The 72089-nt window shown below is 48.7% G+C and overlaps 1 protein-coding gene across 1 annotated transcript in view; it reads right to left on the bottom strand.

Annotated features, from left to right (window-relative positions):
- The window catches only part of LOC122456547 (ribonuclease pancreatic beta-type-like), a 598-nt gene extending 271 nt beyond the window's left edge, over positions 1 to 327 (bottom strand). Inside the window, 1 exon segment of the mRNA XM_043496156.1 lies at positions 1 to 327. This exon segment is cut by the window's left edge and continues 216 nt beyond it. Coding sequence (XP_043352091.1) covers positions 1 to 327 — 327 coding nt within the window.
- Positions 328 to 72089: the final 71762 nt, after the last annotated feature.

The following is a 72089-nucleotide window of genomic DNA, read 5'->3' as shown; positions in this document are numbered from 1 at the left end:
GTTTTGGGCTGGGGTCCGTGGATAGTCCACCTGGCGCTTATTGAATATTCTGTTCTGCGTGACACATGGCTGCCCACTGGCCACTAGCTCACGCTGCCTCAATTGCAATTGCAGCCCCAAGTGACACTGTTCTCTCCTCTCTCCCAGCTGGTGGAATCTCCTGCAACTTACCCAAGCCCTTGTTCTTTTGCTGTTGTCACAGCGATGGATCCCAGCCTCTGTGGAGCTGAACCTCACCCTGATCCTCCTGCCCTTCTTGGCATGGTTTATATAAAGTCCAGCCAGGTATGGAGGTGAAGGATTGGGAAGGGAAATCCAGGAAGCCATTGGGTAAGCACGATGTCCCTGTATCTGGCATTTAAAAGCAGTGGCCCAGTAGGCAGGGCATTGGTGGAGAATAAGCAGCAGATGTCCTGCCAGAGACATGAGCTCCACAGAAACATCTAGAGTGTGAATGTAGTGTTGGTAGATGTAGCTAGGGTGATTTAATCTAGCTAGTGGGGGTAATAATAGCAGGTAACATAGACTTCATCCCAGGGAAACTGCCCCTGTGGCAGTCCACCAGAGACCCTGGGTACCTACTCTTCTTGCCAGCCTGTACTGAAGACCAGGCCAGCATGTCCTCACTGCTGTTGTTTCACATGCTAGCAGGATCGCACACCCATGCTGCAATCACACCTTCGTTTGCTGTGTAGACGCACTCTGAGATCTGACCCCCTGACACCTTCCCAATCCAGTACTAGCCTAGAAACTCACAGCTCTGCTGGTGCCCCCCAGTCCTGACCCACAGCCCCTGCTATCCCAGCCCTGGGCTCTGTTGCAGTTAATTAGGTGGAATATATAGAGTCAAAGAATCAATGGTGTTAACCTGGCCCTGTCACTGTCCAAGATTCAACAGTGTTAAACAAGGTTCAGGGTTTGGTATCCAGAAAAGAAGGAAAAGCACCTCAAACATTGGAAATGTAAAGTATAAAGGCTTTTATTTTAATGGCATCCCTTGTTTTCTTTCTGGTTAGTTGAGAGAGTTTTTAGAAGGAAGCCCTCCCTGTGTGACAGTCTCATAAATGGTATTAAAGATGGTAATAACTGTCCTTTGGGGAAAAAGGGAAGAAGTTAGTTGTGGTGGGCTGGAGCTGTCATTGTTATAGTTCAATCCTGTCTCCTAGAAGACAAAACATGACAGACACACACACTAGAGGGGAAAGAGAAGAATGGCAAAGAGAGAAAATGCAGCTTCTGTCTCTGGTGTGACTCTCCCTCACATTGTCACAGCTGGAGAAACACAGACACAGAACACAATATTGCTGTTCCTGTTCTGAGACTCAGCAACTTGTACTAGCCTGGGGGTGTTCAGGGCATTGCTTTTAGCTGCCTCTTTGATCATAGGGCCACAGCCGTGTTGTGAAATATCCAGTCTTAGCTGGCTAGAACAGACTTTTATTAGACAGAAGGAAAAAGGAGAAGGATAGGAAAGGGGAAAAATAAGTTGGGAAGGAAAAAGGCACATGGTGGGGTGGGGAGACAAACTCTCCCATCCCTGGGGGTAGCTGCAATTTAGCCATAGCTGGTGGAAGTGGCCATGTCATTTGGGTCCCCCTGTCTTTTGGGATTAGGATGAAGGAGGCCTAGGGGTAGCATGCTGCATATTGAGTTCCCAGGGGATGCCTGGGTGCAGCCATGATAATGGTCACTCCTTCCCCTGAGTTCAGTCAGAAAATTTTGTGTTTGCTTCCTTTCCTCTGTAAATTTTTCTCCCGTACTCCCCATCCTTTTTTGAGGACCCCCAAAGGAAGTGATGGCTGGAATACTCCTCCCTTCATTATAGAAGTCACCAGTTAGGCCTAATTTCCCACACATGAATTTTGATAAATTGATTTCTGGTCCCACACTTCTCTTGTTTACCAGGGAAGATCTTTACACAGGCTTTAAGTGCAGTCAGGGGGCCTGACTGTTTGGACTAATTCAGTCTCTGTCTCACTTTTGTATCTTTCCTTATCAACATTTATGGCTATGTGTGATTGGAGATTTCATCAACTTTTATACTTTCCAGTTGATCTTAAAATTCAGGTAAACTTGTAGGCCCAGTTATTACAACAGCTCCCACGCACCCCACAGCTCTGCCAGTGCCCCGTCAACCTGCAGCCAAATGTAAGGAATCTGAAGTTCATGAAAATTACTGAGGACCTGGGTGTCCTAATTGCTTGGGTGATTTGAAAGTGGCAGTCCGAGCACACGCACCTGTTGGGCTGCAGTGCCGTCAGTACAGGAAGAGCGAATAGTAGCCAGCTTGAGGTAGATCAAACTCTCCGAGGACAAATTTAAAATGTCCACAACCTGACTTTCACTCATCACTCCAGATTGTGGCAATTAGTGCACTGATCCCTGAGCAGCAGAACTGCAGTGGTCAATGGAACAGCATGACAAGAGGTGACGTGTGATAACATTGCACATTGTGGCAACTAACTGCTACATTACTCTTTCCCGGCAGGATAAGAGTGATTCTCAGAATGAAGAAGACCTCCCACTGGATGCCGTTGGGTGTCTACCTGTCAGGGTTCCCTCCCCACTGTGAACTCTGGGGTACAGATGTGGGGACCTGCATGAAAGACCCCCTAGGCTTATTTCTACCAGCTTAGGTTAAAAACTTCCCCGAGGCACAAATCCTTTCCTTATCCTTGGACAGTGTTGCTGCCACCACCAAGTGATTTACACAAAGATTCAGGAAAAAGACTACTTGGAGTCCCTATTTCCCCAAAATATTCCGCCAAGCCCCTTCACCCCCTTTCCTGGGGAGGCTTGGAAATAATATACCAACCAATTGCCTTTAATAAAAGTACAGACCAGACCCTTTATGTTTAGGACAGTAAAATCAATCAGGTTCTTAAAAGAAGAATTTTATTATAAAAAAAAAGTAAAAGAAGCACCTCTGTAAAATCAGGATGGAAGGTAATTTTACAAGGTAATAAAAAGATTTAAAACACAGGGGATTCCCCTCTAGGCTCAACTTCAAAGTTACACAAACAGGAATAAACCTCCTTCTTAGCACAGGGAAAATTCACAAGCTAAAACAAAAGATAATCTAATACATTTCCTTGCTATTACTTACAATTTCTGTAATCTTAAATGTATCATTTCAGTAGGAGCTGGGTTACCTGCTTGGTGTCTCTCTCTCTCAATCCAGAGGGAACAAACAAAGAGTCCAAACAACCCTCACCTCAGATTTGAAAGTATCTTCTTTCCTTATTGGTCCTTTTGGTCAGGTGCCAACCAGGTTATTTGAGTTCTTAACCCCTTACAGGTAAAGGAGGGATTTTATGCTACCCTTAGTTATATGTTTATGACACTGCCCTATCTCTGAGGAGGAGAAATGTGTTCTTGGAATTTCAGCAATGAAAGAAGGAAAGAGAGATGGGGAAGGACAAACTGAGAAAGAAATAGATTGATAAATGAGTGATGTACATTATTTTCTTTTCTCTTAGCACCTAATAAGGGTCTGGAGTTTTGGAGGGAACAGACTGCAGTGGGTTGCAATTTGGCTTCCTCTCCCATTGGCTCTAGGCAATGAAAGGAAGGCGGTATGTGGAAAGAGACAGTCAGAGGAATGTACAAAGGTATTCACAGGACACAAACACACACAAGAAACAACCCTGGAGACAGACAGGGCTCTGACTGACAAAAGCAAAAGGCACAACCACACAAAAGACAAATTTTCCCAACAAATGATACAAACACCCATGAGGAGGAAGAGGAGACATGCAAGAGAATCACATGCACAAAGCAGAAACATAACGCAATACAAGATTGACTTAAGCAAGGGATTGAAACACCCACAACCCAGACCCCCACAGAAATCCAAACATGAGGTTGGGACAGATGTGACTGACAAAAACAAGAGTTTGTATTTTTCCATTTTTGGCAATGAATACCACTGAAAAGGTGTTGATACAACATGGGCTAGTTGCCAACAATAGTGAGGATTAACCCATACTGGTGTGAACAGTGGTTCTACTGGTACAGCTGAATCCCAGACTAGGGATTGCATTGGAAATTGGTATAAAAACTGCTCTCTCTCTCTTTCTCTCCATCCATCCTCGTATACACTCATTTCTCTCTCTCCATCCATCCATCTGTTCCCCCCCACACACACACACACCCATCTCTCTCTATCTACTTATATTTGTGCCCATCCTGTTCCAGGAGTCTCTGAACACCAGAAAAAAATTCCAGTGCACTCCTTAACTGTTCTGTGGCTTCTGTTCTTACTATCCCAATGTAACACAACCAGACAGTGATCGCTTTGCAGGTATCAGGCTTCATGAAGTTAAGGAGCACAGGGAATTGCAGATGGGGCAAAATATTGAAAAATGAAGAGAATAACAACCAGTAACACTTGACCATGATGAATATCAGGATTCCTCATTATTAGATTGAATGCACAATACCAGAAGGGTAAAATTGATGGATATTTCTTAATTAAATGACTGGTTTTTTTAGATGGCCACTATATTGCAGCAGGGAATACAAGATAAGTATAGGTTTCAGAGTAGCAGCCGCGTTAGTCTGTATTCGCAAAAAGAAAAGGAGTACTTGTGGCACCTTAGAGACTAACAAATTTATTAGAGCATAAGCTTTCGTGAGCTACAGCTCACTTCATCGGATGCATTTGGTGGAAAAAACAGAGGAGAGATTTATATACACACACACAGAGAACATGAAACAATGGGTTTATCATACACACTGTGATAAGATAAGTATGGAGCAGTAATATTGTATAGAATCATAGAATCATAGAATATCAGGGTTGGAAGGGACCCCAGAAGGTCATCTAGTCCAACCCCCTGCTCAAAGCAGGACCAAGTCCCAGTTAAATCATCCCAGCCAGGGCTTTGTCAAGCCTGACCTTAAAAACCTCTAAGGAAGGAGATTCTACCACCTCCCTAGGTAACGCATTCCAGTGTTTCACCACCCTCTTAGTGAAAAAGTTTTTCCTAATATCCAATCTAAACCTCCCCCATTGCAACTTGAATGGGCACTAGGGGCAGAAGAGGGAGCGGGAGGGACACCGTGGGCAGTAGAGGATGGGGGATGGACACTGGGGGCAGTAGAGGGTGAGGGTGGGTAATGGATGGTTATACTGTACAGACTAGGGTAAAGGGTGGAAACACCTAAACAATGTGACCAGTGTTTGGAGGTGGCTGAGGTGCCAGGTGTCGTGGCTGGTGTGGGAGGGAAAGAGCGGGGGTTAGAGGAAGAAGCAGTGTCCCCTGCCTGCCCTTCACGCCCAGCCTGGGCCCTACATCTACTCTTTGTAGTATACAGTGAACCGCATGCAACAGACAACGACAATTTGCTCGTGAAATAATCTTCCAGTGTACAAGAGAGATTTGTTATGTGTGCAGATGGTGGCTAAGTAGAAACGGGTGCTCCTCAATAGGTTAGGAGGACGGGTATCCCGTTCCCCATGCAGATGTGGTTGAGATGTTCAGAGGGTGCATGGACAAAGATGTTGACGGGTTTCCCATATATTTCATTTTCTTCATCCTCATGTTGCAGTAGCTATCGTGCCTGTAGTATGAGAGCCGTCGAAAATCCACATGGTGTCTCCTGAATACGTAGTTCCTATCGTGACATGACTGCCTGCTGGCCAAAGCCAGGCAGACTGTCAGCTGGATGAGGGGCAGCAGGAGCGCTGGGCAGGGTCCACTTCGGGCCATGGCCGTATCTGGCACTAGATCAACCTGCAGTGTGGAGAGGGTGGAATAGATGGAGACAGTGGAGAGTGAGGATCTGCCTCCTCCATGGCACCTCCTGGGCTCAACCTCGTCCCATCCCACCCCTGTCTGCACCCAACCCCCACCCCTCCTGATATCCCTGCTGGCCCCACTCTTCCCAGAGCCCCTCCCATTCTCCCAGCCCCATTGTGCTGAGGCCTTCTCAGAACCTGGCTCATCAGGGGCTCCATTGTGCCAGGTACTGCCCTGATCTCCACCGAGATTGGAGCCTGCTCCTCTAACCCACTGTTCCCCATTCCCCTCCCAGAGCCAGGGATAGAACCCAGGTGTTTGGTGTCTCAGACTATGACTGGGGGGACCCCCGTCCCTTGTGCCAGGTGCTGCACAGATGCCAGCTGAAATCATCTCCTGCCTCCTCTAACCCTCTGTTCTCCACCCAGAGGTGGAGAGTGAACCCAGGAGTCCTGACTCCCAGCTCCCCTGCTGTAACCACTAGAACAGTGATACTCAGACCTCAGTAGCTGAAGAGCGAAATTAGTGATCAACATTACCCAAATGAGACACAGCAGTGTGAATTCACTGTTTCATTTACTATAGTACTAATCATATTTAAACAATGTGATGGGCAAATATTTAATTTAGATAGAGAGATAGTATAACAGGCAAGTATTTAATCTGTTTATATATATATATATATATATATATAAAAAATCAGAGCACAGCAAATAAGTTAATAAAAATAACAGTGCAAGCTGATAACTTAATTGGTTAATAGCATAGTAAAAACATCTTGATTGATTAATAACAGATTGGTTAGTAATTAAATTACACGGTGCTTTAATATCATCTGCCAGAAAGAGCCACAGGAGACGCATTAAAGAGTCACTTGCGGCTCACGAGCTGCAAGTCTATCACTGCACTAGCTCATACTGCCTCCCAGGAGCAAACCCTGCAGTTGCAGCCCCATGTGACACTGGTTTCTCCTTTGTTGAGCCCAGTGGAATCTCCTGCAACTTACTCAAGTCCTTGTTTTTTCCCTGTTCTAAGAGCGATGGATTCCAGCTTCTGCTGAGCTGAACCTCACCCAATCCTTCTTCCCGTCTTGGAGCAGGTTATATAGAGCCCATCCAGATATGGACGAAGAGGAGTGGGAGGGAAAAATCCAGTAAGCTACTGGGTAAGCATGATTTCCTGATATTTGGCAATTAATAGCAGTGGACCAGCAGGCAGGGCATGGTTGCGGAACAAACAGCACCTGTCCTGCCAGAGATCTGAGCTCCACAGAAACATCTATGCAGCAAGCGAAAGTGCAGTTGTAGCATGGGTAGGTGTAGTCATGTCATCTTTAACCTAGCTAGTGTGCGTAACAATATCAGATGGCACAGACTTCACCTTGGAGTAGCTGCCCAAGTGCCCGCCTTTCAGGGACCCTCATACCTACTCTGGTTGTGACCTTGAGCTGTAGTCCATGCCAACATGTCCCCACTGCAGTTGTTTCCCATGCTAGGAAGACTAATACTAGCATAGGAATGCCCACCCGTGCTACAATCACACCTTTTTTTGTTGTGTAGATGGACCCTGAGTCCTGACCTACTAGCACCTTCCCAATCCAGTCCTAACCCAGAAATTCACAGCTCTGCCGGTGCCTCCCAGTCTGGACCCACACACCCCTGCTATCCCAGCGCTGGGCTCTGTTGTAGTAATCTAGGTGGAATATATAGACCCAAAAGTATCAATGATGTTAACCTGACCCTGTCACTGGCCAGGATGAAACAGTGTTAAAGGGAGTTAGGTATCCAAAGCCCTCAGCTTGCTCAGTCCCATGGCAAACACACAGTTAACAATCCTTTTAAACCTTTTATTAAAGATACAGAAAAGAAGGGGAAACAGTTCAAGCATTTGAACTGTAAAGTACTAAGGCTTTTATTTTAACTGCTTCCCTTGTTCCTTCCCTGTTAGTTAGGGGGAGTTTTCACAATTTCCTGTGTGACCATTTCCTAAATGGTATTAAAGATGGTAATAAGTCTCCTCTGGGGACAAAGAAAAGAGGTTAGTGGTTGGAGCTGTCATTGTTGCTGTTACACTCCAAACCTGTTTCCTAGAAGACAAAACACCACACACACACACACACACACACACACAAAAGAGGGGAAAGAGAAGAACAGCAGAGAGAAAATGCAGCTTCAGTCTGTGGTGTGACTCTCTCTCACAAACTCAGTGCTGGAGAAACCTAGGCCTAGCACATCATCTTACTAGCTGCTTTGAGACTTGGTAGCTTGTACAAGCCTGGTGTGTTCAGGGCATTGTGTTTAACTGTCTCTTTGGTCACATGGCCTCAGTAGTATTGCAAAAAATCCAGTCTTGGCCAGCTATTGGCTAAGACTTTTATTAAACAGAAGAAAAAAGAAGAGGAATAGGAAAGAGGAAAAAGATGGTAAGGAAAAAGGGCCATGGCGGAGTGCAGGGGGGACAAAGTCTCCCATCCCTGGTGTTGGTTGGGATTTAGCTAGAGCTGGTGGAAGTGGCCTTGTCAGCTGGGTCCCTCTCTCTGGTCTGGATGTCTCTTGAGATTTGGATAAAGGAGAACCAGGCATGTTATACGGGAACCTGTGCTCCCAGGAGATGGCAATAGCCCTGATGATAATGCTCACTCCTTTGCCTGCATTCAGTCAGTGATTGTTGCATTTGCTTCCTCTCCTCTGACAATTTTTCTCCCAAACTCACCCTTTTGAAAGGAGTAATGGGTGGAACAGCTGCCCCGCCCCTCACTATTTTGTTCTCCAATTAGGCCTAATTTCCCACACACCAATACTGGTCCATTGATTTCTGGTCCCACACTTTTCTTGTTCACCAGGCCTGGAACAGGATCAGGAGGTCTTTCAGGGCTAATTCAGTCTTTGACTCATTTTTGCACCTTTCCTAATCAACCTTTCTTCTTAAACATGATAGGAAGGTGTGACGTTATTGACTTGAACTGGGACCGTATAAAACATTGTGGCAACCAAGGTCCTGTAATGGCACCAAATCTTGTATAAAGGGGGTCAAATAAGGTGTCTAAGACGAGGTTATGGTTTGCTGGTTAGGACTGTGCTATCTGTTTGCATGTATCATTTTTGTATATAAAGATATAAGTATTGGCTCAATACTGTTTGAATTCCAAACTTATGCTATGCTTCTGGGGGACACCCCAGACAAGTTGGTGTCAGCTCTGCCTAGCCTGCTGGATGGCCCATTAAGGACCATCAGCTATACAAGTGACCCATTGAGAGAAGGCAGACATGCCTTGGGACTCAGCAAGGTATGCAGGGACTTGCCTATGGACAGAACTCTGAGGTTTTTCCAGGCCATGTGATGGACAGCTTGTCCTTGGAACAAAGAAAGAAAGAAAGAAAGAAAGAAAGAAAGACCGACCACATGGCAAGAGAACATAAAAAGCTGCTGCAGCTCCTTCATCTTGTCTTCAGTCCTGCTTCTTATCTCTGGGGGAACTTTGCTACACTGAAGCTTTGATCAAAGGACTGAAATGACCCATCCCAGCGGTGGATGTGCTCCAGAGACTTGATTTGAACCTGCAGTTTATTCTATCACTGCTGCAAGCCTGAACCAAGAACTTTGCCATTACTGTATGTAATTGATTCCATTTAACCAATTCTAGCTCTCATCTATATCTATTTCCTTTTATGAATAAACCTTTAGATTTTAGATTCTAAAGGATTGGCAACAGCGTGATTTGTGGGTAAGATCTGATTTGTATATTGACCTGGGTCTGGGGTTTGGTCCTTTGGGATCGAGAGAACCTTTTTTCTTTTACTGGGGTATTGGTTTTCATAACCATTTGTCCCCATAACGAGTGACACTGGTGGGGATACTGGGAAACTGGAGTGTCTAAGGGAATTGCTTGTGTGACTTGTGGTTAGCCAGTGGGGTAAAACCAAAGTCTTCTCTGTTTGTCTGGTTTGATTTGCCTTGGTGTGCATAGAAACCCCAGCCTTAGGGTGTAACTGGCCTGCTTTAAGCAATTTGTCCTGAATTGGCCCTCTCAGTTGGGTCCCACCAGAACCAGCCTCATTACAGTGGCATAGTTGTACTAGGATCCACAGAACCAGGTCAATTAAACTTTGGGTCAGAACCCCATGCTGTCCAAGTTTGAATTTTGGTATTGAGAGTTCGGTTGGTTAAAAAGCAGTTGCCATGGGTGAGTAAAGAGCATATGAGGGCCTTGACAAAAAAGCCCTGAAAATTGGGTGTTCAGAAAAGGGGATAAGCTTTAGAAAGAAAGCTACAAATTAAGAACCGAGATATCTGTTAATGGCCAGTTATCATGAGGTAGGAGCATAGCCCTTACCTGATGCTAAAGAAGCTGCAGAAGCAATGATACTGCAAGCCCTGAGAGATGGCCTGCAGTTGGAACATGAACAAAAACTGCAGATATTCAAATGAGAGAGAAGCAAGCCTTGACGCAACTTGAAAAAGAAACTTCTGAAAGACAGAAGGAATGGCTGGCTGCTAAGGAGAGGGTCTGCCAGATGCAACAAAAAAACTGACAGACTTCAGCTCCAAGTCATAAAAACAATGGAAGAAAGAAATTGTATCCTCTTGAAAGTCTAGTATATAACAATGTTGGTATGTTGTACAACTCTGAGAAGTTGTCCGAGTGTAACCAAATGTACCCCAACACTGCCACCTTTTATGTAAATGCTGTTACTGTGAGTTCAGTAGAGGGTGGCCCCATAAATTGTGCCAATGCTATATATGGGAGTGGTAATGAAAAATTCACAGAAAGTGTAAAAGTCAATGGTAAAAGCTGTTTAGGGCAAATTATGGCTTCTAACATCACTCTTGTTAAAGCAGATCTGGTCAAAGAGGAAGATTACTTATTAAATCACAGTGTGAATGTTGTAGTCCTCTATGAGACTCCTCTACTACAGGACAGGCCCAACAAAGAAAATAACAGAACGCCACAAGCCATCCCCTTCAGTCCCCAACTAAAACCTCTCCAACGCATCATCAAGGATCTACAACCTATCCTGAAGGACGACCCATCACTCTCACAGATCTTGGGAGACAGGCCAGTCCTTGCTTACAGACTGCCCCCCCCCACCTGAAGCAAATAGTCACCAGAACCACACAACAAAAACACTAACCCAGGAACCTATCCTTGCAACAAAGCCCGTTGCCAACTCTGTCCACATATCTATTCAGGGGACACCATCATAGGGCCTAATCACATCAGCCACACTATCAGAGGCTCGTTCACCTGCATACCTACCAATGTGATATATGCCATCATGTGCCAGCAATGCCCCTCTGCCATGTACATTGGCCAAACTAGACAGTCTCTATGTAAAAGAATAAATGGACACAAATCAGACGTCAAGAATTATAACATTCAAAAACCAGTCGGAGAACACTTCAGTATCTTTGGTCACTCGATTACAGACCTAAAAGTGGCAATTCTTCAACAAAAAAAAAACCCTTCAAAAACAGACTCCAACAAGAAACTGCAGAATTGGAATTAATTTGCAAACTGGATACAATTAACTTAGGCTTGAATGAAGACTGGGAGTGGATGGGTCATTACACAAAGTAAAACTATTTTCCCATGTTTATTCCCCTCCCCCCACCCCCGTTCCTCAGACGTTCTTGTCAACTGCTCGAAATGGCCCACCTTGATTATCACTACAAAAGGTCCCCCCCGCCCGCTCTCGTGCTGGTAATAGCTTACCTTACCTGATCACTCTCGTAACAGTGTGTATGGTAACACCCATTGTTTCATGTTCTCTGTGTATATAAATCTCCCCACTGTATTTCCCACTGAATGCATCAGATGAAGTAAATCATAAATGATCTGGAGGATGGTGTGGATTGCACTCTCAGCAAATTTGCGGATGATACTAAACTGGGAGGAGTGGTAGATACGCTGGAGGGGAGGGATAGGATACAGAAGGACCTAGACAAATTGGAGGATTGGGCCAAAAGAAATCTAATGAGGTTCAATAAGGATAAATGCAGGGTCCTGCACTTAGGATGGAAGAATCCAATGCACCGCTACAGACTAGGGACCGAATGGCTCGGCAGCAGTTCTGCGGAAAAGGACCTAGGGGTGACAGTGGACGAGAAGCTGGATATGAGTCAGCAGTGTGCCCTTGTTGCCAAGAAGGCCAATGGCATTTTGGGTTGTATAAGTAGGGGCATAGCGAGCAGATCGAGGGACGTGATCGTTCCCCTCTATTCGACACTGGTGAGGCCTCATCTGGAGTACTGTGTCCAGTTTTGGGCCCCACACTACAGGAAGGATGTGGATAAATTGGAAAGAGTACAACGAAGGGCAACGAAAATGATTAGGGGTCTAGAGCACATGACTTATGAGGAGAGGCTGAGGGAGCTGGGATTGTTTAGTCTGCAGAAGAGAAGAATGAGGGGGGATTTGATAGCTGCTTTCAACTACCTGAAAGGGGGTTTCAAAGAGGATGGCTCTAGACTGTTCTCAATGGTAGCAGATGACAGAACGAGGAGTAATGGTCTCAAGTTGCAATGGGGGAGGTTTAGATTGGATATTAGGAAAAACTTTTTCACTAAGAGGGTGGTGAAACACTGGAATGCGTTACCTAGGGAGGTGGTAGAATCTCCTTCCTTAGAGGTTTTTAAGGTCAGGCTTGACAAAGCCCTAGCTGGGATGATTTAACTGGGACTTGGTCCTGCTTTGAGCAGGGGGTTGGACTAGATGACCTTCTGGGGTCCCTTCCAACCCTGATATTCTATGATTCTATGATTCTATGAAGTGAGCTGTAGCTCATGAAAGCTTATGCTCAGATAAATTTGTTAGTCTCTAAGGTGCCACAAGTACTCCTTTTCTTTTTGCGGATACAAACTAACACAGCTGCTACTCTGAAACCTATGAGTTTACTGTAAGCGTGCATTTAGCCAGAATCCACCTTGAATGGAATGGTACTAAGCCTGAAGTTATAGCTGGTGTAAGGAGGTTATTGGCTAAGGATCTTTTGATTAGGGAAAATGTCAAAGCTTTATTCAGTCCAGGTAGCCAGTCACAGGAAAGCGATGTTCTTAAACCTGTGTCTGTTATGGGCAATGATTTGCCTGGGGAGGATTTCTCCAAGTGTTTGTCTCAGCAAAAAAGCAGTTTGTCTGTGAATGAAGTTTCTGAATGTCTGGCTAAGGTCTCAGAAGTAAATCTGGAATTAGATCAAGCACAGAAAGAACTCATTGGTCAGGAAAATGTTTCTCAGGAGCAGATTAAAGTGGATGGTCAGGTTAAAGCCCTAACTGAGAAAGGAAAGGGTAGATTTTTGATGAGTAATGGATTATTGGCAAGTGCAGCTTGTAAAAGTGAACCTGGAAAAGGTAACTGTGATTTGCTGGAAATAGCTCAGTGTAGTGAAGAGAGCAGCAGTTTCTGTGGGGAGTGTCAATGTGCCTGGTAAGGAAAGTCTGGATGAGCCTAGGCAGCCTTGTGAGCTGATAGCATTATCTAGTCAGCAGTTTGGGAAGGCAAGGATAGTGAAAGATCAATGTCCCTATACCTTACTGTTACCTGTGCGGAGAATTGTGACAGTGAAGGAAATGTGCCTGTGTCTGTCAAGCGTATTGACTTGTCTATGGAGGGAGCTACCCTGGTCTCCAAGCAGTTGTCTGTGAACAGCCCTGTGTGCTGGGACAAGGAAAATGAGATCCCAAGTCATGTGTCTGGTAAAGGAGAATGTGTATCTGGTGGTTCTTTGTCTGTGGAGCAGACAGAAGGTGCCTTTCAGCCTGTGATGGTTGAGAATAGTGCAGTTGTCTCAGAGTTAGTTCTGGATTCAACTAAAGCCCAGGAAGGGAATGGTCCTAAGTTTGTGTCTGCTAGGGAGACTGGCACTGCAACTCTGTTGCATCCAGTTAGTGTCTATGCAAAATCCCAGAGACCAGACAGTTCTGGTGCTTGTATTTTTCCTGTTGCTAATGTGTGGCTGGGAAAGGGTGTAGCAACTCTGTCTAATCAGGGTGAGATCCTAGCCAGGTCACAAGGAGAGCAGAAAGGTGATTTAATTGTGTTACCTACTGATGGTGTAGAAACTGGTAGCAAGAAAGAAAAGATTCCTGAGCTTGTGTGTGGCAAGGGGAAGGAGAATGCCTCTAACCTTTTATCTAGGAAGTCTAGAAGTTTGCCTGAAAGGGGATTGTGTAGGAATCCACCTGATGGGCCAGAGGTAATTCTGGATGTAAGTGAGACCCAGAAAGAGTCTGTTGTTGCTCAGGGAAGTGTTCCTTTAGAGCAAGCCCTAGGTGAAGGGGGTAAAGGCAGAATTTCTGTGAGGGGTGAATTGCTGCTTAGAAAAGCTCCTGGGAAAGGAATCCTCATGGTAGTCTGTGCAAGCAGTTTACTGCAAATGAAGGGTGTGAAAGTGATTTAATCAAGAAAGTTTCAGTTCCTAACAGCCAGAAATATTCTGTTGTGAATAGATCCACTGACTTTCCTGTTGAAAGATCCAGTGTGGTTAGCTTTGAGAAGCAAATGCATCCGATGAAGTGAGCTGTAGCTCACGAAAGCTTATGCTCTAATAAATTTGTTAGTCTCTAAGGTGCCACAAGTACTCCTTTTCTTTTAGCTTTGAGAAGGTCTCAGATGGAATGAAAGCTGTTAAGAAAGTTGAACAGCCCTTTAACCAAGTGGCTGTGTTTGGCCAACTTGTTGGGGAGACAAGGTTGTTGAGAGAGGAATGTCTCCATGCTGATTCTGTAAGTGAACAGTCTGTGTCTCGGGTTCTGAGGAAAGACTGAGTAGCTGAGTCTGCAGAGCAGAACAGCTGTGCAGTTAATCTCTGGAGACTGCAGGGGATGGCAGGTAAACTCTCATCTCTACACACTTTGTATATGACTTGTAGTCTCTCAGTGAACTTAACATCTAATTCCATGTGGAATCATAGGTTGGTAAGGGAAGGACAACAGAATGTTGAGTCTAGTTTGTCAGTGAAAATGGATGATTTCTCTTTAAGACAGAGTCCAGCCTTGGAATTGGTAGCAGTGAAGGATCTGAACACTGGTGAACAGGCTCCTGTCTTTTTGAATGCAAATTACCTGACTGACTGGGAGAAGAAAGACTTGTTAATAGCCCTGAGCAGAGAGAGCACATCCAATCAGCCAGTGAATTCTGTTAAGCAAGGAAAATCAGGATTTGATCCTTCAGGACAAGGAAGAAAGAAAAGGAGGACTTGTGGCACCTTAGAGACTAAAATTTATTTGAGCATAAGCTTTCGTGAGCTACAGCTCTCTCCATCGGATGCATTCAGTGGAAAACAGTATTGAAACTTTTCACAGGGGAAAAGACATTCCAACCCCTCAGACAGAGACCAACACCTACAAGAACTCTATCATGCATTCTTACAACTAAAATACCCACCTGCTGAAGTGAAGAAACAGATTGACAGAGCCAGAAGAGTACCCAGAAGTCACCTACTACAGGACAGGGCCAACAAAGAAAATAGCAGAACACCACTAGCCATCACCTTCAGCCCCCAACTAAAACCTCTCCAACGCATCATCAAGGATCTACAACCTATCCTGAAGGACGACCCATCACTCTCACAGATCTTGGGAGACAGGCCAGTCCTTGCTTACAGACAGCCCCCCAATCTGAAGCAAATACTCACCAGCAACCACACAACAGAACCACTGACCCAGGAACCTATTCTTGCAACAAAGCCAATTCTGTACACATCTATTCAGGGGACACCATCATAGGGCCTAATCACATCAGTCACACTATCAGAGGCTCGTTCACCTGCACACCTACCAATGTGATATATGCCATCATGTGCCAGCAATGCCCCTCTGCCGTGTACATTGGTCAAACTGGACAGTCTCTACGTAAAAGAATAAATGGACACAAATCACACATCAAGAATTATAACATTCAAAAACCAGTCGGAGAACACTTCAGTATCTTTGGTCACTCGATTACAGACCTAAAAGTGGCAATTCTTCAACAAAAAAAACCTTCAAAAACAGACTCCAACAAGAAACTGCAGAATTGGAATTAATTTGCAAACTGGATACAATTAACTTAGGCGTGAATGAAGACTGGGAGTGGATGGGTCATTACACAAAGTAAAACTATTTTCCCATGTTTATTCCCCTCCCCCCACCCCCGTTCCTCAGACGTTCTTGTCAACTGCTCGAAATGGCCCATCTTATCACCACAAAAGGTTTTCCTCATTTCCCCCCCCCCCCGTTCTTCCTGCTGGTAATAGCTCATCTTAAGTAATCACTCTCCTTACAGTGTGTATGATAAAACCCATTGTTTCATGTTCTCTGTGTGTGTGTGTATATAAATCTCCCCCTGTATTTTCCACCGAATGCATCTGATGAAGTGAGCTGTAGCTCACGAAAGCTTATGCTCAAATAAATTTGTTAGTCTCTAAGGTGCCACAAGTACTCCTTTTCTTTATTCCAAACCTCATGTGCTGTATGAAAAGGGAAACTGAGGCAAAGTATAGTGCTTTCATGGCTAAAGGCCAAGATTCCTATACTATGGAAAACATTAATATCTACATTGATTTGATAATGGGGTTCCAAACATTTGCCAGAGCTTGTATAGATAAAGTAGCTGTTTTCTTTAACTCTTGGCAAGATCACATCAGACATACAGGAACCATGCTGCAAGAGCAGATCCAATCTGCTATTGTTCTAATCAAGTTTTACCTTGGGTTTGTAAAGAGATTCAATTATGTTATTGAACATGACTATGATAAACCATTTCTGTTATACACCAATACTTGCTGTAGTAAAACAAGGCTGGTTCTGGTGGGACCCAACTGAGAGGGCCAATTTAGGACAAATTGCTTAAAGCAGGCCAGTTACACCCCAAGGCTGGGGATTCTATGCACACCAAGGCAAATCAAACCAGACAAACAGAGAAGACTTTGGTTTTACCCCACTGGCTAACCACAAGTCACACAAGCAATTCCCTTAGACACTCCAGTTTCCCAGTATCCCCACCAGTGCCACTCATTATGGGGACAAATGGTTATGAAAACCAATACCCCAGTAAAAGAAAAAAGGTTCTCTCGATCCAAAAGGACCAAGCCCCAGACCCAGGTCAATATACAAATCAGATCTTACCCACAAATCACACTGCTGCCAATCCTTTAGAATCTCAAGGTTTATTCATAAAAGGAAAAAAAATATAGATGAGAGCTAGAATTGGTTAAATGGAATCAATTACATACAGTAATGGCAAAGTTCTTGATTCAGGCTTGCAGCAATGATGGAATAAACTGCAGCTTCAAATCAAATGTCTGGAGAACATCCACCTCTGGGATGGGTCATTCAGTCCTTTGTTCAAAGCTTCAGTGTAGCAAAGTTCCCCCAGAGATAAGAAGCAGGACTGAAGACAAGATGGAGGAGCTGCAGCAGCTTTTTATGTTCTCTTGCCATGTGGTCTTTCTTTCTTTGACCTAAGGACAAGCTGTCCATCACATGGCCTGGAAAAACCTCAGAGTTCTGTCCATAGGCATGTCCCCACATACCTTGCTGAGTCCCAAGGTCTGTCTGCCTTCTCTCAATGGGTCAATTGTACAGCTGATGGTCCTTAATGGGCCATCAAGCAGGCTAGGCAGAGCTGACACCAACCTGTCTCAGGTGTCCCCCAGAAGCATAGCATAAATTTGGAATACAGACAGTATAGAGCCAATACTTATCTTTAAATAAAAAAATGATACCATGCAAACAGATAGCACAGTCCTAACCAGCAAACCATAACCTCATCTTAGACACCTTATTTGACCCCCTTCATACAAGATTTGGTGCTACTACAGGACTTGTTTGCAACAATGTTCTATACGATCCCAGTTTAAGTCAATAACGTCATAGAAGGTTCATAAACTTTCACACTTCATAGCTGAGCTTAAAATTAGGCTAAATTTGTAGGCCCAATTATTACAGCAGGTCCCTATCCCTCATAACTCCGTTTGTGTGCCTCAGTCACAACCCACAGCTCCTGCTATCCCAGCCGTTGGCTCCCACACAGCTCTGCTAGTACTCCTCACATCTGGTCTGCAGCCCCCTCTAAGGTGCCTAAAAGAATTGGGTGCCATAAAAATTAGTGGGGAACTTGGCATCCTAATCAGTTGGGTGACTTGAAGGGGGGGAAGTCAGAGCACATGAACCCCCTGGGCTGCAGTGCTGGCACTACAGGAAGAGAGGATAGTAGCTAGCTTGTGCTAAATCAAACTCTATCAACACAAATTAAAATGGCCACAACCACATTTCAGCTCTCAGCACTTGACTGTTAAGCTGAGTGCGCTGATCCCTCAGCAGCAGAACCGCAGTGGTGAGCTGAACAGCATGACAAGAGGTGACAAACACTGTGGCATCTAATTATGTATTATTCTATCCCTGCAGGGTAAAAGCGATTCTCTGAAGAAAAAACTGCCGCCACTGGATGTTGTTGGGTGTCTGCCTTATTTGTGAGGGGCAGAAATGTGCCCTTGGAAGTTTAATAATGAAAAAAGGAGAGGGAGGGGTGTGTATGTGTGTGGGGGGGAGAAACAGAGAGAGAAATTGAGAGAGGAATGGCTTTAATTATTTTCTCTTGAGCCCAAAGCCAGGTGTGGAGCTTTTGGGGGAACGGGTTAGGTTGGATTGGAATTTGGCTTCCTCTCTCGTTGGCTCTAGGGATGGAAGATCTTCTGTGGAGAGAGAAATTCAGAGAAATATAATACAGTGTAGCCTGATCTATAGATTATATATTACTTATATTGTTTACTTAAGAATTCTCAGTTATCACTTTGAGGGTTGACAAGTTCTTGTTCCAAGGTCATGCCTGGTACTATTAAAATAACGATATAATTGGGAACCCTGATAAGCACAGCTGCAATGCTAACACTATAGGATCCTTTTTTTATTTACAATAGTTTATTTACATTTGGTAAAGTCACACATACTCTAACCCAGCAAGGTTGATAGAGATAATACAGAATGTCTATATACTCACACCATCCCTTGCAGAACAACCTGAAATGTTAGCCATTGTCTTCCTCATCACCATCACCTTCCTCATCATCATCAGTGGCCATCATCCTGCTTCTCCCAAGGGCTACATCTCTCTCTCTCCACTATCTTCACACAGGCTGGGATGCAATTCCAATAATACGTTCTGCTAATGCCCCTATATCTAATGCATATTCAATAGGGGGATTCTCTTCTCTTCCTTATTTGAATTTCCTCACCCTACTAATGTTGAGGTGCCCCTCTCCTATAGGTTAGTATGTTACTGACCTCAACTTATCATATACATCAATTCATTGACATGGTACCCTTATGGTCAGATAGCTGTGGATATTCTATCCAAAAGCTGGTGTTAGCTCATGTTCCTGAGGTTGGCTGGTGTCATTATGGACAAATTCCCCCTTACATACTCTATTTCCAGTTCCCCAAAACTTAGCGGTGATGGTTAGGCCATTTATCTGTGCCAAAGTTCATAGGCCTCAAGACTTATGCTAACTGCTGAAGCCAGTGTCTTACAGGGTACAGGCCTGTTAGGTTCATTACATTACTGCTGAATATTAATAAAGGCAGAATATAAAGAAGGCAAGGCAGTGAATGTAAGAAAGGTAAGCTAGCCCTATGGGCTACAGGTCCCCCCCCTTCATATTGTGATTGTTAATGAGCCCTATCACATAAATTTAGGGCCTTAGCCTTTGTTTAAACCTGTGCTTTTACATAACACAACAGAGAACAGATAAAGGGGAATTGCCGCTTTCCCAATTAGCGTATGTGCCTAGGTGGTGTAACAAAATTTTAGACCCTGTGACCTTGCACTCCAATTGACCACAAAGATATCTTGATGTTTGGATATTACACAATACTGGCCATTTCTACTACACTTTGCCCTTCTCATAAGAGCCTTTTGCTTTTGTTAGCCTGTGAGGGAAGACTATGATAACGGCTTCTGTTGTACTTTCCTTCTGGACGCACATCGGTGTGTTCACTTCAAACATATTGTCTGTGCCAATGTACCAATACCCCATTTTAGAGCAACAGGCCATTGGTGGAATTTTTCATGATTGGGTGTTACATTGGTGAGTTTGTGGTAGACATTATCTTCATGATGGCCTACTGATAGCTGACAAGTTACCAAACACATCCTTGAAGATATTCAAATAAGCTGTGGATGGGATACATAAGGGTTTTTTGCCATGGCTTAATCTTGTGGGACTTGATGTTATGGGCATTTACCAACTTTTAATTTGATAACTTAATTCCTTTCATGATCCCCCAAAACCTGAGATGTCTAGGGAAGTCTGTTTCCATTGTGCTCCTTACATTTCATTTGGCAGATACCTTGTCTTAAAGAGTTAATTGTATGTTTACAATGATCTATTGCCTTGTATAAAACCAACACGTGCTTTTACATACTTGAGAGGTAGACAATCTGAGCCCTGAAGCCTCAGAAACAAAATATTAGAATGAAATACAAACAAATAGCTAACGATTTCTTCCCAGTATATTGTACAGAACAGACCTATACACCTCCTTGCCCTATTGGGCATGGATTTCCCTAACACCACGTTACCTAGGCTGGAACCTGATTTTTGTATTTTCAATGACTGGATTATGTTTAACAATTTATAGCACACCTAACCTATATATTTTCATATAATAAAACATTGTAGCTATAATATAGCTATTAATCCTACATTAATGTTACAGTAGTTTGCTCAATGATTTTAATATGGGTTCTGGCAAAAAAAAAAAAAAAAAAACAAAACCACAAACAAACAAACAAACAACTGGCCACATTGCCTGACAAACCACAAATCAAAATTATATATACTATATAAATATAATTTAGTTGCAATTAAATTTTTCAGTGAGACAAATTATATTGTCTCACATAAGTGTATTTATGACTGACTTTTGCAAGAATTGAACTATTGCTGGTGTTATATAAGAGCACACCCGTGGTGGTTAAACCCTAATTATAATATTGAAATAGTGTGGTACCACAAGAAAAACACACAGGAAACAACACTGGGGACAGATAAAGCTTTTGCTTTTGTCAGTTAGAGGCACAACCACGTAAAATACAAATACACCGACAAAGACCCGAACACTCACGAGGAGGAAGAGGAGACATGCAAGAGGCATACCCACAAAACACAAACGTACACACAAGAACCATAACATGAGACGCACAAGCTTCACATAAACAAGAGATTCAAACATACACAACCCAGACCCCCCCCACAAATGCAAATATGAGGTAAGGAAAAGTGTTACTCCTCCTTTGGAGGGAGGGATAGCTCAGTGGTTTGAGCATTGGCTTGTTAAACCCAGGGTTGTGAGTTAAATCCTTAAGGGGGTCATTTAGGTATCTGGGGCAAAAATTGGGGATTGGTCCTGCTTTGAGCAGGGGGTTGGACTAGATGATCTCCTGAGGTCCCTTCCAACCCTGATATTCTGTGACTCACAAAAGCAAGAGTTTGGGTTTTTTGTTGGCAATGAATACCATTAGAAAGGTCCTTACACTGCTATGGCTTGTTGCTCTCTATAGTGAAGATTAAGCTGGCGTGAACCATGGTTATTATACTGGTATACCTGACTCCACTTTAGGGGTTTTACTGGAAATTGGTACGAAGACTGTTTCTCTCCATCCATCCATCCATCCTCATACACACTCCTCTCTTTGTCTCTATCCATCCATCTATTCCCACAGACCGATGTCTCTCTATCAGCTTATATTTGTACCCATCTCATTGTAGGAATCTCTGGAGGCTGGCAGATGTGACAGGAACATGAGACATTGTTATTGCCAGGAGTATGATCTCCATGAGCATTCTTGATGGGTATAATTGATGGAACCTCCTAGCTGGAAATGAGGCTTCCAGCTGTTATTACCATGCAAGTTTGGAGTCTTAAAAGATTCTAAACTATTGTGACAAAGTTCCTCCTCTACCTTGGTGGGTCTTGCGCTTATTGGCAGATTTGCTCGCCTCAGAGATTCATAGCAGCCCTCAGTTTGGCCATTTTCATGAGCCCACAGTCCAGGTCAACTCCTCCAGTATCAAGTAGGGAGTTGGGGGGAAGGAGGGAACCCAGGCCCACCCTCTTCTCAGGGTTCCAGCCCAGGGCCCTGTGGATTGCAGCTGTCTACAGTGGCTCCTGGAACAGCTGTGCGACAGCTACAACTCCCTGAGCTACTTCCCTATGGCCTCCTCCCAGCACCTTCTTTATTCTCACCACAGGATCTTCCTCCTAATGACTCATAATGCTTGTACTTCTCAGTCTTCCAGTCAGACCCCCTTCTCACTTTCAGCTTCTTGCACCTCTTTCTCCCAGCTCCTTGAACACATATCACAAACTGAAGTGAGCTCCTTTTTAAACTCAGGTTCCCTGATTAACCTGCCTGCCCTAATTGATTCTAGCAGCTTCTTGATTGGCTGCAGGTGTTCTAATCAGCCTGTCCTAATTGTCTCCAGAAGGTTCTTGATTGTTCGGGAACCTTCCGTGTTCCCTTACCCACGGAAAAGGGACCTGGTTAAGTGGAGACCCACAGCTCTTTCTTTCATTGCTCTCCTGTAGCCTTCTGGCCTGAAAGAAGAGGGCTGCTGCTGGTAGGCCCTGGGCTCCCCCTGCTGCTGTTGCTACTCCCCTGGCTAGGCCAGACACCACCCACCTCCCTTCTCTGCTACCTGGTTGCTGGCTGGCTGCTAGACCCCCCCCCCACTCTTGGGTGCTGCTACTGCTCCAACTGCAGCCCCTTGGGTGGGGGGCCTGGTGGCCTGCTCCCCAGAAGGGAGAATGAGGGATCCCAGCCTTTGCTGCTGTGAACACCACCACCTGAGAGGGGTCCTTTCTGCCTGCCTGGACCACCACCTGGAGTTCCTGGAGCAGCTGCTGCTGCTGTGGAGTCTGCTGAAGTCCGAGGAGGAGAAGAAGGGGACCATCTACCAGTGGGGGAGCACCTAGAGACTTTGCAGACCACCGTGGAGGGGGCCTTAAGACTGAGTAATTTTCCAACTGTGCTCTTGTGGTGGGGGTCTTGAGTGTGTTTCCAGGGACACGGGGTGTGGTGTGGAGCTGCCCCCCAATCCATCTGTGTGTCACCCCCCAATCCCCACCACTACTACCACCGCTGCCCCCTCCACCACCCCCACTGGCTGCATACCATCTGCCTCAGCTCCTGCCTCTGGGACTCCGCTGCTTGCTGGGCCTGCCGCGCCCTTTCACCACCTTTTGGCCCTGAAGCAGCAGCCAGCCCAATCTGACCCTTTGACAGCGCACGTGGGTGCACGCGCCCCCCCCCATCCCCCTGGACTGGACCCCCTTAGTGAGCCACTAGGTTTGTCCCTTATTACCTGCCCCATTTTGCCCCTTGCAGCCTTTTTGCCCTCTCCTTTACCCCAGCACTCGCTGGCTTCAGTTTTGTTTTCCCTTTTCCCTCTGCAGCTTTTGTTTGTTTGCCCTGCCCTGGCCTCTGAAGCTAGCTCCTCGGTTCCCTGTCCTGCCTCCGGCCTGGTTCTCCCCCCTCCCCACGTGGTACCCCTGTCCTGATTGTCCCCTTACCCAGTGCGCCCATGCCCCCGCCCATGCGCTTGTGCTCTTCCCCTGTTTGAGTTTGCCCCTATTTCACAACGTTCTTGTGACCTCCCTCCCCTAGTGCAGCTAGAGGAGCCAGATTTCTATCCTGAGTCAGTGACTGTCCCCTACGAGCCCTTGATACCCCTCCCGTCTGGTCCCCCCCTTTTTTTGGTGCCCTCCTCCCCTGCCCGCAGCCTAGCGGGGAGGAGTGGTCGACCTGCCTCCCCTCTCCCCTCCTCTCTCTGGTGTTTTTCCCTCCCTCCCTGCTTCTTATGGCAGGGGACACGACAGGTGGGGCCCCTCCAGCAGCCCCAGACACGCTTCCCCCGCCTGCCCCTCCGTCACCCCCCCAAGCCTCTACCTCACCCGCCACTGCCAAACCACCTGTCCCCACTGGGGTGCTGGCATCGGTGGGCACCGGGGTGACCTCTGCTGCTGCCATGCCTCTCGCCCCCTCAAATTCTGGGAGAGCCCCCCCAGCCGGCGGGAAAGGCCAGGGGAAGAAGAAGGGGAAGGGCCCCGCCAAAAAGACCAGGCCCTCCATGGCAGGGACTGTGCCCGCTGCTCCCTCCACCAGCTCTGCGGGTGCCCCTCCCCTGGCCCCCAGGCGTACATCCAAGTGGCGGTGGGCCCCCCGCCTGCCTCTACATCATCTCTCCCACCCACTGCCTCTGCTACCATCTATAGCGGCTGGGGCCCCTTTCCCACCATGACCAGGAAGCACAGCATCCTTGCCTCCTGGTGCCCGCCTTGCCCTGTGTGGAGACCTATGTGCGGGCATTGGCGAGGGTGGTGGTGCCCACGACCATTGTGGCGGCCTCCAAAATGTACGGGAAGGTTGTTTTCTTTTTAGAGGATAGGAGGCCGTCACCCAGGAGGTGGTGGAGAAGGGCCTGGCAGTGGGGGTCGTGTTCTTCCCCCTGGAGCCGCTGGACAACCTGGGCATCCACCTTGTCCTGACCTCAGTCCCACCCTTCCTTCTCAATGCCACCCTGTTACCCGCCCTCTCGACCCTGGGGAAGCCCATTTCTGTCCTGAGCCCTCTCTCGCTGGGCTGCAAGGACCCCGCCCTCCGTCACGTCCTCTCGTTTCGCCGGCAAGCGCAGCTTCAATTGCTGCTGGCGGCGCGTGACGGAGAGGTGCTTGAGGGGTCTTTTTTGGTCCCCTACCAGGCGGCCTATTACTGGGTGCACTATTCCACAGGGGAGGCCCGGTGCTACCTCTGCCAGGTGATGGGGCACGTCCAGAGGGACTGCCCCTTGGCCCGGCAAGGAGGGGCATCGGGACCCCCAAGTCCCGCCGGGGCGCCGGCACCGTCATCGCCAGCACCCCTGGTTCCCGGCACCTGGAGCCGCCCCTCCTCCCAGTCAGTCCACCATTGCTCCCGCTCGGGCCCAAGAGGCGCTCCCCACAGCATGCCCAGACGAGCGGGAGAGCCCCGCCTCTGCTGCCTGCAGTCCGGTGGGGCATCTAGAGGAGGGTGCGGCAGGGATACCACCGAGCGTGGGAGAGGGCCTGCCCCAGGGAGATTTTTCCCTCCCTCATGCCGCTCCACCGCTGCCTCCCACAGTCCCTGAGCCATTGCCCCTGCCTCCCAACCCGACCCCTGTTAGCCAGCCCCCTGATAATGCCATGGAGGGCTGGGCCCCAGTCTAGGGGAAGCGGGGCAAGCGGAAGACTCAAGCTCCGCTCCCTTCCACCAATGCGGAAGCCCCCCGGAAGACCAAAAAAGGGGGCACCGAAGCCGAGTTCTTCGCGAGTTCTTTCACGAGGCGAAACGAGAGGACGTGATGGAGGGCGGGGTCCTTGCAGCCCAGCGAGAGAGGGCTCAGGACAGAAATGGGTTTCCCCAGGGTCGAGAGGGCGGGTAACAGGGCGGCATTGAGAAGGAAGGGTGGGACTGAGGTCAGGACAAGGTGGATGCCCAGGTTGTCCAGCGGCTCCAGGGGGAAGAACACGACTCTGCTTTGCCCACGGGCACGTTCCATCCCCCAGTGCTGCCTGGGGGAGGGCGTGGCAGCACGGGAGGGGCAGTATCTTCCCTCCACGGGAGTTCCTCCCCTCCGAGGGAGCCCCCCCGCCCTGGTGCCATCTGCAACCTCAGTGTGCCCCGAGATGACTGGCGCGTCAGGTGCCGGCGGGGAGAATCCCGGGTTGGTGGAAAATTTTATGGATTTCCCGTCCATATATGAGGAGATCGAGGCCCTGGGTCTGACCCCGGTCACGCAGGGGGAGGACAACCCTATGCCAGTGGGCCTTGATCTGGGCAACTTCACTCCAGCCCCCCTTTCCCCATGTTCCCTTCCCATAACCGTTGCTTCCACTCCCACCTCTGAGGAGCCCCTGGACTCCTCCATGAACCTGGCTGCAGATGGCACCCCGCTGAGGGCCGCCGAGCCTGTTGAGGCGATGGCCAGGACCCAAGCCACCAGGGTAACCCCTCATTGGTGAGAAGCATTCGACCTCCTTCCCGGGCGGGGGCCCTACATAAGAGAGTTCACCTCCTGATGCCGTGGCTGCCAAATCCACCATAGAGCCTGAACCCGGCATCACTGAGAGCCCTCTCCCAGCCCAGAATCTTGCCTCTAACTCTGCCCCTGCCCCTGTCCCTATCCTGTCCACCTCCTGAGATGTTATTGCCGTCCCTGGGGCTGTCTCCTTCCCTTTTCCAATAGATGACCCCCAGGGAGTGGCCTTTGTGTTTACCCGTCCCGACCCACCAGGGGCTGCTATCTTCCCTCCGCCACCCCCTATCGCCCCAGGGTTCGAGGCGGGCCTAGTGGCGCCAACCCATCAGGAGCCCCGTCTGGAGTCCACACCCTGTCTTCCCATCTTGGTGGGCCACGGGGCTCTACCAAGGGCCCCGTCGGGGAGTAACCAGGAGACCATAACCCCATCCCCTCATGCGCTGCGAGAGGAGTTGCGGGAGTTTTTAGAAGACGTCCGTGGCTCCCGCAACCAAGTACAGCTTGCTCTCCAGCGATGGGGGGACTTTCATCAAATCCCCCAGGCCGCAAAGGCCCTCATGGGGGAGGGTAAAAGGACCAGGAAGCAGGGCACCACAGCCTACCAGCGGGTCCGCCTCTTCCGTGACTCCTTACTCACCTACGGGGTAGGTCACGGACTGCTGCGCGGCCTGTCGAGAGCCGCGAGCATCCCTGCTGGCGAGGATACCCCCTAGCCCTCCTCATGGCACCTCTTGCCATCGCAACATTGAACACCCGCGGCTGTAGGATGGGTCTCCGCAGGTCCCAGGTGCTCCCCTTCCTTCGGGAGGCGGGGTACTCTGTGGTTTTCCTGCAGGAGACCCATACGGATCCGACTGCCGAAAAAGCTGGCGGCTGGATTGGGGGGACAGGGTCTACTTTAGCCATCTCACAGTTCGTATGGCTGGAGTGGTGACCCTGTTCTTCCCCCGACCTATGGGCCCGAGGTGCTGGGGGTCGCTAAGGCTGTGCCAGGCCGCCTGCTGCATCTCTGGGTCCATATGGAGGGGCTCGTAGTCAACCTCGTTAACATCTGTGCCCCAGCAGCGAGCCCGGAGCGGCTGCAATTCTATCAGCAGGCGTCCGCCTTCCTTGGCATCTTGGATCCTCATGAGTGCCTGGTCCTGGAAGGGGACTTTAACATCACCCTCGAGGAGCAGGACCGAGCAGAGCCCGGCTTCCGCCGCTGTCCTCCAGGAGATAGTCGAACACCACCCCCTGGTGGACGTCTGGCGCGACCACCACCCGGATGACACTTCCACGTTCATCTTTGTCCGGGTGCAGGCCCATCGGTCGAGCCACTCCCGGTTGGAGCGCATTTATTTATCACGCTTCCATCTTTCACGAGCCCCCTCCTCCAGCATCCGGCCGGCCCCATTTCCTGACCATCATTTAGCCACCGTGACAGCCTCCCTCTGCTCGGAGAGGCCAGGGCCGGCCTATTGGCATTTCAACAACAGCTTGCTGGAGGACGCGGGCTTCGTGGCGTCCTTCCGGGAGTTCTGGCTGGTCTGGCAAGGGCAGCAGCGTGCCTTTCCCTCAGCGCGGCGGTGGTGGGACCTAGGGAAGGTGCGCGCCTGGCTCTTCTGCCGTGACTACACCCAGGGCGCCAGCCGATAGAGGGATGCGGCAATAAAGCAGTTGGAACGGGAGGTCTTAGAGCTGGAGAGGCGTCTGGCCGCCAGCCCCGAGGATCTGCCCCTCTGCGGAGTGTGCCGGGAGGAGCTCCAGGCCCTCGAGGACCATCGGGCCCAGGGTGTTTTTTCGATCCTGCATCCGTCTCCTTCGGGAGATGGATCACAGCTCCCGCTTCTTCTACGCCCTGGAGAAAAAGAGGGGGGCCAAGAAACATGTCACCTGCCTTCTGGAAGAAGATGGTACCCCCCTCACAGATCCAGTGGAGATGTGTGGGAGGGCGAGAGCCTTCTACGCAAGCCTTTTCTCCCCGGATCCGATTGATCCTAATGCTTGCAGAGTGTTCTGGAAGGAGCTCCCTATGGTCAGCGCGGGCGACCGAGACCGGCTTGAGCTGCCTCTCACTCTGGCCGAGTTCTCAGAAGCCCTCCGTTGCATGCCCACCAATAAATCTCCGGGCATGGACAGGCTGACCGTGGAGTTCTACCGCATGTTCTACGTCTGGGCCGAGTCTTTGTAGAGCGGGGTCCTCCTTCTTTCGTGCAGGCGAGCCATGCTTGCCTTATTGCCGAAGAAGGGGGACCTCCGCGATTTACGAAATTGGCGTCCCGTCTCGCTCCTCAGCACGGACTACAAAGTCTTGGCAAAAGCCATCTCGCTGCGGCTAGGGTCTGTGCTGGCAGAGGTGGTCCACCCAGACCAGACCTACACTGTCCCGGGTTGCAGTATCTTTGACAACCTATATCTGGTCCAGGACCTTTTGGAACTAGGGTGTAGGGATGGTCTGTCATTCGCCCTCCTGTCCTTGGATCAGGAGAACGCGTTCGACAGGGTGGACCACGCGCATCTCCTAAGCACTCTACAAGCGTTTGGCTTCGGACTCCAGTTTATGGGTTTTCTCTGGGCACTGTATGCCTCCGCAGAGTGTCTGGTCAGGCTCAACTGGACCCTGACCAAACCAGTCAGCTTCAGGCGAGGAGTACGGCAGGGGTGCCCCCTCTCTGCCAGCTGTACGCTCTGGCAATCGAACCCTTCCTCTGTCTCCTCCACAGGAGGTTGATGGGGTTGGTGCTGCGGGAGCCATAGCTGCAACTGGTCCTGTCGTCATATGCTGACGACGTGCTTCTCATGGTCCAGGACCCGGGCGACTTGTCGCGAGTGGAGGCTTGCCAAGCCATCTATTCGGCAGCCTCTTCCGCATGGGTCAACTGGGTCAAGAGCTCTGGCTTGGTGGTAGGGGACTGGTGGCAGGCAAGGTCCCTCCCACCCGCGCTTGAGGCCATCCGGTGGAGCACGGGTCTGCTGCTCTATCTCGGCGTTTACCTTTCTGCTATGCATCCCTCTCCGCCGGAAAACCGGCACAATTTAGAGGGAGGGGTGCTAGAGCGGTTCTGGAAATGGACAGGACTACTCCGGTGCCTCTCCCTTCGAGGGAGAGTGCTGGTGCTTAATCATCTTGTCCTGTCCATGCTCTGGTACCAGCTCAACACCCTGGTCCCGACCCCGGGTTTCCTGGCCTACCTCCGGACATCGATTCTGGAGTTCTTTTGGTCAGGACTGCACTGGGTCCCTGCAGGGGTTCTCTATCTTCCCCTGGAAGAGGGAGGGCAGGGCCTGAAGTGTCTGCACACTCGGGTCCATGTCTTCCGCCTCCAGGCCCTGCAGAGGCTCCTTTATGGTGCAGGTAGTCTGGCGTGGAGCATACTAGCGCATGCCTTCCTGCACCGCTTCTGAGGGCTCTGATGGGCCCGGCAGCTCCTTTATCTCCATCTGAGAGGTCTTCCGTGAGACCTCTCCAGGCTGCCGGTCTTCTTCCAGGAGCTCCTCCGGACCTGGAAACTGCTTTTAACTACCAGGTCCATGGCAAGCACCGAGGGGGCAGATCTCCTCGCGGAGCCCCTGCTATACAACCCCCAGCTTCGCATGCAGGTGGCGGAGTCCCCCTCGGTGCGCCAGAGGCTGGTCCTGCAGAAGTCACAAGAGTCAGAGACCTCCTGGACTATGACCAGGGAGACTGGCTGAATTCCTTGATGCTCGCTTAGTGCATGGGGCTCCCCAGACCTTGTACTCTCCAGCGCATACTTCAGGAGGTGAAGGCCAGTTTGCTGCCCGCTGCTCAGGTTTATCTCGACCGGGTCCTGCATGAGGGCGCGCCCTGCCCACCCTCCACCCCAGAGCCGCCGGACCTTTTAATTGCAGTGGGGAAGCAGTGGGGGCAAAAGACCTATCAGGCTTCAAGATTAAACTCGATAAATTTATGGACGAGATGGGATAACATGATTATGGCAATTAATTGATCTTTAACTATTCATGGTAAATAGGCCCAATGGCCTGTGATGGGATGTTAGATGGGGTGGGATCTGAGTTACTAGAGAGAATTCTTTCCTGGGTATCTGGCTGGTGAATCTTGGCCACATGCTCAGGGTTCAGCTTTCCAACCATATTTGAGGTTGGGAAGGAATTTTCCTCCAGGGTAGATTGGAAGAGGCCCTGGGGTTTTTTTGCTTTCCTCTGTAGCATGGGGTACGGGTCACTTGCTGGAGGATTCTCTACACCTTGAAGTTTTAAACCATGGTTTGAGGACTTCAATAGCTCAGACATAGGTGAGGTTTTTCGCAGGAGTGGGTGGGTGAGATTCTGTGGCCTGCATTGTGTAGGAGGTCAGACTAGATGATCATAATGATCCCTTCTGACCTTAATATCTATGAGTCTATGAGTCTATATAATTGGGCCCCCCCACACACACACCCCTTCACCGTTAGCCGGCTGCACGAGCTGCAGCTGGTCTGCTTCCACACCGCACCAAGGAAACATCTATACATGCTCGTGCTCCACACCCTTCATGCCGTCACCCTCGTATTCCGCCCCGATACAAAATGGTGGGACCTCCTGCCACCTGTGGAGGGTGAGGAGCCCCGGTGGGCCAGCCTATATTCCACCTTGATCCCTAGGCCTACCGGGATATCAGTTGGTGGCTCCTTCATAGAGCCATGAGCACAGGCATCTACTTGGCACGGTTCACCCCTATCCCAGACACCTGCCCATTTTGTGGCATGAGGGAAACCCTGGCACACATATACTTGGAGTGTGCCAGGCTGCAGCCCCTATTCCGGCTCCTCACAAATAGTTTGTTACACTTTTGGTTGCACTTTTCCCCTCACCTTTTTATTTATGCACTCCCTATCTGTGGCCCCACAAAGTCACGAGACCTCCTGGTCTACCTCCTCCTGGCTCTGGCTAAAATGACCATCTATAAAACCAGAGTGAGGAGGTTGGCCAATGGAGTCTCCCTGATCCTCGGTCCATTCACGTATCCGGGCAGAGTTCCTCTGGGCAGCGTCCACTGACTTCCTTGATGCCTTTGAGGAGCAGTGTGCGCTGTCCGGGGTTCTCTGCTTGGTGTCCCCGTCCAGTTCCCTTCATTTGACCCTTTGACCACACTCCTGTCCCTGTTGTTTCATTAGTTGTCCCCCTTACTCATTTAGTGTCCAGGTCCTATGGATCCCCTTCTTAGGCTTGGGGGGGATCCTTCAGCTTCGCCTGCCCACTTCCCAGATCCCAATAGGATCACTCTGCTATAGCCTTCTGGCCTGGAGGCAGAAGGAGGGAGAGGGCTGCTGCTTCTGCTGCTGGCATTGCTGCTGGGCCCTGGGCTCTCCCTCCTGCTGCTGCTCCAGCTGTTCCCATTGCTGTTCCAGACACACACACACCCTTCTCTGCTACCTGGTTGCTGTCTGGCTGCTGGACTCCCCCCACCCTCGGGTGCTGCTACTGTTCTAACTACAGCCCCTTGGGGGGGTGGGGTGTCCTGCTGGCCGCTTTCCAGAGGAGGGGAGTGAGGGACCCCACCCCAGCCGTTGTTGCTGTGGATACCTCCACCACCACCACCATTACCTGAGAGGGGTCCTTTCCACCTGCCCGGACCACCACCTGGAGTTCCTGGAGCTGTTGCTGCAGAGTTTGCTGCCTTGAGCTGCTGAAGCCCTGATGAGGAGCAGAAGAGGAACATCTACCAGTGGGGGAGCACCTAGAGACTCTGCAGAGCACCATGGAGGGGGCCTTCTGAACTGAGTAACTTTCAAACTATGCTCTTGTGGTGGTGGTGGTCTTGACTGTGTTTGCAGGGACACAATTTGCAGGTGGTGTGGCGTGGAGCTGCCCCCCAATCCATCTGTGTGTCCCCCAACCCCCACCACTACCCCTACCGCTGCTCCCTTCACCACTCCCACTGGCTGTATACCATCTGCCTCAGCTCCTGCCTCTGGACTCAGCTGCTTGCTTGGCTTGCCATGCCCTATTTCCACCCTTTGGGTCAGAAGCAGCAGCCAGCCCAAACTGACCTTTTTCTGCAAGCGCACATGGACGCACGTGCCCCCCACCCCGGACTGTGCGCCCCACAGCTTTGCCTCTTGCTACCTTCCCATTTGCCCCTTGCAGACTTTTGCCCCAGCCCCCCTTACTAGCTTCAGTTTTTTTGCCTGCCCTGCCCGTTTCCCTCTGCAGCCTTTGTTTATTTGCCCCACCCCAACCTCTGAAGCTAGCCCCTTGGTTTCCCTGTCCTACCTCCAGCCTGATTAACCCGTCACTCAGTACTCCCATGCCCCCTCCCATGCGCTTGTGACCCTCCTCATTTTAGTTTGAACCCCCTTGTCTGCACCCCCCAATGCTGTTGTATTTCCCCCATCCCCTAGTGCAGCTAGAGGAGCTGGAATCCCAACCCGTGTCATGACTGACACAGAGCCCTTGATTGCACCCCCCCCATCCAGCCCACCCCTTTTGGTGCCCTCCTCCCCTGCCTGCAGCCTAGCGGGGAGGAGTGGTTGACCTGTTTCTCCTTTCCCCTCCTCTTTCTGGTGTCTCCCCTTCCCTCCCTGCTCATGATGGCGGGGGACAAGGCAGGCAGAGCCCCTCCGGTAGACCCACTGCCCCTCCCCCACCTGCTGCCCTGTTGCCCCCCTGAGCCTCTGCCTCTGCTGCCACAGCCAAACCACCTGCTACTACCCCTGCTGGGGCTCTGTAGCCATCTGGCCTGACCCTGTCACACTATGTAATGTTCTAATTTTGCCTAGGAGGCTATATTGGTCCCTATGCTAATTCTTCAGTTTCATCAACTTTAAATTCGTCATCTCAGCTTCTAGTTTCTGGTGGGGATTTGAGGCCAGAGCAGGGGGGCTGGGAGTCAGGACCCCTGGTTTCTATCTTTCTGGGTGGTGAGTGGGGTCTAGTGGGTCAGAGTGGGGTGGGGTGGGGTGGGCAGGGGGGAAGGAGGGCTGGGAGTCAGCATTCCTGGATTATATTTCTGGCTCTCAGAGGAGAGTGGGTGTAGTGCTTTGAGCAAGGGGAACTGGGACCCAGGACTCCTGAGTTCTTTCTCCAGTGCTACAGCTGTCTGGGCATTGAGGTCTCAAATTGAATGTTCCCTCCAGGATATTGGGGTCATGCACTAAGTTCATGGGGAAGATCTAGCTGACTTCAGAGTGAAGGGGTACAATTATTGTGTGGTGGTTTGATGGGTATACCACTGGTCCTGTAAACAAGGTGATGTGAGTTTAAATCTTACTAGTGCTTGGAGTAGCCATTTCTTTCACACTGTCTCCAACCCAGTGGCTTGCAGTTGGACAGGAGACATCTACTCAGTGCTAGGCAAATTTTATTGCTCACATGGGGTCAGATCCAGCTCTTGGGTGTCATGTGCAGAGTCCTCTTAAGCTGAGCTCCCTTCCTCGAAGTCTACGGGACATTTAGAGGTGGACGAAAGGTGGGATTGGAGCAAAGTTGCTCAATCTCTGTCGATCTCGGGGGACTTTTAGATGCTTGACTTTTAGATGCTGACCAGCTACCAACTGCAGTCCAAATACCTGATTGACTGGAAAGGATATGGCCCTGTGGAGAGTATGTAGGAGCCAGTGGGAAATGTTCACACTCCTGCCCTGATTCCATCAACACAAACCACGCCAAACCCACAACGCCCTTTGAGAAAGGGGCTGTCAGTCCCTTGGGGTCTCAAACTCTGTTCTAGGGGACAGGCCTGTGACTCAGCGCACACACCAGTCTTCCACCTGGAAGCTCACAGACAATAGCTGGGACCAACATCCATGAAACCCAGTGGGGCATTAGCCTCACCCCGAAAGACATTGGAAGAGCTCCAAAGCTCCTGATTGGGCCACAGCCCCTATTTAAGTCAGAGGAGGAGACATGAAATTGCACCTCGGGGCTTCATCCTGCTATGGATGACTTTTCTCGTGTATACCTGGTTCTGCCTTCTGCTCCTGACCACCTAGTTTCCTGACTATGCCTGACTCTTCATCCCTGCCCTCTGACTTGTTTCTTGCTTCTGATCTCCTGGCATTCCAGCCCAGCCTGATTCCTGGTAATTGGACCCTCAGCCCCTGCCTGACACTAACCCATAGGACAGGTTGCCCATGCCCCAGCACCAACACAATCTAAATCTGAAAATGCTTCCCTAATCTGGGCTCGGTAACATCCAGGGGCAGGGAGTTTCACTGGTTAATTGTGAAGTCAGACACCATGTGATATGGTCTGCAAGGAGGAAGCAGGTGGTTGTGAGCCAGGGGTGTATGACCACAGAGTGACCTATCAGGGAGGAGAGAAAACACAGGGGTAGTGCCGACTATCGGGATCGTTCATCTAGAGGTATGAATCTTACTGCCAGTGTCTGAGGCCGTGGGTTTTCATCCCTGAAGCATGTGATTTTTTTTTCTTTGCAAAGAGGTGGGTGAGTAGCCAGATGCTCTGGCCAGTGTGAGAGGGACAGAGTGGGATTAAAGGAAGCAGCAGGGTCTCCTGCCCACCCTCCATGCCCAGGCTGGACCTTACATCCATTCCACATAGTTCATAGGGAGCCCATTCCAGCAGGCGATAATAATTTGATGGGAAACTATGTGCCAGTGTAAGAGAGGATCAGTGGGTTAAATGTGCATTTGGTTTTGAGAACGACAGCATTGCGTAGGCCTGTGTAGGCCACCTGGGATGCTAGTCCCACCCCCAGAGCAGATGCTGTTGATGGAGAGGATGGGTCCATGAATGAAGGTGTTGACTAGCTTCCAGTATATTCCCCAGTTCCACATAGTATTGTTGCAGTAGGTGTTGAGGTTGGGATCTTTGGGTGGTCCACATGGTGCTGATTGAATATATTATTCAGCAGATTCCATGGCATCCCACTGGACAGGGTCAGGCCGGCTGCCAGCAGGGCAAGGGTCAGGAGGAGCACAGGACTGGGTCCACTTGGAGCCATGGCCATGTCTGTAATTGGATTGACCCGCACTGGGGAGAGAGGGGGGAGATCGATGGAGACAACATGAGGTGAGGATCTGTCTCCTCCATGGAACTTCCTGGGCCCAAACTGCTCTCATCAACTGTCCCACCCCACTGTCTCTCCCATTGTTCACACCTAATTGTGCCAGCTACTTCACAGACCCTAACTGAGATGGTGTCTCCTTCCTCTAACCCACTATTCCCCATTTCCATCCCAGACCCAGGGATAGAAGCCAGATGTCCTGAGCCTCTGAGTGACCAAGAGACCCCCCCCCCCCATTATGCCAGGTGTTGCAAAGCCTCCAACTAAGATCAGCCCCCCTTTCTAACCCACTGTTCTCCATTCACCACCCAGAGGTGGAGACTGAACCCAGGAATCCTATCTCCCAGCACCCCCTCCGCAGCAGCCAGTAGAACACGATGCCTTTGACATCAGAAAGCCTTTGACAAGGTCCCTCACCAAAGGCTTTTAAACAAAGTAGGCAGTCATGGGAGAAGAAGGAAGGTCCTCTCATGGATCAATAGCTGGTTAAAAGGTAGGAAACAAAGGATAGGAAGAAATAGTTTGTTTTCACAGTAGAAAGAGGTAAATTGAGCGGGGAGGTCTAGTGGTGAGCTGGAGCTGGTTCGCACCAGTTTGCTAGAACCGGTTGTTAAATTTAGAAGTCCTTTTAGAACCGGTTGTTCTGTGAGGGACAACCAGTTCTAAAAGGGCTTCTAAATTTAACTGGCGAAAAGTAGCGCCTTAGGCGCCGACTCCATGGGTGCTCTGGGGCTGGAGCCCCCACGGGGAAAATTTGGTGGGTGCAGAGTCCCTACCGGCAGCTCTGCGCCTCACCCTTTGCTCCAGCTCACCTCTACTCCGCCTCCACCTCCTCCCCTGAACATGCCACCCCGCTCTACTTCTCCATCCCCTCCAGGCTTCCCGCAAATCAGCTGTTCGTGCGGGAAGCCAGGAAGGGCTAAGAAGCAGGCAGCCATTTCGCGCTCAGGCCTAGGGAGGCAGAGCGGAGGTGAGCTCAGGCGGGAGGCCCACAAGGAGGGCTGCCCACGCCACAGTAGGTAAACCGGGGGGGGGGCACAAAGGAACCGCTCCCTGCCCCAGCTCACCTCTGCCTCCCTGGGCCTGAGCAGGAAGCCGCCGCCTGCTTCTCAGCCCTCCCCGGCTTCCTGCCGAACAGCTGATTCGTGGGAAGCCAGGGTGGGGTGTGGAGAAGCAGAGCGGGGTGGAGGCAGAGGTGAGGTGAGCTGGGGCTGGGTGCGGGGTGGGGCAGGGAGCTGCTGGTGGGTGCTCTGCACCCACCAAATTTTCCTCGTGGGGGCTCCAGCCCCAGAGCACCCAGGGAGTCGGCACCAAGGGTGCCACTTTTGATGTGATCAGTGGGGGGAGCGGCCGCTCCCCCTGCTATGTTCCCCCGCCCCTAGGAGCCAGAGGGACCTGCCAGATGCTTCCTGGGAGCTGCCCCAGGTAAGCACCACTGGGACTCCCCACCTCGCCCCCTGGCAGGTCCCTCTGGCTCTTAGGGGCGGGGCAGGCACCCACTATGGTGGCCTATGAGACCATCCTGCCAAGTTCTGGGGGAAGTCAGGGGTCCTGAGGGGGGCATCAAGGAACGCAGAGGGGGTTGGATGGGGCAGGAGTCTTGGAGGGTGGGGGTAGGCAACGACCCCCTTGTGAGGTGAGGAGGGAACCTGTTAAGATTTTGGCAGCTCATCACTGGGGAGGTCCCCCTAGGATCTGTACTAGGACCATTGCTGTTCAACATATCTGTAAATGATCTGAAAAAGGGAATAAACAGTGTGGTGGCAACATTTGCAGATATTACAAAATTATTCAAGGTAGTTAAGTCCAAAGCAGACTGAAGAGTTACAAAGGGATCTCACAAAACTAGGTGATTGGACAACAAAGTGGCAGGAGAAATTCAATGCTGACAAATGCAAAATGATGCACAGTGCAAAACAATCTCAGCTATCCATACAAAATTATGGGGTCTAAATTAGCTGTTACCACTCAAGAAAGAGATGGAGTCATTGTGGATAATTCTCTAAAACCAACCACTCAATGGGCAGTGGCAGTCAAAAAAAGCTAACTTCAACTACTCAGACATCTTTTGGGAAAATACAGCAGGGCACAGATTATCAAACGAACAATTTATTGGAATGTATTGGAGACAATTTTTTTCACAAGGTGGAGAAAGCTACTAGGGGAGAGGTTCTAGATTTGATTTTGACAAATAGGGAGGAAATGGTTGAGAATTTGAAAGTGGAAGGCAGCTTGGGTGAAAGTGATCATGAAATGGTAGAGTTCAAGATTCTAAGGAATGGTAGGAGGGAGAACAGCAAAATAAAGATAATGGATTTCGAGAAAGCAGACTTTAGCAAACTCAGGTTGTTGGTAGATAGGATCCCATGTGAAGCAAGTGTAAGGAGAAAAACAACTGAAAACAGTTGGCAGTTTTTCAAAGACATTATTAAGGGCACAAGAGCAAACTATCCCATTGCGTAGGAAAGATAGGAAGTATGGCATGACACCACCCTGACTTAATGTGGAAACAAGCTCAAATTACAAGGATGAATGTAAACAAATACAAATATGTAGGAACAAAATTAGAAAGGCCAAGGCACAAAATGAGACCAAATTAGCTAAAGACACAGAAGGTAACAAGAAAACATTCTACAAATACATTAGAAGCAAGAGGAAGACCAAGAACAGGGTAGGCCCATTACTCAATGAGGGAGGAAAAATAATAACAGAAAATGTGGAAATGGCAGAGGAGCTTAATGACTTTTGTTTCGATTTTCACCAATGTTGGTGATGATTGGACATCTACACAGTGAATACCAGTGAAAATGAGGTAGTATCAGAAGAGGCAAAAACAGGAAAAACGAGTTAAAAATTAGTTAGACAAATTAGATGTCTTCAAGTCACCAGGGCCTGAAGAAATGCATTCTAGAATACTCAAGATGCTGACTGAGGAGATATCTGAGCCACTGACAATTTTCTTTGAAGAGTCATGGAAGATAGGAGAGATTCCAGAAGCCTGGAAAAGGGTATATATAGTGCCAATCTATAAAAAGGGAAATAAGGACAACCTAGGGAATTACAGACAAGTCAGCTTAACTCCTGTACCCAGAAAGATAATAGATCAAATAATTAAGCAATCAATTTGAAAACATCTAGAAGATAATAAGGTGATAAGTAACAGTCAGCATGTCTTTTTCAAGAACAAATCTTGTCAAACTAACCTGATAGCTTTCTTTGACAGGGTAACAAGCCTTCTGGAAAGGGGGAAAGCAGTAGACAGGATATATCTTGACTTTAGTAAAGCTTTTTATACTGTCTCACATGACTTTCTGATAAACAAACTAGGGAAATGCAACCAAGATGGAGCTACTATAAGGTGGGTGCAAAACTGGTTAGAAAACTGTTCCCAGAGAGTAATCATCAGAAGTTCACAGTCATGCTGGAAGGACATATCGAGTGAGGTCCTGCAGGGATCAGTTCTTGGTCCAGTTCTGTTCAATATCTTCATCAATGATTTAGATAATGGCATAGAGTATATTTATAAATTTTGCAAACGATACCAAGCTGGGAGGGGTTGCAAGTGCTTTGGAGGATAGGATTAAAATTCAAAATGATCTGAACAAACTGGAGAAATGGTCTGAAGTAAATGGGATGAAATTCAATAAGGACAAATGCAAAGTACTCCATTTAGGAAGGAACAATCAGTTGCACACATACAAAATGGGAAATGACTGCCTAGGAAGGAGTACTGCAGAAAGGATCTGGGGGTCATAGTGGACCACAGGTGAAATGTGAGTCAACAGTGTAACCCTGTTGCCAAAAAAGAGAACATCATTCTGGGATGTATTAGCAGGAGTGTTGTAAGCAAAATAAGAGAATAATTCTTCCACTCTATGCTGCATTGATTAGGCCTCAACTGGAGTACTGTGTCCAGTTCTGGGCATCATATTTCAGGAAGAATGTGGACAAATTGAAGAGAGTCCATAGATGAGCAACAAAAATGACTAAAGGTCTAGAAAAAGAGACCTATGAGGGAAAATTGAAAAAATTGGGTTTATTTAGTCTGGAAAAGAGAAGACTGAGAGACGACATGATAACAGTTTTCAAGAATGTAAAAGGTTGTTACAAGGAGGAGGGAGAAAATTTGTTTTTCTTAACCTCCGAGGATAGGACAAGACGCAATGGGCTTAAATTGCAGCCAGGGAGGAGTAGGTGGGACACTAGGAAAAACTTCCTAACTGTCAGGGTGGCTAAGCAGTGGAATAAATTGCCTAGGGAGGTTGTGTAATTTCCATCATTGGAGATTTTTAAGAGCAGCTTAGACAAACACCTATCAGAAATGATCTAGATAACACTTAGTCCTGTCATAAGTGCAGGGGACTGGACTAGATGAGCTCTTAAGGTCCCTTCTAGTCCTATGATTCTTATGTTAGGAACCATTAGGAAAGGGATAGATAGTAAGGCATTAAATATAATAATCCCACTATATAAATCCATGGTGTGCCCACGCTTTGAATACTGTCTGCAGTTCTGGTCTCCTCATCTTGAAAAAGATATTAGAATTGGAAAAAGTACAGAGAAGGGCAACACAATTAATGATGGGTGCGGAACAGGTTCCAAATGAGTAGAGATTTAAAAGACTGGGACTGCTCTGCTTGGAAAATAAAGGAGGGATATGATAGAGGCCTATAAAATCATGACTGGCATGGAGAAAGTGAATAAGGACGTGTTATTTACCCCTTCACATAACACAAGAACCAGGGCTCACCCAATGAAATTAAAAGGCAGCAGGTTTAAAACATACATAAGGAAATACTTCACACAGTGCAGAAAAGAATTAGATAAGTTCCTGGATTTCCCCCTACTGTTACTCACACCTTCTTGTCAACTGTCTGAAATGAACCATTCTCAAAAGTTATTTTTCCTCCCTTGGTATCCCTGCTTGTAAGTGAATTATCTCATTAGACTGACCTCACACTTGGTAAGGCAACTCCCATCCTTTCATGTATTTATACCTGCCCCTATATTTTCCACTCCATGCATCTGATGAAGTGGGTTCTAGCCCACAAAAGTTTATGCCCAAATAAATTTGTTAGTCTCTAATGTGCCACAAGGACTCCTCATTGTTTTTGCTGATACAGACTAACATGGCTACCACTTTGCAGCCTGGAGGATAGGTCCATCAATGGCTATTAGCCGGGATGGGCAGAGATGCAACCCTATACTCTGGGTGTCCCTAAGCCTCTGACTGCCAGATGCTGGGACTGGATGACGGAGATGAATCACTCAATAATTGCCCTGTTTTCTTCATTCTCTCTGAAGCACCTGCCATTGGCCATTTTGGGGAGAGAGGGTACTGGGCTAGATGGACCATTGGTCTTAGTATGGACGTTCTAATGTTCTCACAGAAACAATCCCTGCAATTGCAGCCCCATGTGACACTGTTCTCACCTCTCTCCTGGCTGATGGAATCTCCACCAACTTACCCAAGTCCTTGTGTTTTTGCTGTCATTGAAGCGATTGATCCCAGCCTCTGCTGAGCTGAGCCTCACCCTGACCCTCTGTCCTGTCTTGGAGCATTTTATATAGAATCCTGCTGGACAGAGATGTGTTGGAGTGGGAGGGGAAGTCCAATAAAAGATTGGGTCAGCATGATTTCCTGATATCAGGTTATTAGAATCAGTGGCCCAGCAGGCAAGGCATGGGTGGGGAACAAACAGCACATATCCTGCTAGACACCTGGGCTCCATGGAAATGTCTTAGGGTGTGTCTACCCAGCAAGTGAAGGTGTGATTTTAGCATGGGTAGGCGTATCCCTGCCACCTTTAATCCAGCTAGTGTAGTTACTAATAGCATTCGGCACAGACTTCACAGGGTAACTGCTCTAATTGCTCTCTGTCCTGCAGTCCAGGCCAACGTGGAGCAAACACAGTTGTATCTTAGGGCTTGGTTGTAAACAATGGATCGTGTGATGTGTCCTGGATGGAAGCTGGGGGCATGTAGGTAAGTATAGCAGTCAGTAGGTTTCTGGTATAGGGTGGTGTTTATGTGACCATCCCTTATTTGCACTGTAGTGTTCAGGAAGTGGATCTCTTGTGTGGATTGGTCCAGGCTGAGGTTGATGGTGGGGTGGAACTTTTTGAAATCCAGGTAGAATTCTTCAAGGTCCTCCTTCCTGTGGGTCCATATAATGAAGATGTCATTAATGTAGCACAAGTAGAGGAGGGGCGCTAGGGGACGAGAGCTGAGGAAGCATTGTTCTAAGCCATAAAAATGCTGGTATACTGTGGGGCCATGTGGGTACCCACAGCAGTGCCACTGATTTGAAGATATAAGTTGTCCCCAAATCTGAAATAGTTGTGGGTGAGGACAAAGTCACAAAGCTCAGCCACCAGGTGTGCTGTGGCCTCATCAGGGATACTGTTCCTGACAGCCTGTAGTCTATCCTTGTGTGGAATATTGGGGTAAAGAGCTTCTACATCCATGATGGCCAGGATGGTGTTTTCAGGAAAATCACCAATGCATTGTAATTTCCTCAGGAAGTCGGTGGTATCTCGAAGATAGCTAAGAGTGCATAGCCAGATAATCCTGCTGTAAGAGTGCCAATGCCTGAGATGATGGGGTGTCTAGGATTTCCAGGTTTACGGATCTTACGAAACCTGGAAAAACCAAACATACAATCACATTTGCTGTAATCCCTCAGACAAACACCTACAAGATCTTTATCAAGCATTCTTAAAACTACAATACTCACCTGGGGAAGTGTGAAAACATTGACAGAGCGAGACAGGTACCCAGAAGTCACCTACTACAGGACAGGCCCAACAAGGAAAACAGAATACCACTGGCCATCACGTACAGCCCCCAGCTAAAACTTCTCCAGCACATCATAAGTGATCTACAACCTATCCTGGAAAACGATCCCTCACTCTCACAGACCTTGGGAGACCGGCCAGTCCTCGCTTACAGACAGCTCCCCAACCTGAAGCAAATACTTACCAGCAACTACAAACCACAGCACAGAAACACTAACCCAGGAACCAATCCCTGTAACAAATCCCATTGCCTTCTCTGTCTCCATATCTACTCTAGCAACACCATCAGAGGACCCAACCACATCAGCCACACCAACAGGGGCTTATTCACCTGCACATATACTAATGTGATATATGCCATCATGTGCCAGCAATGCCCTTCTGCCATGTACATTGGCCAAACTAGACAGTCTCTACATAAAAGAATAATGGACACAAATCAGACATTAGGAATGGTAACATACAAAAGCCAGTAGGAGAACACTTCAATCTCCCTGGACATTCAATAACAGATTTTAAAGTAGCCACCTTTCAACAAAAAAAAAAAAAAACAACATCAAACAGACTTCAAAGAACAACTGCAGAGCTACAATTCATTTGCAAACTTAACACCATTAATTTGGACTTGAATAGGGACTGGGAGTGGCTGGCTCACTACAAAAGCAATTTTCCCTCTCTTGGTATTGATACCTCCTCATCAGTTATTGGGTGTGGACCACATCTACCTGACTGAATTGGCCTTGTAAACACTGGTTCTCCACTTGTAAGGTAACTCCCTGCTCTTCATATGCCAGTATATTTATGCCTGTATCTGTAATTTTCACTCCATACATCTGATGTGGGTTTTTTATCCACAAAAGCTTATGCCCAAATAGATCTGTTAGTCTTTAAGGTGCCACCAGACTCCTCATTGTTTTGTGGACACAGACTACACAGCTACCCCTCTGATGGTGTTAATGTGACCCTGTCACTGTCCAGGATTTAATAATGTTAAACAAAGTTCAGGGTTTGATATCCAGAGCCCAAGGCCTGCCCAGTCCCATGGCAAATGCACCATTAACAATCCTTTCCACCTTTCATTAAAGATACAGAAAAAGAAGAACAGACTGCTCAGACTTAGAAATGTAAATTATTCAGGCTTTAATGACATCTGTGGCAAGATGGCCAATGTTAATCTGGTGGGTCCTGCACTTTTCTGGCAGGGAGCTAAAATGCCACCCTTTGCCCCTGCTCTTGGGTGCCAAGGGCCCCACTACTAGCCCAGGAAAGTGGTAGAGGAGGGAAGCAGGGGAGGGGTCTGGGTTTGCTCCTCACTTGGAGTCCCAGCCCCTCTCAACCCCTACAGGTTTCTTACTCTCATCCCCCTTAGGTGGGGTTACCTTCAGTCCTTAGATGCTGCAGGGGAAGGGAGTCTCCCTTATTTCAGTACTCAAGTCTTCCAAATCTATCAACACAGCTCCAAACCTCTACCCCATCTGTCTGCCTGAAGCAGGAGGTTTTATGAGGTTCCTAACAGGGCCTTGATTGACTTCAGGTGCTCCAATTAACCTGCAGCCACCTTCCCTAGTCTACAGGGAACCACACCTTAATTACCCTTGAGTTTATATATTTCCTCTCTAGCACTTTCCCACTGCTCTTTGGCCCTCCTGTATCACACATCTCTTGTCCTTTTTCCCCTTTACTTGGGAGATTTTTTTGGATGGAACCCACGCTTGTCTGACTGTCTCACAAATGGTATTAAAGATTGCCATAAATATAAAGGGAAGGGTAACCACCTTTCTGTATACATTGGTATAAAGTCCCTCCTGGCCAGAGGCAAAACCCTTTCACCTGTAAAGGGTTAAGAAGTTAAGGTAACCTCTCTGGCACCTGACCCAAAATGGCCAATGAGGGGATTCTTTCAAATCTGGAGGGGGTGGAAACAAAGGGTTTGGGCTGTCTGTGTGATACCCTTTTCCGTGAACAGATGCAAGTTCTCCAACTCCTGTAAAGCTAGTAAGTAATCTAGCTAGAAAATGCGTTAGGTTTTCTTTTGTTTAATGGCTGGTAGAATAAGCTGTGCTAGATGCAATGTATATTCCTGTTTTGTGTCTTTTGTAACTTAAGGTTTTGCGCAGAGGGATTCTCTGTGTTTTGAATTTGATAACCCTGTAAGGTATTTACCATCCTGATTTTACAGAGGTGATTTTTTTACCTTTTCTTTAATTAAAATTCTTCTTTTTAAGAACCTGATTGATTTTTCATTGTTCTTAAGATCCAAGGGTTTGGATCTGTGTTCACCTGTCCCCACTGGTGAGGATTCTTATAAAGTCTTCCCCAGGAAAGGGGGTGTAGGGCTTGGGGGGATATTTTGGGGGAAGACGTCTCCAAGTGGGATCTTTCCCTGGTTTTTGTTTAACACGCTTGGTGGTGGCAGCATACGGTTCAAGGACAAGGCAAAGTTTGTACCTTAGGAAATGTTTTAACCTAAGCTGGCAAGAATAAGCTTAGGAGGTCTTTCATGCAGGTCCCCACATCTGTACCCTAGAGTTCAGAGTGGAGAAGGAACCTTGACCTGGTGGCAGAGCGGTGGGATCATTTTGAACCAGAAGCACAGCAGGATTTTAAAAGGTTTTGTAAAAGAGGATTGCAGCTGTAAATTCTGTCTCTCTGCCTGGGGGACAGAGCAGCAGGCATAACAAAAGGATTTTTCTGTAGGCTGAGAACAGCTATCAGAAAAAATAGGTATCGGGTTACAGCACAGCAAAATATTACAAGCCAGGTTTTTTCTTTCTTTCTAACTCTCGGGTATAGCTAGATTAAAAACAGAGAGGTTAGAATGACAGAAAGCAATACCCAGTAAAAACTGGAATTAGCCAAATTTGAGGCTGAGGAAAGACAAAAGGAACATAAAAGATGGGTAGAACTCAGACAGATGGAGATGGATGCACAAGCATCCAAAGAAAAAGAAAGGAAGGCTGCCCACAGGAGAGAAATGGAGGCAAAGACTAAAGAAATGGAGGAGAGGGGAAAAAGAGAGGAAGCATGCACTGGAGATGGAGAAAGCAAAGGCTCAGCAGAATATACCGAATAGCCCTAACAATCCTTCCCCAACAATCCACAAATGGGAGCGATTATGTCCACAATATGATGAATCCAGTGATATTGCTGAATATTTTCTCACCTTTGAGAGACTGTGCACACTCCATCAAATTCCTGAAGCTCACAAGATGACCACATTGGTCGCAAAATTAACTGGAAGAGCACTGGATATATTCAATAAGATGACTATTGAGGAGGCTTCTGACTACAATAAATTCAAGGATTTGGTTTTAAAATAATTTCAAGTTACATCTGAAACTTGCAGAGTAAAATTTAGAGCCCTTAAGAGAGGACCTGGACTAAGTAATGTGGCTTATATAAACCAGATGAAGGATCTGTTAGATAAATGGGTGAAAGGAAGGGCTGTCACTAGCTTTGAAGGAATGTGTGATTTGATGACTCAGGAGCAATTAACGAATATGTCCAAGGATGATATAAAACAGTGTTTATGGGATAAAAAAATGGACTCAGCCAAAAGTCTTGCTTCTTATGCTGATCAATATGAGCAGTCCCAGACTGCCAGAGAGGCAGCGCAAACCGGAACAAAACAGGTGGAGGGAGGAGAGAGAAACAACCTTAGTTGCAGTTAGAGGGATACCAGAAGGGACACCCTCAAACCACACCCTACTACCGGGGGCAGCCCAAAGCCCCAACTACACCCCAAGAAACTCTAGACACCTTATTATCCCTCCACACTATTCTTGACGAACCCACCTTGCCCCAGTGACCCGTCAGCTGGACGATGTTTTAAATGTAACAAGCCAGGGAATAAAAAGGCCAACTGTCCCAAGAACCCCAACAGATTACAGTTCATTGCATCAGAATCACACCAGAGGTCCTCAGGCCCAGATACCTCCCAGATACCCTCGGAGTGGAGGGAAACTGTGAGCGTGGGCAGGAAGAAGGTTACAGCATGGAGGGACACCGGAGCACAAGTGTCAGCTATCCATGCTTCCTTAGTGGACCCCAATTTAATCAACCCAGAGGACCAAGTGACGATTCAACCCTTCAAGTCAAACTCTTTTGACTTGCCTACAGCCAAGTTGCGGGTCCAGTACAAGGGCTGGTCAGGAACGTGGACTTTTGCAGTCTATGATGATTATCCCATCCCCATGCTGTTGGGGGGAGACTTGGCCAATCATGTGAAACTAGCCAAGAGGGTGGGAATTGTCACCCACAGCCAGGCTAAGCAAGCTGTGACACCTAGCTCTGTTCTGGAAACTTCTACCAGGACCCTGTCAAGGGTGATGGAACTGGACCCTATGCCAACACCTGCAACAGAAGTAGTGGATCCAGTCCCAGAGACCCAGACAGAGCCAGAATCAGAACCAGAAGTGGCGGAACAACCAGAACCAGAACCGTTGCCAGCACTGAAACCAGTACTTGCAACCCAAACACCAGAGGGCCCCACCAAACCTGAACCAGCAGCAGCCAATAACCCTACACAAGAGGCTCAGCTGGAGCCTGAACCCCAACATAGTGCACCAGTGGAGAGCGGTTCACAGTCAACGGAAACAACCCCATTCCCTACATCACTTCCAGAGGGACCAAGCCCAGGTCCACAATCCAATGAGAGACTGATGTTTCCATCATCAAGGGAACAGTTCCAGATGAACAGGAAGCAGATGAAAGCCTCCAGAGAGCTTGGACGGCAGCACGGAGCAACGCACTGCATCTCAGCTCTTCTAATCGATCCAGGATTGTTGTAGAAAGAGAACTTTTATACAAGGAAACTCTTTCTTGTAGATATCAGGAAGACTGGCATCCTCAGAGACATTTGGTAGTTCCAACTAAGTACCGGATAAAGCTCTTAAGCTTAGCCCACCATCATCGTAGTGGCCATGCTGGGGTGAACAGAACCAAAGACCATTTGGGAAAGTTGTTCCACTGCGAGGGAATGGGCAAGGATGTTTCTGCCTATGTCCGATCTTGTGAGGTATGCCAAAGAGTGGGAAAACCCCAAGACCAGGTCAAAGCCCCTCTCCAGCCACTCCCCATCACTGAGGTTCCATTTCAGCGAGTAGCTGTGGAAATTCTGGGTCCTTTTCCAAAAAAGACACCCAGAGGAAAGCAGTACATATTGACTCCCATGGATTTTGCCACCCGATGGCCGGAAGCAGTAGATCTAAGCAACACCAGGGCTAAAAGTATGTGCCAGGCACTAGCAGACATTTTTGCAAGGATAGATTGGCCGTCGGACATCCTTACAGATGCAGGAACTAATTTCCTGGCAGGAACTATGGAAAGCCTTTGGGAAGCTCATGGGGTAAATCACTTGGTTGCCACCCCTTACCACCATCAAACAAATGGCATGGTGGAGAAATTTAATGGAACTTCGAGGGCCAGGATATGTATATTCGTAAATGAGTACTCCAATGATTGGGACCTAGTGTTGCAGCAGTTGCTCGTTGCCTTCAGAGCTGTACCACATCCCAGTTTAGGGATTGAACCATTTGAATTTGTATATGGCCCCGAGGTTAAGGGGCCATTACAGTTGGTGAAGCAGCAATTGGAGGGGTTTACACCTTCTCCAGGAACTAACATTCTGGACTTTGTAACCAACCTACAAAACACCCTCCGAACCTCTTTAGCCCTTACACAAGAAAACCTAAAGGATGCTCAAAGAGAGCAAAACACCTACTATGATAAATATGCCAGAGAGTGGTCCTTCAAAGTAGGGGACCAGGTTATGGTCTTAAAGGCGTTCCAGTCCTATAAAATGGAAGTGTTGTGGGAAGGGCCATTCATGGTCCAGGAGCACCTGGGAGCTGTTAATTATCTCATAACATTCCCCATCTCCTACTGAAAGCCTAAGGTGTACCATATTAATTCTCTAAAGCCCTTTTATTCCAGAGAATTAAAGGTTTGTCAGTTTAAAGTTTACAGCCCAGGGAGGAGATAATGCTGAGTGGCCTGAAGGGGTCTACTACAAAGGGAAAAGTGATGGTGGTGTGGAAGAGGTGAACCTCTCTTTGACCTTTGGGCGTATGCAGCGACAGCAGATCCAGGAGCTGTGCACTAGCTACACGCCGACGTTCTCAGCCACCCCAGGACTGACTGAACAGGCATACCACTCCATTAACACAGGTAATGCTCACCCAGTTAGAGCCCAACCTTACTGGGTGTCTCCTCAAGCTAAAGCTGCTATAGAATGGGAGATCCAGGATATGCTACAGATGGGTGTAATCCGCCCCTCCTGCAGTGCATGGGCATCTCCAGTGGTTCTAATTCCCAAAACAGATGGGGAGATACGTTTTTGTGTGGACTACCATATGCTGAATGCTGTAACTCGTCCAGACAACTATCCAATACCACACAGAGATGAACTATTGAAGAAACTGGGAATTGCCCAATTCATCTCTACCTTGGACTTAACCAAAGGGTACTGGCAGATACCGCTAGATGAATCCTCCACGGAAAGGTCATCCTTCATCACAGATGTCGGGCTGTATGAATTTAATGTACTCTCGGGCTGCGGAATGCACCCGCAACCTTCCAAAGACTTGTAGATTGTCTCCTAGTGGGATTGGGAGAATATGCAGTCACCTACCTTGACGATGTACCCATATTTTCGGATTCCTGGGCAGAACACCTGAAACATCTACAAAAAGTCTTTGAGCGCATAAAAGAGGCAAGACTAACTGTTAAGGCTAAGAAGTGTCAAATAGGCCTAAAGAGAGTGACTTACCTTGGACACCAGGTGGGTCAAGGAACTATCAACCCCCTACAGGCCAAAGTGGATGCTATCCAAAAGTGGCCTGTCCAAAAGTCAAAGAAATAGGTCCAATCCTTCTTAGGCTTGGCCGGATGTTACAGTCGATTTGTATGGCAATACAGCCAAATTGCCACCCCACTCACAGACCTAACCAAAAAGAAACAGCCAAATGCAGTTCAGTGGACTGAAGAGTGTCAGAAAAGGCCTTTAACCAGCTTTTAAATCCCTCCTGGCCAGAAGAAAAACCCTTTCACCTGTAATGGGTTAAGAAGCTAAGACAACCTTGCTGACACCTGACCAAAATGACCAATGAGGAGACAAGATACTTTCAAAGCTGGAGTGGGGTGGGGAAACAAAGGGTCCTCTCTGTCTGTGTGATGTTTTTGCCAGGACCAGAGCAGGAATGCAGGTCAGCACTCCTGTAAATAGTTAGTAAGAAATCTAGTTAGATATGTGTTAGATTCTGTTTTGTTTAAATAGCTGATAAAATAAGTTGTGCTGAATGGAACGTATATTCCTGTTTTTGTGTCTTTTTGTAACTTAAGATTTTGCCTAGAGGGATTCTCTATGTTTTGAATCTGATTATCCTGTAAGGTATTTACCATCCTGATTTTACAGAGGTGATTCTTTTACCTTTTCTTTAATTAAAATTCTCTTTTAAGAACCTGATTGCCTTTTCATTGTTCTTAAGATCCAAGGATTTGGGTCTGTGTTCACCTATGCAAATTGGTGAGGATTTTTATCAAGCCTTCCCCATGAACATGGGTGTAGTGCATGGGGGGATATTTTAGAGGGGGAGATGTTTCCAAGTGGGTACTTCCCTATTATTTTTGTTAGACACTTTGGTGGTGGCAGCATAAAGGTTCAGGGACAAAAGGTAAAAGTTTTGTACCTTGGGGAAGTTTTAACCTAAGAATAAGCTTAGGGGGTCTTTCATGCAGGTCCCCACATCTGTACCCTAGAATTCAGAGTGGGGAAGGAACCTTGACAAACCAGCTTAAAGCGACACTCATGTCTGATGCTGTGCTAAGGGCCCCAGACTTTGACAAACCGTTCTTAGTAACCACAGATCTGTCCAAGCGTGGTGTGGGAGCAGTGTTAATGCAGGAAGGACCGAATGAAGAATTCCATCCTGTCGTGTTTCTCAGCAAGAAACTGTCTAACAGGGAAAGCCACTGGTCAATCAGTGAAAAGGAATGTTACACCATTGTCTACGTCTGGAAAAGCTATGCCCATATGTTTGGGGACGGCGTTTCCACCTGCAAACTGACCATGCTGCGTATAATGGCTTCATACTGTCAAGGGAAATAACAAAAAACTTATTTGGTGGAGTTTAGATCTCCCGAATTTTGATTTCGACATCCAACACATCTCAGGAGCTTCAAACGAAGTGGCTGATGCACTCTCTCATGAAAGTTTCCCAAAATCAACTGGTTAAAATTGTCCTTGAGATGTGGAAAATATGGTTTAGTATTTATATAGTTAGTACTATATTTAGAGCTGCATGTGTCTTATTAACTTTTTTTTTTAAGAGCTCCAGGAAGAAATACAGCCAGTGTTTCACCCTATCTGTGATTTGGGGGGCATGTCATAAACATAAAGGAAAGGGTAACCACCTATCTGTATACAGTGCTATAAAATCCCTCCTGGCCAGAGGCAAAACCCTTTCACTTGTAAAGGGTTAAGAACCTAAGGTAACCCGGCTGGCACCTGACCCAAAATGGCCAATGAGGGGACAAAATTCTTTCAAATCTGGAGGGGAGGGGGAACAAAGGGTTTAGGCTGTCTTTGTGATGCTTTTGCCGGGAACAGATCAGGAATGCAACTTTACAACTCCTGTAAAGTTAGTAAGTAATCTATAAGTAATCTAGCTAGAAAATACGTTAGATTTTCTTTTGTTTAATGGTTGGTAAAATAAGATATGCTGGATGGAATATATATTCTTGTTTTTGTGTCTTTTGTAACTTAAGGTTTTGCCTAGAGGGATTCTCTGTGTTTTGAATCTGATTATCCTGTAAGGTATTTACCATCCTAATTTTACAGAGGTGATTCTTTTACCTTTTCTTTAATTAAAATTCTTCTTTTAAGAACCTGATTGATTTTTTCATTGTTCTTAAGATCCAAGGGTTTGGGTCTGTGTTCACCTATGCAAATTGGTGACGATTTTTATCAAGCCTTCCCCAGGAAAGGGGGTGTAGGGCTTGGGGGGATTCAGGGGGGAAAGACGTTTCCAAGTAGACTCTTTCCCTGTTATATTTGTTAGATGCTTGGTGGTGGCAGCAATAAAGTCCAGGGAGAAAAGGTAAAATACCTTGTACCTTGCGAAAGTTTTAATATAAGCTGGTAAGAATAAGCTAAGGGGGGTTTTCATAAAGGTCCCCACATCTGTACCCTTAGAGTTCAGAGTGGGAAAGGAACCTTGACAGCCGGCATATCAGGAGGGGTGAAGATTTGGGGCAGAGTGGGGTGGGAGGAAACGAGGTTGGGCCCAGGAGTTCCATGGTGGAGGCAGATCCCCACCCTGCACTGCCTCCTTATTGCAGGTCGATCCAGGAACAGACACGGCCATAACCGTGAGAAGACCCCACCTACAGCTACTGCTGCTCCTCATCCTGCTTGCTGCCCAGTGGGCAATCATGGACTCGTCTGAAAAACAGATTCAGAGAACACCATGTGGATTTCCCACAAAGCCCAGCTGACTTCCCCGACAACTACTTCGAGAGGATGATGTTTAAACGGGGAATATATGGGACGTTCATCAACACCTTAATTCATGCGCCCATGCGATCTATCAAGTGTGTCTGCTCTGTGGGCGGAATACACGTCTCAACTGGCCTACGCAGGAGCATTTTTCACTTCACTGTCACCACTTGCAAATATGACCCGCAGATTGGCTCTTACACTGAGGAAAACTATTCCCGGCACATTGTCATCGGCTGCTAGAGTCGGCTCCCTATGCTCTACGTGGAGTAGTTGCAGGGCCTGTTACTTCCTCTAACCCCGCTCTGTCCCTCCCACATGGGCCACAGCACCCAGCTCCTCATCCGCCTCTGAGCACTGGTCAGATTGTTTAGGTGTTTCCACCCCACATCCTCAGTTCTCCCTAATGCCCATTATACAGTAGAGCCGCCCCTTCCCACGCCCACCCTCTGCTGCCCCTAGTACCTATTATACAGTATAGCCGCCCCTTCCCCACCCCCACCCTCTGCTGCTCCTAGTGCCCATTATACAGTATAACTGCCCCTGCCCCACCCTCGGCCGCCCCATGCCCATTATACAGTAGAGCCGCCCCTTCCCCGTCCCACCCTCTGCTGCTTCCAGCAGGCTCAGCCAGTTATATCTCCACGTGGTGCCTTGGCACCAGCAATATTCAGAGCACTGGGGCTCAGCTCCACCAATATTTGGGGCCAGGTGCCCCCCCGGCCCCACCTGCTGGCCCCCCTGCGCCTCCCCGAGTGTCCCCCGGCCCCCGCTTGCTGCACCCGGCCCCCCGCGCGCCGCCCCGGGCCCCGGGGCAGAGCGTTCTGGGCAGCTCCATGCTGCCTCCCTGCCGCAACTGCTGCCGCAGGGTCCTAGTGCCCCCCCAACTCCACTGACAGGGCAGACTGACTCCGAGCCTGCCCTCCCCTCAGACCCTTCCCTTCTCCGGCGGGGCCCTCCACCAGCCCAGGGGGCTCCCCCGCCCGCAGTCACCGCTCCTGTCCCATGCTGGGCAAGGGGCAGCCCCATCCCTCGCCCCCAGTGAGGCTACAGTCAGGGGCAACAGCAGGGGAGGAGGCGCACGGAGCACCCCCAGCACCCAGCACGGGGGAGGCGAGGGAGATTCCTGGACCTGAGAGGGGCCCTAGGAGCACATGCAGTGACAGTGGTGGGGGTGAGGGTGCTGTTTGGGGGGGTGGGAAAGGGGGGCACCTCCTCCAGAGCTCGCTGCTGCCGGTGGGGAAAGGGCTTGGGGGAGTCCTCTCTGGCCCCTGTCCCAGAGCAGCCTGCCTGCACCCCAAACTCATCCCCAGTCCTGCCCCACCCCAGAGACCACACCCCCAGCCAGAGCTTTCACCCTCCCACCGCACCCTCAACCCTCTACCCTAGCCCTGAGCCCCTCCAACACCACAAAACCCTCATCCCCAGTCCCAGCCAGAGCCCTCATCCCTCCTCACCTGACCCTCTGCCCTAGCCCTGAGCCTCTCCAACACCATAAACCCCTCATCCCCAGTTCCAGCCAGAGCTCTCACCCCCCCGCACCCTAACCCTCTGCCTGAGCCCTAAGCCTCTCCAGAACCCCAAACACCTTATCCCCAGTCCCAGCCAGAGCCCTCATCCCCCTGCACTCTAACCCTCTGCCCCATCCCTGAGTCTCTCTAACACCTCAAACCCCCAGCCCCAGACAGAGCCTCACCCCCTACATCCCTACTTTCATCCTGAGCCCCTTCCACACCCCAAACTCCTCATCTGCAGTCTCACCCCACACCCCTCACTCCTGTATCCCTTCCTCTTCACGCCCTCCCATCCCCAAATTCCCTCCCAGAGCCTGCACCCTGTACCCCACACCCCAATCCCCTCCCCCAGCCTAGGACCTGCAACCCAGATCTCCTTCCCCACCCAAACTCCCTCCCAGAGCCGTTGGTACGTGGGGGGCAGAGTTTGGGGAGGGGCGGGTTCTGGGCACCACCAAAAATTATACAAACCTGCCACCCCTGGCTTCCAGTGCCAGCCTAGGACCTGCAACCCAGACCTCCTTCCCCACCCAAACTCCCTCCCAGAGCACGTGGGGGGCGGAGTTTGGGCAGGGGTGGGTTCTGGGCACCACCAAAAATTATACAAACCTGCTGCCCCTGGCTTCCAGCGCCAGTTTTTCAGTATACTCACTCCTTCCCCATGTTGTATTGTCTTCTGCCAAATAGTGGTTGTCTAAAAACCTTTCCTTTGATTGAGAAATATCCATCAATTTCACTCTTATTGTATTGTGTATTGAGTCTGATAATGGACAATCCTCATTCATCACAATTAACTGAAATTTCTCTTAGCTCTCTCCATTGTTTTTTCAACAGTTGCACACGGTTTGCTTGTCTATGTGCTCCCCAATCTGCATAAAACCTGATACCTGCAAAGCAATCACTGTGTTATGTGCAACTGGGGATGGCAAAAACATAAGCCACTGAAGACTTAATGAATGTGCTGGAAATGTTTTGTGGTTTTCCAGAGAGGTTCTTTGTACTTTCAAGCCAAATCTCAACATTTTTCCTAGTTCTGGGAATACAGCCCATGAGTCCTGACTGCTACCAATGACCCTGCTGTAATCCACTAGACCCCACTCCCCTTCAAGAGCTAGGAAAAGAACCCAGGAATCCTGAGTCTTCATCTGCCCTATGACTGGACCTTCCTCTCCTTCCAGGGTCAGGGTTAGAAACCAGGAGTACTGATTCCCCACCCCTTTCCTTTAGCCCAATAGACCCAACTTCCCTCCCAAAATGGAACCAACACACTAGATATAAACTTTTGTGCTTCAGGGCATGAGCCAGTCACTAACCAAGAAAGGTCAGGAAGAAACTTTACCTTTCAGCAAGTTTTTCCATTATTCCTCTCTTGGAGGCTCCTTCCTTTTGAGCAACTGGGATGGGCTAGAGCCAGTGGCAGAACTGGCAGGGCCCTCACCTGTGCCACCTCCAAAATCTTTGCTAATGGCTGAGTTAGTCCAACTGGCAGCCCTTGATTCCTTCACCAGAGGGAAAGAATTAAATTGAGTCAATGGCAGAACGGCTCCCTTCTGGGGTTTGAGCCATTGACTCTATACATGCCAAATGAGAAACCCGCCCTCGGACCCACAGAGAAAGAAGTAGGGGCTTGTTCTCCAGGTAGGGCAGCTGAGCATTTTAAGGTGGATGCTGTAGGCTCTAGTTTTTTTAGGGCCATGGGTTCCAATCTCACCACTACTGGTGTCCAACCTCGGATTGGAACGCCAAGAGTTCAGAATTGAGACACAAATCGGAAAGCAAGGAATCAAAAGCCAGTTTCCAAGAGTCAGGCCAAATCAGGATAGCAGGAGGTCAGGATGAGAAAGCAGGAACAGCAGTCCATGGCATAGGGAAGTCCAGTTGTACAGATAATTTTGTATTTCCTCCGCTTGCTTAAACAGGGACTGTCAAGGCTGATTCCACACTCTGGTACTTTGACTGCAGAAGGTGGGTGCTTGCAAGGATTTTAAAAATCAATACTGGCCAGTCCAGGCTGTTATTAAAATCCCTAGGTCACAGCTTTTCTCTGACCTTGGATGGATAGATGCTGCCACAACCCAAGTGCAACCTTCTCCCATCCCCCTTTTTAGAACTCAGAAAGGAGCACTTAGGAATTCCTTCCTGTGGGGTACCCTCAAGCCCTTTCACTCCGCCCCCCATCTCCGGGGAAGAGCTGAGAAAGAAAACAAAGGAAATCATCTGTTGCCACAAGCTAATTAAACAACATGTGCACAAACCTCTTAGGACACCAAAAATCCAATCCTATTCTTAAAAAAGGTAAATTTTATTAAAAAAAAAAAGAAAATACATCTGGAACTTAGGCTTTTGCTAGTTTCAAAAAACCCACTTACAGAAATTAAACATCAAGAATAACTTTCTTGAGGTCCAGCTTAAAGGTTACAAGCAAAACAAAAGCATTTTCGGTTAGCACAGAGGAGTCTAGAAGCCAATAAGAAATAAACAGGGATAAACCTAATCACGTCTTTCTAGACATTTTCTGATCTACTTACATATCTGGAGTTTCAAATGAGGAGTTTTAGGTATGATCTCATGATTTCCATACCTGACAAAAAGCTTTTTACAGCATAGTGTCATAGTGTCCCCTGTCTCTGCTCTGTCCCCTCTCTCCGGAGAACAACCACAGACAGACAAAGGGAATTTTCCTCCCAATTTAAAAAAGTTCTAGCCCTCCCATTGGCTCTTTTGGTCAGGTGCCCACTCCCTTCCCTTTATGTATGCATGCCGTCAGATTTTTTAACCCTTTACATGTAAAGCAAGTAGAGAACAGCTACCAAGAGGGATTCAATAGCTGACTGGCTGGGTGGGTGTCCACAAAAGGGAGCTACCTCTCCTCTAATTTATCACAGGGACTGTGGCCCAATCAGTAGCCTTGGATCTCTCCCAATCATAGCCTAAGCGCAGTTGGACTTCATGGGCCCCTGTCCCAGCTGCTGTCTATGAGCTGACGGGTGGAGAATAGGGGAGCAATAACTCACAGAACCCCACCCACTATTAGGAAATAGTGTTTCCTAATATCCACCCTAGACCTCCCCCACTGCAACTTGAGACCATTGCTCCTTGTTCTGTCATCTACCACCACTGAGAACTGCCAAGCTCCATCCTCTTTGGAACCCCCATCAGGTAGTTTAAGGCTGCTTTCAAATCTGCCACTCACTCTTCTCTTCTGCAGACTAAACAAGCCTGTTCCTTTAGCCTCGCCTCTGAGTCATGTGCCCCAGCCCCGTGATAATTGTTGTTGCCCTCCGCTGGACTCCCTTCAATTTGTCCACATCCTTTCTGTAGTGGGGGGCCCACAACTGGATGCAATACTCCAGATGTGGCCTCACCAATGCCGAATAGAGGGGAATAATCACTTCCCTTGATCTGCTGGCAATGCTCCTACTAATATAACCCAATATGCCATTAGCCTTCTTGGCAACATATGGCAACTCATATCCAGTTTATCATCCACTGTAATCCCCAGTTTCTTTTCTGCAGAAGTGCTGCTTAGCCAGTCGGTTCTAAGTGCAGGACCTCATCAGATTTATTTTGGCCCAATCCTCCAATTTGTCTAGGTCACTCTGGAACCTATCCCTACCCTCCAGCAATCTACCTCTCCCCCAAGCTTAGCATCATCCGTGAACTTGCTGAGGGTGCAATCCATCCCATCGTCCAGATCATTAATGAAGATGTTGAACAAAACCGGCCCCAGGACTGACTCCTGGGGCACTCCGCCTGATACCGACTACCAACTAGACATCGAGACATTAATCTCTACCCGTTGAGCCTGACAATCTAGCCAACTTTCTATCCACCTTATAGTCCATTCATCCAATCCATAATTTTTTAACTTGCTAGCAAGAATACTGTGGGAGACTGTATCAAAAGCTTTGCTAAAGTCAAGTTATATCATGTCCGCTGTTTTCCCCATATCCGCAGAGCCAGTTATGTCATCATAGCACCTTGGTGGGTATAACTCTCGTTAGGGATATTCCTGAGGTGGGGGTGTTTTATCAGCAGCACAACATTCTCTCTTTTTTAAAAAATTTTATTGGTGAACTCCCTGAGTTCGGGGAGGAGGGGGCGGAGGGTGATGGGGGAAGGTGGTTGATCAGGCCTCAGGCCTGCAATTCCTCTCCATGATGACGCTTTCACCAAAGCAGTCATCATTACCACGGGATACCCATGCTACATTACTAGGGTACACTTCCCAGGTATGGTCAGCAATAGTAACAGTTGATCTCCCATATTGGCCATCTGTACTTTCTGGATGATTCTTCTTACCCACTTCGCCAATATCACCATGCCTAAAAGCAAAGCCAATTGGATTTGAATTATCACCACAATGGGGTGAATCATTATATTAAAAGCTCCAGTCGCTGTCAGCGACCATCCCAGCAACATTTCCCACCAAGAATGATATCCAGTTTCTGCAATAGTTTTTAAAACCATAGATATTTGTAGATTGTTGTGCTGCAATTCAATGCAAATTTGTTTCTCAATGCGTTTTACGTATTGCTAATGATCTTGCAGCGTAGAGCGAAATAGCAATTGTCTAACCAAACTCATGTTCACACCAACAATAACAGTTCTTATATAATTAAATACATGAACATTGTATTGCAAATATTCTACAATCCAAAGGGGTACATAATATTAAAAATCAAAACCCTTAATTTTACTAAAATTACAAAAACATCTATTAATTAAATATGTTATAAAATACACTTCTCTATATTCTACAATAATTTCCGGGCAGTGAGTTCTCACACATACACAGCTTTTGCTTGCGTAAATTATAGATGATTTTTGTTCTGCAAACACATCAAACTTGCACCTTTGATTGCCCTTGGTTTTAGCGTGAAAGCACTCATCCCTTATTTATAAATTTTGGTCCTCACATATGAATCCTGAATCTTCATAAGGGATACATCTGTGGTTTTCCATCATTCATATTCTTGGTATGGCCATGCATGGTAATCCACAGAATACAGTACTAAATCTCTTGTTACCTGAATCCCTATAGATAATATGGGGTATATATTGATGGTACGGCTAGGGTAGACAGTTAATACATACGCTTGAATAGCCATTTGATCCTTATAAAAGGTAAAATTTACTAATTTCCACCAGAACACCAATTTGTCTTTCTCCTTCAATGACATTTTCCCATAGTATTTTTTAAAAATTTCTAATGGCAGTCTTCCTTGCATACCCTCTTGAATTACTTGAATAACCAATTGCTGGCTCATTTTTTGAGCTTGCGTACATGCCAGAGCTGGGGCTATATTATTCTGTATTGCTTGTGTATTCTCTGTTTGTAACAACAAATTCTTTTCCTCTAGTTTATGCCATATGGGCAATATTTCAGATATAAGGCATTGTCCCATACCAAATTTTGATAATAACCCATAAATGGGCTTTCCCAATTTCCTGATTTCAGCGGTGGCATAACTTAATTTATTTGCCAACACTTCTATGTTAATGGCATCTAGTATCCCAACCCCAAGGCTGGTCCTGCCTCATGCAGATCCCAATATATATATAGAAACCCTTTTCCTTGCTCATTTCTTAAGGTATCATAACTTCAGAAAGCAGCCCACCCATTATGAAGGGTTTGAACATATGGGGCACAGATGGGGATTTCCTTAGATACATTTAAACCTGCAAGACTCAATTTGATTTAAGGAGTGTATTGGAGTTACAATGACTTCTTTTACATGATCCAATTTCACTGCATGAGGCCCCTTAAAGGGATGCCATCCGGCCATTTGCATATCAAATTCAGTAGCAATAATAGTAAAATGTACCTTGGTGTATGAGTTATGTAATTTATACACTCTCCTTAAAACAGAAACATTACAAAAAACTACCATGCACTATTAATATAATAACATTTTGGATCCTTTCTTCTTACAGTCTTTATTTGAAATTTGTATGACCCATTCTGGGGGTCCCATTTTCCCCAGATCCCGTGTGTCCACTTGCCATGGATTCTGCATACAATTTCCCAATGCCTATACTTGCATTCCAGAGGGGAGTGTTAATGTGCTAGAGTTGGACTCCCATCCCGGGACTACATGTGATTCATTACATCCTATCAATGCTTTAATAACAGTGTCTCCTTCTGGTTGCCATGCAAATCCATGACCTTCAGTATTTCACATTTTGGGGTGAATACAGGGATTCTTGTTTCCATTTCATGGAAGTGGTTTTTATCAGTTTAAGGCAATTGATCTCATATATTGTGGCATCAGGTCATGTACAATTTCCCATCATAGTGTTAAAATATCCAATCATTAAAGACAATCTGGATTGAGAAGGGGCTTCTGGTGATAGCCCATGGGCCCTTATATTATAGTAATGAGCAAACCTCTGTTCCCAACACAAGCAGCAGCTGGTGTGATTAAATACTAAGGAGTTAATCCAGCATTGTACCATAATCTAGAAATAATTTCTCCATAGATGTACAACATAAATGTCGACTGGCCAACGAACAGGATTGCCTATGGGACAAACAACAAGTAACATGAAACAGACACATACACATAGTCACAACAGCAGCTTCTCCACCATGATGCTCAGGTTGCTCTGTAGACTGGTGGCAGTACCTCCTGAAAATTCTAAAAAACAAAATAAACATTTTCTATCCCCTCGTGGGATATATGTATTAGATTAAATGATATTTAATTTCCTTTCCATGTCTTAAGCTGTGAAGAATGAAGCCATTTTGCCCAAGGTTGATTTTGTTTCCTGGACCAACTTTCTACCTGATACACTGTCGGGCTTGCTTTCTCCACAATTCTCAATGGGCCTTCCCATTTCAGGACCAACGAATGAGCCTTTTCTGTGAACCATTGATTCAGTACCTGATCCCCTATTTCCCATTCAATGGCATGATAACACATCCCAACCTTTTATCCATCTTTTGTATATTCAGGCCTAATTGTGTAGCAATAGCTTTGTGGATCTCTACCAGTTGTGTGTATAAGTCCTGTATGCACAGGTTGGTCAGCACTCTAGGCTGCCATTCATCTGGGATTTTTGTATCCAGCCACCACTGTTGTGGGCCCCTCATATTTCTTCCCATCATGGCCGTAAAGGGGTATATCCATGGCTCATTGGAGCTGATCTTAAGGCTATAAGAATTATTGGGAGTCTTTCATCCCAATTCTTTCCATTATATTTTACCATTTTCCGTGGTGCTTCCTTTAGGGTGCGGTTAGTATATTCCACTAACTCTGAAGACTGGGGGTGCCCTGCAATGTGAAAACTTTGTTTAATTCTCATCAAGGCACATAACTTTTGCATGAACTCACCAGTAAAATGTGGGCCTTGGTCTGAATCAATTTCTTTAGGCAATCCCCATGGACTGAATACCACATTAAACAATTGATGGGCTGTGGTGGAAGCAGTGTTTGTTTTAGTGGGGATTGCTTCCACCGACTTAGTGAATGGATCCACAACTACTAAATAGTATTTATTGTGGTGGGGGGTAATGGTTAAGGACCCAGTATAATCTATTTGTAGTCAGGCCCAAGACCCTTCAATTCATTGGTGCATCAAGGGTCCTTTTTAAACTGCAGGTCCACATTAACCATTGCACATTGTATGCTATTGTCACACCATTGCATTACCTCCTCTCCCATAGTAGGCCACCAGCCTGTATCCTTAAGGTGCTTAAGAGTTTTCTCTGTTCCAAAGTTTCCCTGTTCATACACATATTGTATTAGTTCACCCAATATTTAGGTTGCTTCCCCAATTAGATGTCATGTTCTGTGGCTCAAACCATTCTGTCAGAATCCTGGGGAATTTTCCATTTCCCTTTGATCTTCCCTTTTTCCAGCAGTTGTTCAATTGCTTTATCATTTTCCTGTAAGGTTTGTAAATCAAAAATCTCTGGGTTAGCTACTTGTTTCTTTGATCTGGTTACTGCAAAAACAACTTCTCCCTTCTCTTGGTGCTCACTGGTTAACAGGATCCCATTTAGCCAGGATATTGGCCCAGTTATTCCAAAATCCTTCCTGATTGTTGGGTTTTTGGTGTGTTCTAACATGAATTACATAGGTATCTCCTTTCCTTTCCTGTATTATTGTCACTACCTATTTCCAATATTGCTCATACACCACCTGCTTTCCAATTCTGGTGCACATCCCTTTGGCTGCCCACACTGGAACCAAACCATGACTACTCTACACACACACAGTCTAAATCAATAAACATAGCTACATTGTTTGCGGATACATCTGTATCCGCAAAAAGAAAAGGAGTACTTGTGGCACTTTAGCGACTAACAAATTTATTTGAGCATAAGCTTTCATGAGCAACAGCTCACTTCATCAGATGCATGCTTTGTTCCCCTAGGAGTTCCCCTTTTGTAGTTTTGCCTCTCCCGCCCCAGCCCTTCCGCGTTTGCTACCTGCCCCACCCCAAACTTTGGGTTTTAGTCTGGTTGCCTGCCCCGCCCTTTTATTTGTAGCTCCCATTTGTGACTTGCCTAGCTTTTCCCTTTCCCCCCTGCCCTGCCCCCGCCCTGGTTCAGCTCTCCTTACATGCGCCCCATGATCCCCCCATAAGCGCTTATGTCCTTTTCATTCCCCCCCCACCCACCGTTCACAGCCCTCCTTATGAAACTGTAGTTCCTCCCCCTCCCAGTGCAGCCAGAGGAGCTGGTATCCCTGCCCCATAACTGTTCCTTTTCCGCCCCTGCTGGTGCCCTCCTCCCCTGCCTGCAGCCTAGCGGGGAGGAGTGGTCACTTTCCCCCACCCCCCACCCCAGGGGCACCTTCTTTCCCTGCCTACAGATTAACAGGGAGGAGCAGTTACCCCCTTCCCCCACATTCCCCTGCCTTTCCCACGGGACCCTTCTCCTCTGCATATTGCTTAGCGGGGAGGAGTGGCTGCCCTTTGTGCCCCCACCCTCATATTAGGGCTTTCTCCTGCCTTTTGCCAACATGGAGGAGAACCCTGTCCCAACCCCTGTCCCTGTCTCTATTCCTATCCCTGCTCCTGTCCTTGCCCCTGCTGGCCCCGTGGTTCCCCCCTTGCCACCGCTCCTGCCCGCCCCAGCAGATGCCCTCTCGGTCACCACTAGCCTAGACTCCGCCACTGCCATGGCTGCCCCTTCCACCAGCAAAAAGGGCCAGGGGAATGAAAAGGGCAAAGGTCCCGCCCAGAAAACAAAACCTTCCGTTGTCTGGGCTGCCCTCCCTGCTGCAGATCTGACATCTGCCGTGGCCTCTTCCTCCCCAGCCGTTCCCTCCACCAGCTCTGGGGACGCTCCATCCCAGGCCCCCAGAGTGTACGCCCAGGTGGCCATCGCCCCCTCACGCACGACCGCACCATCTGCTCCGACTGCTGCCTCCGGTACCATCTCTGGCGACTGGGGTCCCTTCCCCTCGCTGACCAGGAGGCACAGTGTCCGGGGGAAGCGCGGCACCCATAAATCACTGGCTCGATCCCTCCCCTCTGACGAGGAGGGAGAGGAGGCCCCCCCGAAAGATGCTGCAGGGGGCTGAAGCTGTTACACCTTCCGCCACGCCCCCGGATGGAGCTCAGCAGGAGGCGATGGCCACAGAAGCCATGGCAGCGGACGGAGGCAATCCTGCCCCCCTTGTCCAGTCCCCACCTGAAGAAGCCTCCGTAGCAGTTCACCCAGCCTCCGTGCCACCTGTGCCCCCCACCGCTGCTAATGCCGTGGCAATTGTTGACCCAGTTTCTGGCGGGGAGGACTCTGGGGCCGCAGGGACTGAATTTACATTTATTTTTGAGGCAATCGAGGCCCTGGGTCTGACCCCAGTTACTCAGGGGGAGGATGACCCCCAGCCAGTGGGCCTCTATCGGGCCTCTATCTGGTGGAACTAAGCCACCACCCCCTCCTCCTTCTCCCTGCCCCTCACTCCCAGCTGTAGCCCCCGCTCTGGTCCTGGGGGCACCCCTGACCCTCCCTATCTGCCTGGCTGCGGATGGCACCTCACCCAAGGCCGCTGAGCCCCTATGGGCAACTGCTGGTGCCAAGCGGTTGGGCCCCGAGCCTGTGGGCATGCCCTCCACCACCCAGACAAAGTGGTTAGTCTTCCCTCCAGAGGAGGGACCCACTGAAGCTTCTGTTGTGCCTGACACTGTGGGTGCGGGTGACGTGTTTGTCACAGCTCCTTTGTCTGGCATTAGTGAAGACCCTCTTCTGACCCCGACCAGTTGGCCCCCAATCCCGGTCGAGAGGAGCCGCACCCTGGCTGCCTGGGACGGTGAACCCACCCCTGTCCCCCCTCCTGCCCCATCCCTGCTTCCAACCCTTCTCCAGTCCCAGTCCCAATATCAGCCCTTGTCCCTGTCCCGCCCCTTCTTCTATCCTAGTCCCTGTCCCTGTCCCTGTTCCCGCCCCTGAGCCCACTTCTGTTCCCAATGTGTTGTTCGCCCCTTCCCTTCCACCTCCCATGCTATTGCCACCCCCGAAGTTATCTTGTTCCCGTTACTCAAGGACAACCCTCAGGGGGTGGTTTTCATTTCCCCTCTTTCCAATGCTATGGGGGCTGCACTATTCACTATGCTGCCCCCACCCGTGATGGGCTGCCCGGCGGAATCGTGCCGGGGCTCTGCCCCTTGCTTGTCCGTCTCCGCAGACCGCGAGGATCTTTCAGGGGCCCCACCAGAGTACAGCAGCACATTGGCTGCCACGTCCCCCTTCGCTCTGAGGAAAGAGCTGCGCCGTTTCCTAATGGACACCTATGGCTAAAAGGGCAAGGTGCAGCTTGCCCTCCAGCGCTGGGGAGACTTCCATCAGATCCTCTGGGCCGTGAAGGGCCTTATGGGGGAGAGGAGAGGGACCTGGGAGGCAGGACCTCATGGCCTATTGGCGGGCCCGCAAGTTCCGCAACTCCCTGATGACTTTTGGGGTCGAACATGGGTTGTAGAGGGGCCCGCTGGAGGCTGTCGATCACCCTGCCCTTGAGGATTCGCCCCAGCCCTCCCTATGAAGGACTCCATCTTTGCTACATTGAACACTGGGGCTGTAGCATGGGTCTCTGCAGGAGCCAGGTGTTCTCCTTTCTTCGGGGGGGGATACTCTGTGATCTTCCTGCAGGAGACCCACAAGGCTCCAGCCATCAAGACTAGCTGGCAGCTGGAGTGGGGGGACGAGGTTTACTTTAGCCACCTTGGCGCTCGTTCAGCCTGGGTGACCACCCTCTTTTCCCCCGAGCTATGGCCCAAGGTGCTGTGGGTAGACAAGGTCATGCCGGGTCACCTGCTGCATGCCCGGCCCTGTGTGGAGGGGCTGATATTAAACCTGGTCAATGTTTACGCCCCAAACGTGGGCCTGGAACGAATGCATTTCTATTGGCAGGCATAGGCCTTCCTCAGCACCCTGGATCCTCATGAGTGCCTGGTCCTGGATGGGGACTTCAACACCACCCTTGAGGACCAGGACCGCTCAGGAGTCGAGGCATCCCAGGCAGCCACGAGTGTCCTCAGGGAGATTGTGAACCATCACTCCCTGGTGGACATCTGGTGCGACCACCACCCGATGATGATGTCACCTTTACCTGTGTCTGGGTGGAGGAGGATTGGTCACGCTACTCCCGGTTGGACCGCATTTATTTTTCACGTTTCCATATTGCACAAGCCCACGCCTCCGGCGTCCAGCTGGCCCTGTTCTCAGATCACCACTTGGTGACTGTGATGGCCTCTCTGTTTGGAGGGGCTGGGGCCCGCCTATTGGCATCTTCTCAACAGCTTGCTGGAGGACATGGGCTTTATGGCATCCATTCGGGACTTTTGGCTGGTCTGGCGGGTGCAGTGGTGTGCCTTTCCCTCGGCGAGGCAGGGGTGGGATGTGGGGAAGGTGCGCGCACAGCTCTTCTGCTGCGACTACACCTGGAGTGCCACCAGGATGCGGTGATAGGGCAGTTGGAGCAGGAGGTCTTAGAGCTAGAGAGGATCCACCCCTCCGTGCAGCATACTGGGAGAAGTGGGAGGAGCTCCGGGCCCTGGAGGACCATCGAGCCCGGGGTGCTTTTGTTCGATCCTGCATCCGCTTCTTCTATGCCCTGGAGAAAATGGGGGTGGGGGGGCCACAAAGCATGTCACCTGCCTCCTGGCAGAGGACAATACCCCCCTCATGGATCTGGAGGAGATGCGTGGAAGGTCAGGGCCTTCTACGCTATCCTTTTCTCCCCGGATGCGACCGATGCCGAAGCCTGCAGGGTGCTCTGGACCAATCTCCGGATGGTCAGCACAGGTGACTGAGACCGGCTGGAGCTGCCTCTCTCTCTGGCCGAGCTCTCGGAAGCCCTCCGCCGCATGCCCACCAATAAATCTCCGGGCCTGGACGGGCTGACCATGGAGTTCTACCACGTGTTCTGGGATGTCCTCGGCCCGGACCTTGTCATTGTCTGGGCCAAGTCCTTGCAAAGCGGGATCCTCCCTCTCTCGTGCAGGTGAGCCGTGTTCATCTTATTGCCGAAGAAGGGGGACATCCGCGACCTACGGAATTGGCATCCCGTCTCGCTCCTCAGCACTGACTACAAGGTCATAGCGAAGGCCATCTTGCTGCGGCTGGGGTCCATGCTAGTGGACTTCTTCCATCCCAACCAGATTTACACCATCCCGGGCCAGACCATATTTGATAACTCGTATTTGGTCTGGGACGTCTTGGAGCTGGGGTGTAGGGATGGTCTGTCGTTCGCCCTCCTGTCCCTGGACCAGGAGAAGGCATTCGACAAGGTGGACCACGGGTTTATCCTGGGCACCCTGCGGGCGTTTGGCTTCGGGCCTCAGTTCATGGGCTTTCTCCAGATACTGTACGCTGATGCAGAGTGTCTGGTCAGGCTCAACTGGACCCTAACCGAGCCAGTCAGTTTCGGGCAGGGAGTATGGCAGGGGTGCCCTCTCTCGGGCCAGCTGTATGCTCTGGCAATCGAGCCCTTCCTCCGTCTCCTCCACCAGAAGTTGACAGGGTTGGTGCTTTGGGAGCCAGAGCTGCGGCTTGTCCTGTCAGCATATGCTGACAACGTGCTACTTGTGGTCCAGGACCCGGACGACCGGGTGTGGGTGAGGCCTGCCAGGCTGTTCATTCAGTGGCCTCCTCTGCCTGGGTCAACTGGGTCAAGAGCTCTGGTCTGGTGGTCGGGGATGGGTGGCAGGCGAGCTCCCTCCCACCCACGCTTGAAGCCATCTGGTGGAGCATGGGTCCGCTGCTCTATCTTAGCGTTTATCTATCCACCACACATCCTTCTCCACTGGAGAACTGGCAGGATTTGGAGGCCAGGGTGGGTGAGCGGCTGCAGAAATGGACAGGACTGCTCCGGTGTCTCTCCCGGCGAGGGAGGGCGCTGGTGCTGAACCATGCTCTGGCACTGGCTCAACACCCTGAGCCTGGCCCCGAGGATCCTGGCCAGGCTCCAGAGGATGGCTCTGGAGTTCTTCTGGCCGGGGCTGCACTGGGTCTCTGCAGGGGTCCTGAGTCTTCCCCTGGAGGAGGGAGGACAGGGCCTGGTTTGCTTGCACAGCCAGGTCCATGTCTTCCGCTTCCAGGCCCTGCAGAGGCTCCTTTATGGTACAGGTAGTCCGGCGTGGAACACGTTGGTGCACGCCTTCCTCCACTGCCTCCGAGGGCTCCAATATGACCGGCAGTTCTTTTTTCTCTATCCGAGAGGTCTTCCACGAGACCTCTCTGAGCTGCTGGTCTTCTACCAGAATCTCCTCCAGACTGGGAAGTTTTATTCGGTGACCAGGTCCTTTGTGGCCACCGAGGGGGCGGACTTCCTCTCAGAGTTCCTGCTACATAACCTTGATCTACATGTGCAGATGGCGGAGTCTCCCTCGGTGTGTCGGAGGTTGGTCCTGGCAGAAACTACCAGAGTCAGAGACCTCCTGGACTATGACAGGGGTACTGGGTGGAGCCCTGCATGGGGCTGTCCTCCCTTCCGACCCCTAGGTACATGCTGCAGGAGATGAAGGCTGCTTTGTCACCCGATTCTCTCATTTTCCTGTGGCAAACCCTGTGAGAGGGTGCTCCATACTCACCCCTGGCCCTCTGGACATTTTTCTTTGGCCCCTGTTCTGCGAGCCCACCCCCCCGGCCTCCCCGCTCCCACGCTCTGAGCCGGCTGCATACCCTGCAGCCGGTCCGGTTTCAAACTATGCCCAGAAACCATCTGTACATGCTCGTGCTCCACACACTGCACTTACTCACCTTTGTGTCCCGCCCCGATACCAAATGGTGGACTATCTTCCACCTAAAGAGGGTGAGAAGCCCTGGAGGGCCAGCCTTTATTCCACCTTGGTCCCACGGCCCACTGGGGACATCAGTTGGTGGCTTCTTCATGGAACCGTGAGCACAGGCGTGCACCTGTCGCAGTTCACCCCTATACCCGAGTCCTGCCCCTTTTGCGGCATGAGGAAGAACCTGGCGCATGTCTATCTCGAATGCGCCAGGTTGCAGCCCCTATTCCGGCTCCTCCAGAACCTCTTGTTGAGGTTCTGGCTGCACTTCTCCCCACAGATGTTCCTCTTTGCACACCCTATCCGTAGCCCCATGAAGTCGCGAGACATCCTCGTCAACCCAAGGAAAACCCCAAACACCTTATCATCCCACCACACCAGTCTCTAGCAACCCACGTCACCCCAGTAGATAGAGAGATGGGTGTGTATAGGGATGGACTGATGGAGGGGGAGAGAGAGATGCATATTGTGAGGATGGATGGAGCACACTTTTTGTACTGATCTAGTTATGATTCCAATATAACCCCTTCTGTGCATTGAGATATTCCACTATAAAAATGCTTTATACCATTATAGCTAACATGCCAGAGAGCGGTCCTTCAAAGTAGGGGACCAGGTCATGATCTTAAAGGTGCTACAGGCCCATAAAATGGAAGCGTCATGGGAAGAGCCATTCACGATCCAAGAGCACCTGGGAGCTGTTAATTATCTCATAGCGTTCCCCACCTCCACCTCCAACCAAAAGCCTAAGGTTTACCATATTAATTCTCTAAGCCCTTTTATTCCAGAGAATTAAAGGTTTGTCAGTTTACAGCCCAGGGAGGAGATGACGCTGAGTGGCCTGAAGGTGTCTACTATGAAGGGAAAAGTGATGGTGGCATGGAAGAGCTGAACCTCTCCATGACCTTTGGGCGTATGCAGCGACAGCAGATCCAGGAGCTGTGCACTAGCTACGCGCCGACATTCTCAGCCACCCCAGGACTGACTGAACGGGCATACCACTCCATTGACACAGGTAATGTTCACTCAATTAGAGCCCAACCTTACTGGGTGTCTCCTCAAGCTAAAACTGCTATAGAACAGGAGATCCAGAATATGTTACAGATGGGTGTAATCCACCTCTCCCACAGTGCATAGGCATCTCCAGTGGTTTTAGTTCCCAAACCAGATGGGGAAATATGATTTTGCAAGGACTACCGTAAGCTAAATGCTGTGACTCGCTCAGACAACTATCCAATGCCATGCACCGATGAACTATTAGAGAAACTGGAATGGGCCCAGTTCATCTCTACCTTGGACTTAACCAAGGGGTACTGGCAAGTACCGCTAGATGAATCCGCCAAGGAAAGGTCAGCCTCTACCACACATGTCGGGCTGTATAAATTTAATGTGCTCCCTTTTGGGCTATGGAATGCACCTGCCACCTTCCAAAGACTTTTAGATTGTCTCCTAGTGGGATTGGGAGAATATGCTGCCGCCTACCTTGACGATATGGCCATATTTTCTGATTCCTGGGCAGAACACCTGAAACATCTACAAAAAGTCTTTGAGCACATAAGGGAGGCAGAACTTACTGTTAAGGCTGAGAAGTGTTAAATAGGCCCAAACAAAGTAACTTACCTTGGACACCAGGTGGGTCAAGGAACTATCAACCCCCTACAGGCCAAAGTGAATGTCATCCAAAAGTGGCCTGTCCCAAAGTCAAAGAAACAAGTCGAATACTTCTTAGGCTTGGTCGGATATTACTAGCAATTTGTACCATACTACCATACAGATCACCACCCCCCTCACAGAACTAACCAAAAAGAAACAGCCAAATGCAGTTCAGTCTACTGAAGAGTGTCAAAAGGCCTTTAACCAGCTTAAAGCGAAACACATGTCTGATCCTGTGCTAAGGGCCCCAGACTTTAACAAACCTTTCCTAGTAACCAAAGATGCATTCGGGCGTGGTATGGGAGCAGTTTTAATGCAGGAAGGACTGGATCAAGACTTCCATCCTGTCGTGTTTCTCAGCAGGAAGCTGTCTGAGAGTGAAGGCCACTGGTCAATCAGTGAAAAGGAATATTACGCCATTGTCTATGCTCTGGAAAAGCTATGCCCATACATCTGGGGACGGCGTTTCCACCTGCAAACTGACCATGCTGCAATACAGTGGCTTCATACTGCCAAGGGAAATAACAAAAAACTTATTTGGTGGAGTTTAGCTCTCCAAGATTTTGATTTCGACATCCAACACTTCTCAAGAGCTTCTAACAAAGTGGCTGATGCCCTCTCCCATGAAAGTTTCCCAGAATCAACTGGTATCATAAAAATAAAGGGAAGGGTAAACACCTTTAAAATCCCTCCTGGCCAGAGGAAAAACCCTTTCACCTGTAAAGGGTTAAGAAGCTAGGATAACCTCGCTGGTACCTGACCACAATGACCAATGAGGAGACAAGACACTTTCAAAGCTGGAGGGAGGGAGAAACAAAGGGTCTGTCTGTCTGTGTAATGTTTTTGCTGGGGACAGAAGAGGAATGGAGTGTTAGAATTTAGTAAGTAATCTAGCTAGATATGCGTTAGATTATGATTTCTTTAAATGGCTGAGAAAATAGGCTGTGCTGAATAGAATGGATATTCCTGTCTTTGTGTCTTTTTGTAATTTAAGGTTTTGCCTAGAGGGATTCTCTATGTTTTGAATTTAATCACCCTGTAAGGTATTTACCATCCTGATTTTACAGAGGTAATTCTTTTTACCTTTTCTTATATTAAAATTCTACTTGTAAGAAATTGAATGCTTTTTTCATTGTTCTTAAGATCCAAAGGTTTGGGTCTGTGGTCACCTATGCAAATTGGTGAGGATTTTTATCAGTTCTTTCCCAGGCAGGGAGGTGCAAGGTTTTGGTGAGGATTTTGCGGGGAAAGATGTTTCCAAACAACTCTTTCTCAAAAAATAAACCCGGACATTTGGTGGTGGCAGTGGAAGTCTAAGGGCAAAAGGTAAAATAGTTTGTACCTTGGGGAAGTTTTAATCTAAACTGGTAAAAGTAAGCTTAGGAGGTTTTCATGCAGGTCCCTACATCTGTACTCTCTACAGTTCAGAGTAGGGAAGGAACCTTGACATGGAGGCAGAGCGGTGGGATTAACTTGAAATCATTTTGAGATCATTTTGAGATTTTTTGAACCAGAAGCACAGATTTGAAAAGGGATTTTTTTTCCTTTGGGCTGCTGGAAAGCAGGTTTACAAATGGAAGTAGTTGTAGTCTCTCTCTCTGCTTTGGGGTCAGAGCAGAGACAAAAAGGAATTGTCTTTTGTGAGGTGGAGTTTTATCTACCTAAAGGCAGGATAGTTGACATCCTGCAGGGAAATTCACCAGTTTTCACAGACCTGAAGTTTTTCTTTTTCTCATAAGAGCAACTAGAGGTTTTTTTTGCCTATTTGCCTGGAGAGAAAGTGTTAGGTTTTTTTTTTTTAAGGATTTCTCTGTAGGTTGACAATCACTATCAGAGAATATAGGTATCATATTCAGCACAGCAAAATTTTAGAAGCCAAGTTTTTGTTTTGTTTTGGTTTTCTGTCTAACTCTCGGTTGTAAAGTTAGTTAAAAACAGAGAGGTTAGGATGACAGACTCCACGGTTCAACAAAAGCTGGAATTAGCCAGATTTGAGGCTGAGGAAAAACAAAAGGAACATGAAAGACAGATAGAACTCATGCGGAGAGAAATGGAGGCAAGGGCCAAAGAACTGGAGGAGAAGGAAAAAGAGAGGAAGCATGTGGAGGAGGAGAAGGAAAAAGAGGAAGCATGCACTGGAGATGGAGACGGCAAGGGCTCAGCAGAATATACCAAAAAACCCTAGCAATCCTTCTCCAGGTACCACTTCCCAACCCAGAAAGTTCCCCATCTACAAGGCAGGAAATGATACAGAGGCCTTCTTAGAAAACTTCGAAAGGGCCTGCGTTGGGTACAGCATCTCTACAGACCAATACGTGGTAGAGCTGAGGCCACAGGTCAGTGGACCCTTAGCTGAGGTGGTGGCTGAAATGCCTAAGGAACGCATGAACCAGTATGAACTGTTTAAAATCAAGGCAAGAGTCAGAATAGGACTAACCCCTGAGCATTCCTGTCAGTTGTTCAGAGCCCTAAGGTGGAAACCAGACGTATCATTTACCTGACATGCCTACCACATTGTGAAACATTGGGATGCCTGGATATCAGGAGCAAGTGTTAAATCTCCAGCAGATTTGCCCTTCCTAATGCAAATGGAACAGTTCTTAGAGGGTGTTCATGAGGAAATAGAAAGATACATCCTAGATGGGAAGCCCAAAAATGTAATCGAGGCAGCGGAGATTGGAGCCAAATGAGTGGAGGTGGCAGAGAAGAAAAAAACTGGTCACAGTTCGAGTGGATACCAGAAGGGACAACCTCAGACCACACCCTACTATCAGGGGCCGCCCAACGCCCCACCTACCCCCACGGAACCCTCCAGACACCTTATCGTCCTGCCACACTGTTCTCCAGCAAACTACTTTGCCCCAGTGACCCTTCAGCTGGACGATGTTTTAAATGTAATAAGCCCGGGTCATGTAAAGGCCAACTGCCCCAAGAATCCCAACAGGTTACAGTTCATTGCACCGGAATCACCCCAGAGGTCCTCAGGCCCAGATACCTCCCAGATACCTCCCAGATACCCTTGGAGCGGAGGGAAACTGTGAGTGTGGGCGGGAAGAAGATCACTGCGTGGAGGGACACCAGAGCACAAATGTCAGCTATCCATGCTTTCTTAGTGGACCCCAATTTAATCAACCCAGAGATCGGAGTGACAATTCAACCCTTCAAGTCCAACTCTTTCAATTTTCCTACAGCCAAGTTGCCTGTCCAGTACAAGGGCTGGTCAGGAACGTAGACTTTTGCAGTCTATGATGATGATGCCATCCCCATGCTGTTGGGGGAAGACTTGGCCAGTCATGTGAAGTCAGCCTATAGGGTGGGAATGGTCACCCGCACCCACACTAAACCAGCCATCACGCCTAGCGTTGTTCTGGAAACTTCTACCAGGACCCAATCAGAGGTGATGGACCCGGAACCCAGGCCAATGTCTGCAACAGCAGTAGTGGATCCAGTCCCAGAGACCCAGACAGAGCCAGTCCCAGAACCGGAACCGGCGGAATAACCAGCACCAGACCCATTGCCAGTACTGAATCCAGTACTTGCAACTCCAACCCCAAAGGGCCCCACCGAACCTGAACCAGCAGCAGCTGATAACCCTACACAAGAGTCTCAGCCGGAGCCTGAACCCCAACATAGTGCA

The sequence above is a fragment of the Dermochelys coriacea genome, chromosome 13, assembly GCF_009764565.3.
Source record: "Dermochelys coriacea isolate rDerCor1 chromosome 13, rDerCor1.pri.v4, whole genome shotgun sequence".
Lineage (NCBI taxonomy): Eukaryota > Metazoa > Chordata > Testudines > Dermochelyidae > Dermochelys > Dermochelys coriacea.
The sequence above is the reverse complement of the archived record's forward strand: the minus strand, read 5'-3'. Positions and strand labels throughout refer to the sequence as shown.